The following is a 71,081-nucleotide window of genomic DNA, read 5'->3' as shown; positions in this document are numbered from 1 at the left end:
TTCTGCTTGGAACTTGCCACAGCCCAATGCCCGATTTCTGGCTCAATCTAGGGTTAAGTTAGGGTTACGCCTAGTGTTAGGCTTGAGAAAACCACAAAGCCAGGAGCTCCAGGGACACTCACCATGCGAAAGGCAGGCCAAGTTGAGCACGATACAGTTAGAACCTTGCTCCCACTTCTTCATTCTGCTTGGAACTCGCCACAGCCCAATGCCCAATTTCTGGCTCAATCTAGGGTTAGGGTTACGCCTAGGCTTAGGCTTGAGAAAACCACAAAGCCAGGAGCTCCAGGGACACTCACCATGCGAAAGGCAGGCCAAGTTGAGCACGATACAGTTAAAACCTTGCTCCCTCTTCTTCTTTCTGCTTGGAACTTGCCACAGCCCAATGCCCCATTTCTGGCTCAATCAAGGGTTAGGGTTAGGGTTAGTGTTACGCCTAGGGTTAGGCTTGAGAAAACCACAAATCCCGGAGCTCCAGGGACACTCACCATGTGAAAGGCAGGCCAAGTTGAGCACGATACAGTTAAAACCTTGCTCCCACTTCTTCATTCTTCTTGGAACTCGCCACAGCCCAATGCCCGATTTCTGGCTCAATCTAGGGTTAGGGTTACGCCTAGGGTTAGGCTTGAGAAAACCACAAAGCCAGGAGCTCCAGGGACACTCACCATGCGAAAGGCAGGCCAATTTGAGCACGATACAGTTAAAACCTTGCTCCCTCTTCTTCTTTCTGCTTGGAACTTGCCACAGCCCAATGCCCGATTTCTGGCTCAATCTAGGGTTAGGGTTAGGGTTAGGGTTACGCCTAGGGTTAGGCTTGAGAAAACCACAAATCCCGGAGCTCCAGGGACACTCACCATGTGAAAGGCAGGCCAAGTTGAGCACGATACAGTTAAAACCTTGCTCCCACTTCTTCTTTCTACTTCGAACTTGCCACAGCCCAATGCCCGATTTCTGGCTCAATCTAGGGTTAGGGTTACGCCTAGGGTTAGGCTTGAGAAAACCACAAAGCCAGGAGCTCCAGGGACACTCACCATGCGAAAGGCAGGCCAAGTTGAGCACGATACAGTTAAAACCTTGCTCCCTCTTCTTCTTTCTACTTGGAACTTGCCACAGCCCAATGCCCGATTTCTGGCTCAATCTAGGGTTAGGGTTACGCCTAGTGTTAGGCTTGAGAAAACCACAAAGCCAGGAGCTCCAGGGACACTCACCATGCGAAAGGCAGGCCAAGTTGAGCACGATACAGTTAAAACCTTGCTCCCTCTTCTTCTTTCTGCTTGGAACTTGCCACAGCCCAATGCCCGATTTCTGGCTCAATCTAGGGTTAGGGTTAGGGTTAGGGTTACGCCTAGGGTTAGGCTTGAGAAAACCACAAAGCCAGGAGCTCCAGGGACACTCACCATGTGAAAGGCAGGCCAAGTTGAGCACGATACAGTTAAAACCTTGCTCCCACTTCTTCTTTCTACTTCGAACTTGCCACAGCCCAATGCCCGATTTCTGGCTCAATCTAGGGTTAGGGTTACGCCTAGGGTTAGGCTTGAGAAAACCACAAAGCCAGGAGCTCCAGGGACACTCACCATGCGAAAGGCAGGCCAAGTTGAGCACGATACAGTTAAAACCTTGCTCCCTCTTCTTCTTTCTGCTTGGAACTTGCCACAGCCCAATGCACGATTTCTGGCTCAATCTAGCGTTAGGGTTAGGGTTAGGGTTACGCCTAGGCTTAGGCTTGAGAAAACCACAAAGCCAGGAGCTCCAGGGACACTCACCATGCGAAAGGCAGGCCAAGTTGAGCACGATACAGTTAAAACCTTGCTCCCTCTTCTTCTTTCTGCTTGGAACTTGCCACAGCCCAATGCCCGATTTCTGGCTCAATCTAGGGTTACGTTAGGGTTAAGCCTAGTGTTAGGCTTGAGAAAACCACAAAGCCAGGAGCTCCAGGGACACTCACCATGTGAAAGGCAGGCCAAGTTGAGCACGATACAGTTAAAACCTTGCTCCCACTTCTTCAGTCTTCTTGGAACTCGCCACAGCCCAATGCCCGATTTCTGGCTCAATCTAGGGTTAGGGTTAGGGTTAGGGTTACGCCTAGGGTTAGGCTTGAGAAAACCACAAAGCCAGGAGCTCCAGGGACACTCACCATGTGAAAGGCAGGCCAAGTTGAGCACGATACAGTTAAAACCTTGCTCCCACTTCTTCATTCTTCTTGGAACTCGCCACAGCCCAATGCCCGATTTCTGGCTCAATCTAGGATTAGGGTTACGCCTAGACTTAGGCTTGAGAAAACCACAAAGCCAGGAGCTCCAGGGACACTCACCATGCGAAAGGCAGGCCAAGTTGAGCACGATACAGTTAAAACCTTTCTCCCACTTCTTCATTCTTCTTGGAACTCGCCACAGCCCAATGCCCGATTTCTGGCTCAATCTAGGGTTAGGGTTACGCCTAGGGTTAGGCTTGAGAAAACCACAAAGCCAGGAGCTCCAGGGACACTCACCATGCGAAAGGCAGGCCAAGTTGAGCACGATACAGTTAAAACCTTGCTCCCTCTTCCTCTTTCTGCTTGGAACTTGCCACAGCCCAATGCCCGATTTCTGGCTCAATCTAGGGTTAGGATTAGGTTTAGGGTTATGCCTAGGATTAGGCTTGAGAAAACCACAAAGCCAGGAGCTCCAGGGACACTCACCATGCGAAAGGCAGGCCAAGTTGAGCACGATACAGTTAAAACCTTGCTCCCTCTTCTTCTTTCTGCTTGGAACTTGCCACAGCCCAATGCCCGATTTCTGGCTCAATCTAGGGTTAGGGTTAGGGTTACGCCTAGTGTTAGGCTTGAGAAAACCACAAAGCCAGGAGCTCCAGGGACACTCACCATGCGAAAGGCAGGCCAAGTTGAGCACGATACAGTTAGAACCTTGCTCCCACTTCTTCATTCTGCTTGGAACTCGCCACAGCCCAATGCCCAATTTCTGGCTCAATCTAGGGTTAGGGTTACGCCTAGGCTTAGGCTTGAGAAAACCACAAAGCCAGGAGCTCCAGGGACACTCACCATGCGAAAGGCAGGCCAAGTTGAGCACGATACAGTTAAAACCTTGCTCCCTCTTCTTCTTTCTGCTTGGAACTTGCCACAGCCCAATGCCCCATTTCTGGCTCAATCTAGGGTTAGGGTTAGGGTTAGTGTTACGCCTAGGGTTAGGCTTGAGAAAACCACAAATCCCGGAGCTCCAGGGACACTCACCATGTGAAAGGCAGGCCAAGTTGAGCACGATACAGTTAAAACCTTGCTCCCACTTCTTCATTCTTCTTGGAACTCGCCACAGCCCAATGCCCGATTTCTGGCTCAATCTAGGGTTAGGGTTACGCCTAGGGTTAGGCTTGAGAAAACCACAAAGCCAGGAGCTCCAGGGACACTCACCATGCGAAAGGCAGGCCAAGTTGAGCACGATACAGTTAAAACCTTGCTCCCTCTTCTTCTTTCTGCTTGGAACTTGCCACAGCCCAATGCCCGATTTCTGGCTCAATCTAGGGTTAGGGTTAGGGTTAGGGTTACGCCTAGGGTTAGGCTTGAGAAAACCACAAATCCCGGAGCTCCAGGGACACTCACCATGTGAAAGGCAGGCCAAGTTGAGCACGATACAGTTAAAACCTTGCTCCCACTTCTTCTTTCTACTTCGAACTTGCCACAGCCCAATGCCCGATTTCTGGCTCAATCTAGGGTTAGGGTTACGCCTAGGGTTAGGCTTGAGAAAACCACAAAGCCAGGAGCTCCAGGGACACTCACCATGCGAAAGGCAGGCCAAGTTGAGCACGATACAGTTAAAACCTTGCTCCCTCTTCTTCTTTCTACTTGGAACTTGCCACAGCCCAATGCCCGATTTCTGGCTCAATCTAGCGTTAGGGTTAGGGTTAGGGTTAGGGTTACGCCTAGGCTTAGGCTTGAGAAAACCACAAAGCCAGGAGCTCCAGGGACACTCACCATGCGAAAGGCAGGCCAAGTTGAGCACGATACAGTTAAAACCTTGCTCCCTCTTCTTCTTTCTGCTTGGAACTTGCCACAGCCCAATGCCCCATTTCTGGCTCAATCTAAGGTTAGGGTTAGGGTTTAGGTTACGCCTAGTGTTAGGCTTGAGAAAACCACAAAGCCAGGAGCTCCAGGGACACTCACCATGCGAAAGGCAGGCCAAGTTGAGCACGATACAGTTAAAACCTTGCTCCCTCTTCTTCTTTCTACTTCGAACTTGCCACAGCCCAATGCCCGATTTCTGGCTCAATCTAGGTTTAGGGTTAGGGTTAGGGTTACGCCTAGGCTTAGGCTTGAGAAAACCACAAAGCCAGGAGCTCCAGGGACACTCACCATGCGAAAGGCAGGCCAAGTTGAGCACGATACAGTTAAAACCTTGCTCCCTCTTCCTCATTCTTCTTGGAACTCGCCACAGCCCAATGCCCGATTTCTGGCTCAATCTAGGGTTAGGGTTACGCCTAGGGTTAGGCTTGAGAAAACCACAAAGCCAGGAGCTCCAGGGACACTCACCATGCGAAAGGCAGGCCAAGTTGAGCACGATACAGTTAAAACCTTGCTCCCTCTTCCTCTTTCTGCTTGGAACTTGCCACAGCCCAATGCCCGATTTCTGGCTCAATCTAGGGTTAGGATTAGGTTTAGGGTTATGCCTAGGATTAGGCTTGAGAAAACCACAAAGCCAGGAGCTCCAGGGACACTCACCATGCGAAAGGCAGGCCAAGTTGAGCACGATACAGTTAAAACCTTGCTCCCTCTTCTTCTTTCTGCTTGGAACTTGCCACAGCCCAATGCCCGATTTCTGGCTCAATCTAGCGTTAGGGTTAGGGTTAGGGTTAGGGTTACGCCTAGGCTTAGGCTTGAGAAAACCACAAAGCCAGGAGCTCCAGGGACACTCACCATGCGAAAGGCAGGCCAAGTTGAGCACGATACAGCTAAAACCTTGCTCCCTCTTCTTCTTTCTGCTTGGAACTTGCCACAGCCCAATGCCCCATTTCTGGCTCAATCTAAGGTTAGGGTTAGGGTTTAGGTTACGCCTAGTGTTAGGCTTGAGAAAACCACAAAGCCAGGAGCTCCAGGGACACTCACCATGCGAAAGGCAGGCCAAGTTGAGCACGATACAGTTAAAACCTTGCTCCCTCTTCTTCTTTCTACTTGGAACTTGCCACAGCCCAATGCCCGATTTCTGGCTCAATCTAGGGTTAGGGTTAGGGTTAGGGTTACGCCTAGGCTTAGGCTTGAGAAAACCACAAAGCCAGGAGCTCCAGGGACACTCACCATGCGAAAGGCAGGCCAAGTTGAGCACGATACAGTTAAAACCTTGCTCCCACTTCTTCATTCTTCTTGGAACTCGCCACAGCCCAATGCCCGATTTCTGGCTCAATCTAGGATTAGGGTTACGCCTAGGGTTAGGCTTGAGAAAACCACAAAGCCAGGAGCTCCAGGGACACTCACCATGTGAAAGGCAGGCCAAGTTGAGCACGATACAGTTAAAACCTTGCTCCCTCTTCCTCTTTCTGCTTGGAACTTGCCACAGCCCAATGCCCGATTTCTGGCTCAATCTAGGGTTAGGATTAGGTTTAGGGTTATGCCTAGGATTAGGCTTGAGAAAACCACAAAGCCAGGAGCTCCAGGGACACTCACCATGTGAAAGGCAGGCCAAGTTGAGCACGATACAGTTAAAACCTTGCTCCCACTTCTTCATTCTTCTTGGAACTCGCCACAGCCCAATGCCCGATTTCTGGCTCAATCTAGGGTTAGGGTTACGCCTAGGGTTAGGCTTGAGAAAACCACAAAGCCAGGAGCTCCAGGGACACTCACCATGCGAAAGGCAGGCCAATTTGAGCACGATACAGTTAAAACCTTGCTCCCTCTTCTTCTTTCTGCTTGGAACTTGCCACAGCCCAATGCCCGATTTCTGGCTCAATCTAGGGTTAGGGTTAGGGTTAGGGTTACGCCTAGGGTTAGGCTTGAGAAAACCACAAATCCCGGAGCTCCAGGGACACTCACCATGTGAAAGGCAGGCCAAGTTGAGCACGATACAGTTAAAACCTTGCTCCCAGTTCTTCTTTCTACTTCGAACTTGCCACAGCCCAATGCCCGATTTCTGGCTCAATCTAGCGTTAGGGTTACGCCTAGGGTTAGGCTTGAGAAAACCACAAAGCCAGGAGCTCCAGGGACACTCACCATGCGAAAGGCAGGCCAAGTTGAGCACGATACAGTTAAAACCTTGCTCCCTCTTTTTCTTTCTACTTGGAACTTGCCACAGCCCAATGCCCCATTTCTGGCTCAATCTAGGTTTAGGGTTAGGGTTAGGGTTACGCCTAGGGTTAGGCTTGAGAAAACCACAAAGCCAGGAGCTCCAGGGACACTCACCATGTGAAAGGCAGGCCAAGTTGAGCACGATACAGTTAAAACCTTGCTCCCACTTCTTCATTCTTCTTGGAACTCGCCACAGCCCAATGCCCGATTTCTGGCTCAATCTAGGGTTAGGGTTACGCCTAGGGTTAGGCTTGAGAAAACCACAAAGCCAGGAGCTCCAGGGACACTCACCATGCGAAAGGCAGGCCAAGTTGAGCACGATACAGTTAAAACCTTGCTCCCACTTCTTCATTCTTCTTGGAACTCGCCACAGCCCAATGCCCGATTTCTGGCTCAATCTAGGGTTAGGGTTACGCCTAGGGTTAGGCTTGAGAAAACCACAAAGCCAGGAGCTCCAGGGACACTCACCATGCGAAAGGCAGGCCAAGTTGAGCACGATACAGTTAAAACCTTGCTCCCTCTTCCTCTTTCTGCTTGGAACTTGCCACAGCCCAATGCCCGATTTCTGGCTCAATCTAGGGTTAGGATTAGGTTTAGGGTTATGCCTAGGATTAGGCTTGAGAAAACCACAAAGCCAGGAGCTCCAGGGACACTCACCATGCGAAAGGCAGGCCAAGTTGAGCACGATACAGTTAAAACCTTGCTCCCTCTTCTTCTTTCTGCTTGGAACTTGCCACAGCCCAATGCCCGATTTCTGGCTCAATCTAGGGTTAAGTTAGGGTTACGCCTAGTGTTAGGCTTGAGAAAACCACAAAGCCAGGAGCTCCAGGGACACTCACCATGCGAAAGGCAGGCCAAGTTGAGCAGGATACAGTTAGAACCTTGCTCCCACTTCTTCATTCTTCTTGGAACTCGCCACAGCCCAATGCCCAATTTCTGGCTCAATCTAGGGTTAGGGTTACGCCTAGGCTTAGGCTTGAGAAAACCACAAAGCCAGGAGCTCCAGGGACACTCACCATGCGAAAGGCAGGCCAAGTTGAGCACGATACAGTTAAAACCTTGCTCCCTCTTCTTCTTTCTGCTTGGAACTTGCCACAGCCCAATGCCCCATTTCTGGCTCAATCAAGGGTTAGGGTTAGGGTTAGTGTTACGCCTAGGGTTAGGCTTGAGAAAACCACAAATCCCGGAGCTCCAGGGACACTCACCATGTGAAAGGCAGGCCAAGTTGAGCACGATACAGTTAAAACCTTGCTCCCACTTCTTCATTCTTCTTGGAACTCGCCACAGCCCAATGCCCGATTTCTGGCTCAATCTAGGGTTAGGTTTACGCCTAGGGTTAGGCTTGAGAAAACCACAAAGCCAGGAGCTCCAGGGACACTCACCATGCGAAAGGCAGGCCAAGTTGAGCACGATACAGTTAAAACCTTGCTCCCTCTTCTTCTTTCTGCTTGGAACGTGCCACAGCCCAATGCCCGATTTCTGGCTCAATCTAGGGTTAGGGTTAGGGTTAGGGTTACGCCTAGGGTTAGGCTTGAGAAAACCACAAATCCCGGAGCTCCAGGGACACTCACCATGTGAAAGGCAGGCCAAGTTGAGCACGATACAGTTAAAACCTTGCTCCCACTTCTTCTTTCTACTTCGAACTTGCCACAGCCCAATGCCCGATTTCTGGCTCAATCTAGGGTTAGGGTTACGCCTAGGCTTAGGCTTGAGAAAACCACAAAGCCAGGAGCTCCAGGGACACTCACCATGCGAAAGGCAGGCCAAGTTGAGCACGATACAGTTAAAACCTTGCTCCCTCTTCTTCTTTCTGCTTGGAACTTGCCACAGCCCAATGCCCGATTTCTGGCTCAATCTAGCGTTAGGGTTAGGGTTAGGGTTAGGGTTACGCCTAGGCTTAGGCTTGAGAAAACCACAAAGCCAGGAGCTCCAGGGACACTCACCATGCGAAAGGCAGGCCAAGTTGAGCACGATACAGCTAAAACCTTGCTCCCTCTTCTTCTTTCTGCTTGGAACTTGCCACAGCCCAATGCCCCATTTCTGGCTCAATCTAAGTTTAGGGTTAGGGTTTAGGTTACGCCTAGTGTTAGGCTTGAGAAAACCACAAAGCCAGGAGCTCCAGGGACACTCACCATGCGAAAGGCAGGCCAAGTTGAGCACGATACAGTTAAAACCTTGCTCCCTCTTCTTCTTTCTACTTCGAACTTGCCACAGCCCAATGCCCGATTTCTGGCTCAATCTAGGTTTAGGGTTAGGGTTAGGGTTACGCCTAGGCTTAGGCTTGAGAAAACCACAAAGCCAGGAGCTCCAGGGACACTCACCATGCGAAAGGCAGGCCAAGTTGAGCACGATACAGTTAAAACCTTGCTCCCACTTCTTCATTCTTCTTGGAACTCGCCACAGCCCAATGCCCGATTTCTGGCTCAATCTAGGATTAGGGTTACGCCTAGGGTTAGGCTTGAGAAAACCACAAAGCCAGGAGCTCCAGGGACACTCACCATGCGAAAGGCAGGCCAAGTTGAGCACGATACAGTTAAAACCTTGCTCCCTCTTCCTCTTTCTGCTTGGAACTTGCCACAGCCCAATGCCCGATTTCTGGCTCAATCTAGGGTTAGGATTAGGTTTAGGGTTATGCCTAGGATTAGGCTTGAGAAAACCACAAAGCCAGGAGCTCCAGGGACACTCACCATGTGAAAGGCAGGCCAAGTTGAGCACGATACAGTTAAAACCTTGCTCCCACTTCTTCATTCTTCTTGGAACTCGCCACAGCCCAATGCCCGATTTCTGGCTCAATCTAGGGTTAGGGTTACGCCTAGGGTTAGGCTTGAGAAAACCACAAAGCCAGGAGCTCCAGGGACACTCACCATGCGAAAGGCAGGCCAATTTGAGCACGATACAGTTAAAACCTTGCTCCCTCTTCTTCTTTCTGCTTGGAACTTGCCACAGCCCAATGCCCGATTTCTGGCTCAATCTAGGGTTAGGGTTAGGGTTAGGGTTACGCCTAGGGTTAGGCTTGAGAAAACCACAAATCCCGGAGCTCCAGGGACACTCACCATGTGAAAGGCAGGCCAAGTTGAGCACGATACAGTTAAAACCTTGCTCCCAGTTCTTCTTTCTACTTCGAACTTGCCACAGCCCAATGCCCGATTTCTGGCTCAATCTAGGGTTAGGGTTACGCCTAGGGTTAGGCTTGAGAAAACCACAAAGCCAGGAGCTCCAGGGACACTCACCATGCGAAAGGCAGGCCAAGTTGAGCACGATACAGTTAAAACCTTGCTCCCTCTTTTTCTTTCTACTTGGAACTTGCCACAGCCCAATGCCCGATTTCTGGCTCAATCTAGGTTTAGGGTTAGGGTTAGGGTTACGCCTAGGGTTAGGCTTGAGAAAACCACAAAGCCAGGAGCTCCAGGGACACTCACCATGTGAAAGGCAGGCCAAGTTGAGCACGATACAGTTAAAACCTTGCTCCCACTTCTTCATTCTTCTTGGAACTCGCCACAGCCCAATGCCCGATTTCTGGCTCAATCTAGGGTTAGGGTTACGCCTAGGGTTAGGCTTGAGAAAACCACAAAGCCAGGAGCTCCAGGGACACTCACCATGCGAAAGGCAGGCCAAGTTGAGCACGATACAGTTAAAACCTTGCTCCCACTTCTTCATTCTTCTTGGAACTCGCCACAGCCCAATGCCCGATTTCTGGCTCAATCTAGGGTTAGGGTTACGCCTAGGGTTAGGCTTGAGAAAACCACAAAGCCAGGAGCTCCAGGGACACTCACCATGCGAAAGGCAGGCCAAGTTGAGCACGATACAGTTAAAACCTTGCTCCCTCTTCCTCTTTCTGCTTGGAACTTGCCACAGCCCAATGCCCGATTTCTGGCTCAATCTAGGGTTAGGATTAGGTTTAGGGTTATGCCTAGGATTAGGCTTGAGAAAACCACAAAGCCAGGAGCTCCAGGGACACTCACCATGCGAAAGGCAGGCCAAGTTGAGCACGATACAGTTAAAACCTTGCTCCCTCTTCTTCTTTCTGCTTGGAACTTGCCACAGCCCAATGCCCGATTTCTGGCTCAATCTAGGGTTAGGGTTAGGGTTAGGGTTACGCCTAGGGTTAGGCTTGAGAAAACCACAAAGCCAGGAGCTCCAGGGACACTCACCATGTGAAAGGCAGGCCAAGTTGAGCACGATACAGTTAAAACCTTGCTCCCACTTCTTCTTTCTACTTCGAACTTGCCACAGCCCAATGCCCGATTTCTGGCTCAATCTAGGGTTAGGGTTACGCCTAGGGTTACGCTTGAGAAAACCACAAAGCCAGGAGCTCCAGGGACACTCACCATGCGAAAGGCAGGCCAAGTTGAGCACGATACAGTTAAAACCTTGCTCCCTCTTCTTCTTTCTGCTTGGAACTTGCCACAGCCCAATGCACGATTTCTGGCTCAATCTAGCGTTAGGGTTAGGGTTAGGGTTACGCCTAGGCTTAGGCTTGAGAAAACCACAAAGCCAGGAGCTCCAGGGACACTCACCATGCGAAAGGCAGGCCAAGTTGAGCACGATACAGTTAAAACCTTGCTCCCTCTTCTTCTTTCTGCTTGGAACTTGCCACAGCCCAATGCCCGATTTCTGGCTCAATCTAGGGTTACGTTAGGGTTAAGCCTAGTGTTAGGCTTGAGAAAACCACAAAGCCAGGAGCTCCAGGGACACTCACCATGCGAAAGGCAGGCCAAGTTGAGCACGATACAGTTAAAACCTTGCTCCCACTTCTTCTTTCTGCTTGGAACTCGCCACAGCCCAATGCCCGATTTCTGGCTCAATCTAGGGTTAGGGTTACGCCTAGTGTTAGGCTTGAGAAAACCACAAAGCCAGGAGCTCCAGGGACACTCACCATGCGAAAGGCAGGCCAAGTTGAGCACGATACAGTTAAAACCTTGCTCCCTCTTCTTCTTTCTGCTTGGAACTTGCCACAGCCCAATGCCCGATTTCTGGCTCAATCTAGGGTTAGGGTTAGGGTTAGGGTTACGCCTAGGGTTAGGCTTGAGAAAACCACAAAGCCAGGAGCTCCAGGGACACTCACCATGTGAAAGGCAGGCCAAGTTGAGCACGATACAGTTAAAACCTTGCTCCCACTTCTTCTTTCTACTTCGAACTTGCCACAGCCCAATGCCCGATTTCTGGCTCAATCTAGGGTTAGGGTTACGCCTAGGGTTACGCTTGAGAAAACCACAAAGCCAGGAGCTCCAGGGACACTCACCATGCGAAAGGCAGGCCAAGTTGAGCACGATACAGTTAAAACCTTGCTCCCTCTTCTTCTTTCTGCTTGGAACTTGCCACAGCCCAATGCACGATTTCTGGCTCAATCTAGCGTTAGGGTTAGGGTTAGGGTTACGCCTAGGCTTAGGCTTGAGAAAACCACAAAGCCAGGAGCTCCAGGGACACTCACCATGCGAAAGGCAGGCCAAGTTGAGCACGATACAGTTAAAACCTTGCTCCCTCTTCTTCTTTCTGCTTGGAACTTGCCACAGCCCAATGCCCGATTTCTGGCTCAATCTAGGGTTACGTTAGGGTTAAGCCTAGTGTTAGGCTTGAGAAAACCACAAAGCCAGGAGCTCCAGGGACACTCACCATGTGAAAGGCAGGCCAAGTTGAGCACGATACAGTTAAAACCTTGCTCCCACTTCTTCTTTCTGCTTGGAACTCGCCACAGCCCAATGCCCGATTTCTGGCTCAATCTAGGGTTAGGGTTAGGGTTAGGGTTACGCCTAGTGTTAGGCTTGAGAAAACCACAAAGCCAGGAGCTCCAGGGACACTCACCATGTGAAAGGCAGGCCAAGTTGAGCACGATACAGTTAAAACCTTGCTCCCACTTCTTCATTCTTCTTGGAACTCGCCACAGCCCAATGCCCGATTTCTGGCTCAATCTAGGATTAGGGTTACGCCTAGACTTAGGCTTGAGAAAACCACAAAGCCAGGAGCTCCAGGGACACTCACCATGCGAAAGGCAGGCCAAGTTGAGCACGATACAGTTAAAACCTTTCTCCCACTTCTTCATTCTTCTTGGAACTCGCCACAGCCCAATGCCCGATTTCTGGCTCAATCTAGGGTTAGGGTTACGCCTAGGGTTAGGCTTGAGAAAACCACAAAGCCAGGAGCTCCAGGGACACTCACCATGCGAAAGGCAGGCCAAGTTGAGCACGATACAGTTAAAACCTTGCTCCCTCTTCTTCTTTCTGCTTGGAACTTGCCACAGCCCAATGCCCGATTTCTGGCTCAATCTAGGGTTAGGGTTAGGGTTACGCCTAGTGTTAGGCTTGAGAAAACCACAAAGCCAGGAGCTCCAGGGACACTCACCATGCGAAAGGCAGGCCAAGTTGAGCACGATACAGTTAGAACCTTGCTCCCACTTCTTCATTCTGCTTGGAACTCGCCACAGCCCAATGCCCAATTTCTGGCTCAATCTAGGGTTAGGGTTACGCCTAGGCTTAGGCTTGAGAAAACCACAAAGCCAGGAGCTCCAGGGACACTCACCATGCGAAAGGCAGGCCAAGTTGAGCACGATACAGTTAAAACCTTGCTCCCTCTTCTTCTTTCTGCTTGGAACTTGCCACAGCCCAATGCCCCATTTCTGGCTCAATCTAGGGTTAGGGTTAGGGTTAGTGTTACGCCTAGGGTTAGGCTTCAGAAAACCACAAATCCCGGAGCTCCAGGGACACTCACCATGTGAAAGGCAGGCCAAGTTGAGCACGATACAGTTAAAACCTTGCTCCCACTTCTTCATTCTTCTTGGAACTCGCCACAGCCCAATGCCCGATTTCTGGCTCAATCTAGGGTTAGGGTTACGCCTAGGGTTAGGCTTGAGAAAACCACAAAGCCAGGAGCTCCAGGGACACTCACCATGCGAAAGGCAGGCCAAGTTGAGCACGATACAGTTAAAACCTTGCTCCCTCTTCTTCTTTCTGCTTGGAACTTGCCACAGCCCAATGCCCGATTTCTGGCTCAATCTAGGGTTAGGGTTAGGGTTAGGGTTACGCCTAGGGTTAGGCTTGAGAAAACCACAAAGCCAGGAGCTCCAGGGACACTCACCATGTGAAAGGCAGGCCAAGTTGAGCACGATACAGTTAAAACCTTGCTCCCACTTCTTCTTTCTACTTCGAACTTGCCACAGCCCAATGCCCGATTTCTGGCTCAATCTAGGGTTAGGGTTACGCCTAGGGTTAGGCTTGAGAAAACCACAAAGCCAGGAGCTCCAGGGACACTCACCATGCGAAAGGCAGGCCAAGTTGAGCACGATACAGTTAAAACCTTGCTCCCTCTTCTTCTTTCTACTTGGAACTTGCCACAGCCCAATGCCCGATTTCTGGCTCAATCTAGCGTTAGGGTTAGGGTTAGGGTTAGGGTTACGCCTAGGCTTAGGCTTGAGAAAACCACAAAGCCAGGAGCTCCAGGGACACTCACCATGCGAAAGGCAGGCCAAGTTGAGCACGATACAGTTAAAACCTTGCTCCCTCTTCTTCTTTCTGCTTGGAACTTGCCACAGCCCAATGCCCCATTTCTGGCTCAATCTAAGGTTAGGGTTAGGGTTTAGGTTACGCCTAGTGTTAGGCTTGAGAAAACCACAAAGCCAGGAGCTCCAGGGACACTCACCATGCGAAAGGCAGGCCAAGTTGAGCACGATACAGTTAAAACCTTGCTCCCTCTTCTTCTTTCTACTTCGAACTTGCCACAGCCCAATGCCCGATTTCTGGCTCAATCTAGGTTTAGGGTTAGGGTTAGGGTTACGCCTAGGCTTAGGCTTGAGAAAACCACAAAGCCAGGAGCTCCAGGGACACTCACCATGCGAAAGGCAGGCCAAGTTGAGCACGATACAGTTAAAACCTTGCTCCCACTTCTTCATTCTTCTTGGAACTCGCCACAGCCCAATGCCCGATTTCTGGCTCAATCTAGGGTTCGGGTTACGCCTAGGGTTAGGCTTGAGAAAACCACAAAGCCAGGAGCTCCAGGGACACTCACCATGCGAAAGGCAGGCCAAGTTGAGCACGATACAGTTAAAACCTTGCTCCCTCTTCCTCTTTCTGCTTGGAACTTGCCACAGCCCAATGCCCGATTTCTGGCTCAATCTAGGGTTAGGATTAGGTTTAGGGTTATGCCTAGGATTAGGCTTGAGAAAACCACAAAGCCAGGAGCTCCAGGGACACTCACCATGCGAAAGGCAGGCCAAGTTGAGCACGATACAGTTAAAACCTTGCTCCCTCTTCTTCTTTCTGCTTGGAACTTGCCACAGCCCAATGCCCGATTTCTGGCTCAATCTAGGGTTAGGGTTAGGGTTAGGGTTACGCCTAGGGTTAGGCTTGAGAAAACCACAAAGCCAGGAGCTCCAGGGACACTCACCATGTGAAAGGCAGGCCAAGTTGAGCACGATACAGTTAAAACCTTGCTCCCACTTCTTCTTTCTACTTCGAACTTGCCACAGCCCAATGCCCGATTTCTGGCTCAATCTAGGGTTAGGGTTACGCCTAGGGTTACGCTTGAGAAAACCACAAAGCCAGGAGCTCCAGGGACACTCACCATGCGAAAGGCAGGCCAAGTTGAGCACGATACAGTTAAAACCTTGCTCCCTCTTCTTCTTTCTGCTTGGAACTTGCCACAGCCCAATGCCCGATTTCTGGCTCAATCTAGCGTTAGGGTTAGGGTTAGGGTTACGCCTAGTGTTAGGCTTGAGAAAACCACAAAGCCAGGAGCTCCAGGGACACTCACCATGCGAAAGTCAGGCCAAGTTGAGCACGATACAGTTAAAACCTTGCTCCCTCTTCTTCTTTCTGCTTGGAACTTGCCACAGCCCAATGCCCGATTTCTGGCTCAATCTAGGGTTACGTTAGGGTTAAGCCTAGTGTTAGGCTTGAGAAAACCACAAAGCCAGGAGCTCCAGGGACACTCACCATGCGAAAGGCAGGCCAAGTTGAGCACGATACAGTTAAAACCTTGCTCCCACTTCTTCTTTCTGCTTGGAACTCGCCACAGCCCAATGCCCGATTTCTGGCTCAATCTAGGGTTAGGGTTACGCCTAGTGTTAGGCTTGAGAAAACCACAAAGCCAGGAGCTCCAGGGACACTCACCATGCGAAAGGCAGGCCAAGTTGAGCACGATACAGTTAAAACCTTGCTCCCTCTTCTTCTTTCTGCTTGGAACTTGCCACAGCCCAATGCCCGATTTCTGGCTCAATCTAGGGTTAGGGTTAGGGTTAGGGTTACGCCTAGGGTTAGGCTTGAGAAAACCACAAAGCCAGGAGCTCCAGGGACACTCACCATGTGAAAGGCAGGCCAAGTTGAGCACGATACAGTTAAAACCTTGCTCCCACTTCTTCTTTCTACTTCGAACTTGCCACAGCCCAATGCCCGATTTCTGGCTCAATCTAGGGTTAGGGTTACGCCTAGGGTTACGCTTGAGAAAACCACAAAGCCAGGAGCTCCAGGGACACTCACCATGCGAAAGGCAGGCCAAGTTGAGCACGATACAGTTAAAACCTTGCTCCCTCTTCTTCTTTCTGCTTGGAACTTGCCACAGCCCAATGCACGATTTCTGGCTCAATCTAGCGTTAGGGTTAGGGTTAGGGTTACGCCTAGGCTTAGGCTTGAGAAAACCACAAAGCCAGGAGCTCCAGGGACACTCACCATGCGAAAGGCAGGCCAAGTTGAGCACGATACAGTTAAAACCTTGCTCCCTCTTCTTCTTTCTACTTGGAACTTGCCACAGCCCAATGCCCGATTTCTGGCTCAATCTAGCGTTAGGGTTAGGGTTAGGGTTAGGGTTACGCCTAGGCTTAGGCTTGAGAAAACCACAAAGCCAGGAGCTCCAGGGACACTCACCATGCGAAAGGCAGGCCAAGTTGAGCACGATACAGTTAAAACCTTGCTCCCTCTTCTTCTTTCTGCTTGGAACTTGCCACAGCCCAATGCCCCATTTCTGGCTCAATCTAAGGTTAGGGTTAGGGTTTAGGTTACGCCTAGTGTTAGGCTTGAGAAAACCACAAAGCCAGGAGCTCCAGGGACACTCACCATGCGAAAGGCAGGCCAAGTTGAGCACGATACAGTTAAAACCTTGCTCCCTCTTCTTCTTTCTACTTCGAACTTGCCACAGCCCAATGCCCGATTTCTGGCTCAATCTAGGTTTAGGGTTAGGGTTAGGGTTACGCCTAGGCTTAGGCTTGAGAAAACCACAAAGCCAGGAGCTCCAGGGACACTCACCATGCGAAAGGCAGGCCAAGTTGAGCACGATACAGTTAAAACCTTGCTCCCACTTCTTCATTCTTCTTGGAACTCGCCACAGCCCAATGCCCGATTTCTGGCTCAATCTAGGGTTAGGGTTACGCCTAGGGTTAGGCTTGAGAAAACCACAAAGCCAGGAGCTCCAGGGACACTCACCATGCGAAAGGCAGGCCAAGTTGAGCACGATACAGTTAAAACCTTGCTCCCTCTTCCTCTTTCTGCTTGGAACTTGCCACAGCCCAATGCCCGATTTCTGGCTCAATCTAGGGTTAGGATTAGGTTTAGGGTTATGCCTAGGATTAGGCTTGAGAAAACCACAAAGCCAGGAGCTCCAGGGACACTCACCATGCGAAAGGCAGGCCAAGTTGAGCACGATACAGTTAAAACCTTGCTCCCTCTTCTTCTTTCTGCTTGGAACTTGCCACAGCCCAATGCCCGATTTCTGGCTCAATCTAGGGTTAGGGTTAGGGTTAGGGTTACGCCTAGGGTTAGGCTTGAGAAAACCACAAAGCCAGGAGCTCCAGGGACACTCACCATGTGAAAGGCAGGCCAAGTTGAGCACGATACAGTTAAAACCTTGCTCCCACTTCTTCTTTCTACTTCGAACTTGCCACAGCCCAATGCCCGATTTCTGGCTCAATCTAGGGTTAGGGTTACGCCTAGGGTTACGCTTGAGAAAACCACAAAGCCAGGAGCTCCAGGGACACTCACCATGCGAAAGGCAGGCCAAGTTGAGCACGATACAGTTAAAACCTTGCTCCCTCTTCTTCTTTCTGCTTGGAACTTGCCACAGCCCAATGCCCGATTTCTGGCTCAATCTAGCGTTAGGGTTAGGGTTAGGGTTACGCCTAGTGTTAGGCTTGAGAAAACCACAAAGCCAGGAGCTCCAGGGACACTCACCATGCGAAAGTCAGGCCAAGTTGAGCACGATACAGTTAAAACCTTGCTCCCTCTTCTTCTTTCTGCTTGGAACTTGCCACAGCCCAATGCCCGATTTCTGGCTCAATCTAGGGTTACGTTAGGGTTAAGCCTAGTGTTAGGCTTGAGAAAACCACAAAGCCAGGAGCTCCAGGGACACTCACCATGCGAAAGGCAGGCCAAGTTGAGCACGATACAGTTAAAACCTTGCTCCCACTTCTTCTTTCTGCTTGGAACTCGCCACAGCCCAATGCCCGATTTCTGGCTCAATCTAGGGTTAGGGTTACGCCTAGTGTTAGGCTTGAGAAAACCACAAAGCCAGGAGCTCCAGGGACACTCACCATGCGAAAGGCAGGCCAAGTTGAGCACGATACAGTTAAAACCTTGCTCCCTCTTCTTCTTTCTGCTTGGAACTTGCCACAGCCCAATGCCCGATTTCTGGCTCAATCTAGGGTTAGGGTTAGGGTTAGGGTTACGCCTAGGGTTAGGCTTGAGAAAACCACAAAGCCAGGAGCTCCAGGGACACTCACCATGTGAAAGGCAGGCCAAGTTGAGCACGATACAGTTAAAACCTTGCTCCCACTTCTTCTTTCTACTTCGAACTTGCCACAGCCCAATGCCCGATTTCTGGCTCAATCTAGGGTTAGGGTTACGCCTAGGGTTACGCTTGAGAAAACCACAAAGCCAGGAGCTCCAGGGACACTCACCATGCGAAAGGCAGGCCAAGTTGAGCACGATACAGTTAAAACCTTGCTCCCTCTTCTTCTTTCTGCTTGGAACTTGCCACAGCCCAATGCACGATTTCTGGCTCAATCTAGCGTTAGGGTTAGGGTTAGGGTTACGCCTAGGCTTAGGCTTGAGAAAACCACAAAGCCAGGAGCTCCAGGGACACTCACCATGCGAAAGGCAGGCCAAGTTGAGCACGATACAGTTAAAACCTTGCTCCCTCTTCTTCTTTCTGCTTGGAACTTGCCACAGCCCAATGCCCGATTTCTGGCTCAATCTAGGGTTACGTTAGGGTTAAGCCTAGTGTTAGGCTTGAGAAAACCACAAAGCCAGGAGCTCCAGGGACACTCACCATGTGAAAGGCAGGCCAAGTTGAGCACGATACAGTTAAAACCTTGCTCCCACTTCTTCTTTCTGCTTGGAACTCGCCACAGCCCAATGCCCGATTTCTGGCTCAATCTAGGGTTAGGGTTAGGGTTAGGGTTATGCCTAGGGTTAGGCTTGAGAAAACCACAAAGCCAGGAGCTCCAGGGACACTCACCATGTGAAAGGCAGGCCAAGTTGAGCACGATACAGTTAAAACCTTGCTCCCACTTCTTCATTCTTCTTGGAACTCGCCACAGCCCAATGCCCGATTTCTGGCTCAATCTAGGATTAGGGTTACGCCTAGACTTAGGCTTGAGAAAACCACAAAGCCAGGAGCTCCAGGGACACTCACCATGCGAAAGGCAGGCCAAGTTGAGCACGATACAGTTAAAACCTTTCTCCCACTTCTTCATTCTTCTTGGAACTCGCCACAGCCCAATGCCCGATTTCTGGCTCAATCTAGGGTTAGGGTTACGCCTAGGGTTAGGCTTGAGAAAACCACAAAGCCAGGAGCTCCAGGGACACTCACCATGCGAAAGGCAGGCCAAGTTGAGCACGATACAGTTAAAACCTTGCTCCCTCTTCCTCTTTCTGCTTGGAACTTGCCACAGCCCAATGCCCGATTTCTGGCTCAATCTAGGGTTAGGATTAGGTTTAGGGTTATGCCTAGGATTAGGCTTGAGAAAACCACAAAGCCAGGAGCTCCAGGGACACTCACCATGCGAAAGGCAGGCCAAGTTGAGCACGATACAGTTAAAACCTTGCTCCCTCTTCTTCTTTCTGCTTGGAACTTGCCACAGCCCAATGCCCGATTTCTGGCTCAATCTAGGGTTAGGGTTAGGGTTAGGGTTACGCCTAGGGTTAGGCTTGAGAAAACCACAAATCCCGGAGCTCCAGGGACACTCACCATGTGAAAGGCAGGCCAAGTTGAGCACGATACAGTTAAAACCTTGCTCCCACTTCTTCTTTCTACTTCGAACTTGCCACAGCCCAATGCCCGATTTCTGGCTCAATCTAGGGTTAGGGTTACGCCTAGGGTTAGGCTTGAGAAAACCACAAAGCCAGGAGCTCCAGGGACACTCACCATGCGAAAGGCAGGCCAAGTTGAGCACGATACAGTTAAAACCTTGCTCCCTCTTCTTCTTTCTACTTGGAACTTGCCACAGCCCAATGCCCGATTTCTGGCTCAATCTAGCGTTAGGGTTAGGGTTAGGGTTAGGGTTACGCCTAGGCTTAGGCTTGAGAAAACCACAAAGCCAGGAGCTCCAGGGACACTCACCATGTGAAAGGCAGGCCAAGTTGAGCACGATACAGTTAAAACCTTGCTCCCTCTTCTTCTTTCTGCTTGGAACTTGCCACAGCCCAATGCCCCATTTCTGGCTCAATCTAAGGTTAGGGTTAGGGTTTAGGTTACGCCTAGTGTTAGGCTTGAGAAAACCACAAAGCCAGGAGCTCCAGGGACACTCACCATGCGAAAGGCAGGCCAAGTTGAGCACGATACAGTTAAAACCTTGCTCCCTCTTCTTCTTTCTACTTCGAACTTGCCACAGCCCAATGCCCGATTTCTGGCTCAATCTAGGTTTAGGGTTAGGGTTAGGGTTACGCCTAGGCTTAGGCTTGAGAAAACCACAAAGCCAGGAGCTCCAGGGACACTCACCATGCGAAAGGCAGGCCAAGTTGAGCACGATACAGTTAAAACCTTGCTCCCACTTCTTCATTCTTCTTGGAACTCGCCACAGCCCAATGCCCGATTTCTGGCTCAATCTAGGGTTAGGGTTACGCCTAGGGTTAGGCTTGAGAAAACCACAAAGCCAGGAGCTCCAGGGACACTCACCATGCGAAAGGCAGGCCAAGTTGAGCACGATACAGTTAAAACCTTGCTCCCTCTTCCTCTTTCTGCTTGGAACTTGCCACAGCCCAATGCCCGATTTCTGGCTCAATCTAGGGTTAGGATTAGGTTTAGGGTTATGCCTAGGATTAGGCTTGAGAAAACCACAAAGCCAGGAGCTCCAGGGACACTCACCATGCGAAAGGCAGGCCAAGTTGAGCACGATACAGTTAAAACCTTGCTCCCTCTTCTTCTTTCTGCTTGGAACTTGCCACAGCCCAATGCCCGATTTCTGGCTCAATCTAGCGTTAGGGTTAGGGTTAGGGTTAGGGTTACGCCTAGGCTTAGGCTTGAGAAAACCACAAAGCCAGGAGCTCCAGGGACACTCACCATGCGAAAGGCAGGCCAAGTTGAGCACGATACAGCTAAAACCTTGCTCCCTCTTCTTCTTTCTGCTTGGAACTTGCCACAGCCCAATGCCCCATTTCTGGCTCAATCTAAGGTTAGGGTTAGTGTTTAGGTTACGCCTAGTGTTAGGCTTGAGAAAACCACAAAGCCAGGAGCTCCAGGGACACTCACCATGTGAAAGGCAGGCCAAGTTGAGCACGATACAGTTAAAACCTTGCTCCCTCTTCTTCTTTCTACTTCGAACTTGCCACAGCCCAATGCCCGATTTCTGGCTCAATCTAGGTTTAGGGTTAGGGTTAGGGTTACGCCTAGGCTTAGGCTTGAGAAAACCACAAAGCCAGGAGCTCCAGGGACACTCACCATGCGAAAGGCAGGCCAAGTTGAGCACGATACAGTTAAAACCTTGCTCCCACTTCTTCTTTCTGCTTGGAACTCGCCACAGCCCAATGCCCGATTTCTGGCTCAATCTAGGGTTAGGGTTACGCCTAGGGTTAGGCTTGAGAAAACCACAAAGCCAGGAGCTCCAGGGACACTCACCATGCGAAAGGCAGGCCAAGTTGAGCACGATACAGTTAAAACCTTGCTCCCTCTTCCTCTTTCTGCTTGGAACTTGCCACAGCCCAATGCCCGATTTCTGGCTCAATCTAGGGTTAGGATTAGGTTTAGGGTTATGCCTAGGCTTAGGCTTGAGAAAACCACAAAGCCAGGAGCTCCAGGGACACTCACCATGCGAAAGGCAGGCCAAGTTGAGCACGATACAGTTAAAACCTTGCTCCCACTTCTTCATTCTTCTTGGAACTCGCCACAGCCCAATGCCCGATTTCTGGCTCAATCTAGGGTTAGGGTTACGCCTAGGGTTAGGCTTGAGAAAACCACAAAGCCAGGAGCTCCAGGGACACTCACCATGCGAAAGGCAGGCCAATTTGAGCACGATACAGTTAAAACCTTGCTCCCTCTTCTTCTTTCTGCTTGGAACTTGCCACAGCCCAATGCCCGATTTCTGGCTCAATCTAGGGTTAGGGTTAGGGTTAGGGTTACGCCTAGGGTTAGGCTTGAGAAAACCACAAATCCCGGAGCTCCAGGGACACTCACCATGTGAAAGGCAGGCCAAGTTGAGCACGATACAGTTAAAACCTTGCTCCCACTTCTTCTTTCTACTTCGAACTTGCCACAGCCCAATGCCCGATTTCTGGCTCAATCTAGGGTTAGGGTTACGCCTAGGCTTAGGCTTGAGAAAACCACAAAGCCAGGAGCTCCAGGGACACTCACCATGCGAAAGGCAGGCCAAGTTGAGCACAATACAGTTAAAACCTTGCTCCCTCTTTTTCTTTCTACTTGGAACTTGCCACAGCCCAATGCCCGATTTCTGGCTCAATCTAGGTTTAGGGTTAGGGTTAGGGTTACGCCTAGGGTTAGGCTTGAGAAAACCACAAAGCCAGGAGCTCCAGGGACACTCACCATGTGAAAGGCAGGCCAAGTTGAGCACGATACAGTTAAAACCTTGCTCCCACTTCTTCATTCTTCTTGGAACTCGCCACAGCCCAATGCCCGATTTCTGGCTCAATCTAGGATTAGGGTTACGCCTAGACTTAGGCTTGAGAAAACCACAAAGCCAGGAGCTCCAGGGACACTCACCATGCGAAAGGCAGGCCAAGTTGAGCACGATACAGTTAAAACCTTGCTCCCACTTCTTCATTCTTCTTGGAACTCGCCACAGCCCAATGCCCGATTTCTGGCTCAATCTAGGGTTAGGGTTACGCCTAGGGTTAGGCTTGAGAAAACCACAAAGCCAGGAGCTCCAGGGACACTCACCATGCGAAAGGCAGGCCAAGTTGAGCACGATACAGTTAAAACCTTGCTCCCTCTTCCTCTTTCTGCTTGGAACTTGCCACAGCCCAATGCCCGATTTCTGGCTCAATCTAGGGTTAGGATTAGGTTTAGGGTTATGCCTAGGATTAGGCTTGAGAAAACCACAAAGCCAGGAGCTCCAGGGACACTCACCATGCGAAAGGCAGGCCAAGTTGAGCACGATACAGTTAAAACCTTGCTCCCTCTTCTTCTTTCTGCTTGGAACTTGCCACAGCCCAATGCCCGATTTCTGGCTCAATCTAGGGTTAGGGTTAGGGTTAGGGTTACGCCTAGGGTTAGGCTTGAGAAAACCACAAAGCCAGGAGCTCCAGGGACACTCACCATGTGAAAGGCAGGCCAAGTTGAGCACGATACAGTTAAAACCTTGCTCCCACTTCTTCTTTCTACTTCGAACTTGCCACAGCCCAATGCCCGATTTCTGGCTCAATCTAGGGTTAGGGTTACGCCTAGGGTTACGCTTGAGAAAACCACAAAGCCAGGAGCTCCAGGGACACTCACCATGCGAAAGGCAGGCCAAGTTGAGCACGATACAGTTAAAACCTTGCTCCCTCTTCTTCTTTCTGCTTGGAACTTGCCACAGCCCAATGCCCGATTTCTGGCTCAATCTAGCGTTAGGGTTAGGGTTAGGGTTACGCCTAGTGTTAGGCTTGAGAAAACCACAAAGCCAGGAGCTCCAGGGACACTCACCATGCGAAAGTCAGGCCAAGTTGAGCACGATACAGTTAAAACCTTGCTCCCTCTTCTTCTTTCTGCTTGGAACTTGCCACAGCCCAATGCCCGATTTCTGGCTCAATCTAGGGTTACGTTAGGGTTAAGCCTAGTGTTAGGCTTGAGAAAACCACAAAGCCAGGAGCTCCAGGGACACTCACCATGCGAAAGGCAGGCCAAGTTGAGCACGATACAGTTAAAACCTTGCTCCCACTTCTTCTTTCTGCTTGGAACTCGCCACAGCCCAATGCCCGATTTCTGGCTCAATCTAGGGTTAGGGTTACGCCTAGTGTTAGGCTTGAGAAAACCACAAAGCCAGGAGCTCCAGGGACACTCACCATGCGAAAGGCAGGCCAAGTTGAGCACGATACAGTTAAAACCTTGCTCCCTCTTCTTCTTTCTGCTTGGAACTTGCCACAGCCCAATGCCCGATTTCTGGCTCAATCTAGGGTTAGGGTTAGGGTTAGGGTTACGCCTAGGGTTAGGCTTGAGAAAACCACAAAGCCAGGAGCTCCAGGGACACTCACCATGTGAAAGGCAGGCCAAGTTGAGCACGATACAGTTAAAACCTTGCTCCCACTTCTTCTTTCTACTTCGAACTTGCCACAGCCCAATGCCCGATTTCTGGCTCAATCTAGGGTTAGGGTTACGCCTAGGGTTACGCTTGAGAAAACCACAAAGCCAGGAGCTCCAGGGACACTCACCATGCGAAAGGCAGGCCAAGTTGAGCACGATACAGTTAAAACCTTGCTCCCTCTTCTTCTTTCTGCTTGGAACTTGCCACAGCCCAATGCACGATTTCTGGCTCAATCTAGCGTTAGGGTTAGGGTTAGGGTTACGCCTAGGCTTAGGCTTGAGAAAACCACAAAGCCAGGAGCTCCAGGGACACTCACCATGCGAAAGGCAGGCCAAGTTGAGCACGATACAGTTAAAACCTTGCTCCCTCTTCTTCTTTCTGCTTGGAACTTGCCACAGCCCAATGCCCGATTTCTGGCTCAATCTAGGGTTACGTTAGGGTTAAGCCTAGTGTTAGGCTTGAGAAAACCACAAAGCCAGGAGCTCCAGGGACACTCACCATGTGAAAGGCAGGCCAAGTTGAGCACGATACAGTTAAAACCTTGCTCCCACTTCTTCTTTCTGCTTGGAACTCGCCACAGCCCAATGCCCGATTTCTGGCTCAATCTAGGGTTAGGGTTAGGGTTAGGGTTACGCCTAGGGTTAGGCTTGAGAAAACCACAAAGCCAGGAGCTCCAGGGACACTCACCATGTGAAAGGCAGGCCAAGTTGAGCACGATACAGTTAAAACCTTGCTCCCACTTCTTCATTCTTCTTGGAACTCGCCACAGCCCAATGCCCGATTTCTGGCTCAATCTAGGATTAGGGTTACGCCTAGACTTAGGCTTGAGAAAACCACAAAGCCAGGAGCTCCAGGGACACTCACCATGCGAAAGGCAGGCCAAGTTGAGCACGATACAGTTAAAACCTTTCTCCCACTTCTTCATTCTTCTTGGAACTCGCCACAGCCCAATGCCCGATTTCTGGCTCAATCTAGGGTTAGGGTTACGCCTAGGCTTAGGCTTGAGAAAACCACAAAGCCAGGAGCTCCAGGGACACTCACCATGCGAAAGGCAGGCCAAGTTGAGCACGATACAGTTAAAACCTTGCTCCCTCTTCCTCTTTCTGCTTGGAACTTGCCACAGCCCAATGCCCGATTTCTGGCTCAATCTAGGGTTAGGATTAGGTTTAGGGTTATGCCTAGGATTAGGCTTGAGAAAACCACAAAGCCAGGAGCTCCAGGGACACTCACCATGCGAAAGGCAGGCCAAGTTGAGCACGATACAGTTAAAACCTTGCTCCCTCTTCTTCTTTCTGCTTGGAACTTGCCACAGCCCAATGCCCGATTTCTGGCTCAATCTAGGGTTAGGGTTAGGGTTACGCCTAGTGTTAGGCTTGAGAAAACCACAAAGCCAGGAGCTCCAGGGACACTCACCATGTGAAAGGCAGGCCAAGTTGAGCACGATACAGTTAAAACCTTGCTCCCACTTCTTCATTCTTCTTGGAACTCGCCACAGCCCAATGCCCGATTTCTGGCTCAATCTAGGGTTAGGGTTACGCCTAGGGTTAGGCTTGAGAAAACCACAAAGCCAGGAGCTCCAGGGACACTCACCATGCGAAAGGCAGGCCAAGTTGAGCACGATACAGTTAAAACCTTGCTCCCTCTTCTTCTTTCTGCTTGGAACTTGCCACAGCCCAATGCCCGATTTCTGGCTCAATCTAGGGTTAGGGTTAGGGTTAGGGTTACGCCTAGGGTTAGGCTTGAGAAAACCACAAATCCCGGAGCTCCAGGGACACTCACCATGTGAAAGGCAGGCCAAGTTGAGCACGATACAGTTAAAACCTTGCTCCCACTTCTTCTTTCTACTTCGAACTTGCCACAGCCCAATGCCCGATTTCTGGCTCAATCTAGGGTTAGGGTTACGCCTAGGGTTAGGCTTGAGAAAACCACAAAGCCAGGAGCTCCAGGGACACTCACCATGCGAAAGGCAGGCCAAGTTGAGCACGATACAGTTAAAACCTTGCTCCCTCTTCTTCTTTCTACTTGGAACTTGCCACAGCCCAATGCCCGATTTCTGGCTCAATCTAGCGTTAGGGTTAGGGTTAGGGTTAGGGTTACGCCTAGGCTTAGGCTTGAGAAAACCACAAAGCCAGGAGCTCCAGGGACACTCACCATGTGAAAGGCAGGCCAAGTTGAGCACGATACAGTTAAAACCTTGCTCCCTCTTCTTCTTTCTGCTTGGAACTTGCCACAGCCCAATGCCCCATTTCTGGCTCAATCTAAGGTTAGGGTTAGGGTTTAGGTTACGCCTAGTGTTAGGCTTGAGAAAACCACAAAGCCAGGAGCTCCAGGGACACTCACCATGCGAAAGGCAGGCCAAGTTGAGCACGATACAGTTAAAACCTTGCTCCCTCTTCTTCTTTCTACTTCGAACTTGCCACAGCCCAATGCCCGATTTCTGGCTCAATCTAGGTTTAGGGTTAGGGTTAGGGTTACGCCTAGGCTTAGGCTTGAGAAAACCACAAAGCCAGGAGCTCCAGGGACACTCACCATGCGAAAGGCAGGCCAAGTTGAGCACGATACAGTTAAAACCTTGCTCCCACTTCTTCATTCTTCTTGGAACTCGCCACAGCCCAATGCCCGATTTCTGGCTCAATCTAGGGTTAGGGTTACGCCTAGGGTTAGGCTTGAGAAAACCACAAAGCCAGGAGCTCCAGGGACACTCACCATGCGAAAGGCAGGCCAAGTTGAGCACGATACAGTTAAAACCTTGCTCCCTCTTCCTCTTTCTGCTTGGAACTTGCCACAGCCCAATGCCCGATTTCTGGCTCAATCTAGGGTTAGGATTAGGTTTAGGGTTATGCCTAGGATTAGGCTTGAGAAAACCACAAAGCCAGGAGCTCCAGGGACACTCACCATGCGAAAGGCAGGCCAAGTTGAGCACGATACAGTTAAAACCTTGCTCCCTCTTCTTCTTTCTGCTTGGAACTTGCCACAGCCCAATGCCCGATTTCTGGCTCAATCTAGCGTTAGGGTTAGGGTTAGGGTTAGGGTTACGCCTAGGCTTAGGCTTGAGAAAACCACAAAGCCAGGAGCTCCAGGGACACTCACCATGCGAAAGGCAGGCCAAGTTGAGCACGATACAGCTAAAACCTTGCTCCCTCTTCTTCTTTCTGCTTGGAACTTGCCACAGCCCAATGCCCCATTTCTGGCTCAATCTAAGGTTAGGGTTAGGGTTTAGGTTACGCCTAGTGTTAGGCTTGAGAAAACCACAAAGCCAGGAGCTCCAGGGACACTCACCATGTGAAAGGCAGGCCAAGTTGAGCACGATACAGTTAAAACCTTGCTCCCTCTTCTTCTTTCTACTTCGAACTTGCCACAGCCCAATGCCCGATTTCTGGCTCAATCTAGGTTTAGGGTTAGGGTTAGGGTTACGCCTAGGCTTAGGCTTGAGAAAACCACAAAGCCAGGAGCTCCAGGGACACTCACCATGCGAAAGGCAGGCCAAGTTGAGCACGATACAGTTAAAACCTTGCTCCCACTTCTTCATTCTTCTTGGAACTCGCCACAGCCCAATGCCCGATTTCTGGCTCAATCTAGGGTTAGGGTTACGCCTAGGGTTAGGCTTGAGAAAACCACAAAGCCAGGAGCTCCAGGGACACTCACCATGCGAAAGGCAGGCCAAGTTGAGCACGATACAGTTAAAACCTTGCTCCCTCTTCCTCTTTCTGCTTGGAACTTGCCACAGCCCAATGCCCGATTTCTGGCTCAATCTAGGGTTAGGATTAGGTTTAGGGTTATGCCTAGGCTTAGGCTTGAGAAAACCACAAAGCCAGGAGCTCCAGGGACACTCACCATGCGAAAGGCAGGCCAAGTTGAGCACGATACAGTTAAAACCTTGCTCCCACTTCTTCATTCTTCTTGGAACTCGCCACAGCCCAATGCCCGATTTCTGGCTCAATCTAGGGTTAGGGTTACGCCTAGGGTTAGGCTTGAGAAAACCACAAAGCCAGGAGCTCCAGGGACACTCACCATGCGAAAGGCAGGCCAATTTGAGCACGATACAGTTAAAACCTTGCTCCCTCTTCTTCTTTCTGCTTGGAACTTGCCACAGCCCAATGCCCGATTTCTGGCTCAATCTAGGGTTAGGGTTAGGGTTAGGGTTACGCCTAGGGTTAGGCTTGAGAAAACCACAAATCCCGGAGCTCCAGGGACACTCACCATGTGAAAGGCAGGCCAAGTTGAGCACGATACAGTTAAAACCTTGCTCCCAGTTCTTCTTTCTACTTCGAACTTGCCACAGCCCAATGCCCGATTTCTGGCTCAATCTAGGGTTAGGGTTACGCCTAGGCTTAGGCTTGAGAAAACCACAAAGCCAGGAGCTCCAGGGACACTCACCATGCGAAAGGCAGGCCAAGTTGAGCACGATACAGTTAAAACCTTGCTCCCTCTTTTTCTTTCTACTTGGAACTTGCCACAGCCCAATGCCCGATTTCTGGCTCAATCTAGGTTTAGGGTTAGGGTTAGGGTTACGCCTAGGGTTAGGCTTGAGAAAACCACAAAGCCAGGAGCTCCAGGGACACTCACCATGTGAAAGGCAGGCCAAGTTGAGCACGATACAGTTAAAACCTTGCTCCCACTTCTTCATTCTTCTTGGAACTCGCCACAGCCCAATGCCCGATTTCTGGCTCAATCTAGGATTAGGGTTACGCCTAGACTTAGGCTTGAGAAAACCACAAAGCCAGGAGCTCCAGGGACACTCACCATGCGAAAGGCAGGCCAAGTTGAGCACGATACAGTTAAAACCTTGCTCCCACTTCTTCATTCTTCTTGGAACTCGCCACAGCCCAATGCCCGATTTCTGGCTCAATCTAGGGTTAGGGTTACGCCTAGGGTTAGGCTTGAGAAAACCACAAAGCCAGGAGCTCCAGGGACACTCACCATGCGAAAGGCAGGCCAAGTTGAGCACGATACAGTTAAAACCTTGCTCCCTCTTCCTCTTTCTGCTTGGAACTTGCCACAGCCCAATGCCCGATTTCTGGCTCAATCTAGGGTTAGGATTAGGTTTAGGGTTATGCCTAGGATTAGGCTTGAGAAAACCACAAAGCCAGGAGCTCCAGGGACACTCACCATGCGAAAGGCAGGCCAAGTTGAGCACGATACAGTTAAAACCTTGCTCCCTCTTCTTCTTTCTGCTTGGAACTTGCCACAGCCCAATGCCCGATTTCTGGCTCAATCTAGGGTTAAGTTAGGGTTACGCCTAGTGTTAGGCTTGAGAAAACCACAAAGCCAGGAGCTCCAGGGACACTCACCATGCGAAAGGCAGGCCAAGTTGAGCACGATACAGTTAAAACCTTGCTCCCACTTCTTCATTCTTCTTGGAACTCGCCACAGCCCAATGCCCGATTTCTGGCTCAATCTAGGGTTAGGGTTACGCCTAGGGTTAGGCTTGAGAAAACCACAAAGCCAGGAGCTCCAGGGACACTCACCATGCGAAAGGCAGGCCAAGTTGAGCACGATACAGTTAAAACCTTGCTCCCTCTTCTTCTTTCTGCTTGGAACTTGCCACAGCCCAATGCCCGATTTCTGGCTCAATCTAGGGTTAGGGTTAGGGTTAGGGTTACGCCTAGGGTTAGGCTTGAGAAAACCACAAATCCCGGAGCTCCAGGGACACTCACCATGCGAAAGGCAGGCCAAGTTGAGCACGATACAGTTAAAACCTTGCTCCCACTTCTTCTTTCTACTTCGAACTTGCCACAGCCCAATGCCCGATTTCTGGCTCAATCTAGGGTTAGGGTTACGCCTAGGGTTAGGCTTGAGAAAACCACAAAGCCAGGAGCTCCAGGGACACTCACCATGCGAAAGGCAGGCCAAGTTGAGCACGATACAGTTAAAACCTTGCTCCCTCTTCTTCTTTCTACTTGGAACTTGCCACAGCCCAATGCCCGATTTCTGGCTCAATCTAGGGTTAGGGTTAAGCCTAGGATTAGGCTTGAGAAAACCACAAAGCCAGGAGCTCCAGGGACACTCACCATGCGAAAGGCAGGCCAAGTTGAGCACGATACAGTTAAAACCTTGCTCCCTCTTCTTCTTTCTGCTTGGAACTTGCCACAGCCCAATGCCCGATTTCTGGCTCAATCTAGGGTTAGGGTTAGGGTTAGGGTTACGCCTAGGGTTAGGCTTGAGAAAACCACAAAGCCAGGAGCTCCAGGGACACTCACCATGTGAAAGGCAGGCCAAGTTGAGCACGATACAGTTAAAACCTTGCTCCCACTTCTTCTTTCTACTTCGAACTTGCCACAGCCCAATGCCCGATTTCTGGCTCAATCTAGGGTTAGGGTTACGCCTAGGGTTAGGCTTGAGAAAACCACAAAGCCAGGAGCTCCAGGGACACTCACCATGCGAAAGGCAGGCCAAGTTGAGCACGATACAGTTAAAACCTTGCTCCCTCTTCTTCTTTCTGCTTGGAACTTGCCACAGCCCAATGCCCGATTTCTGGCTCAATCTAGCGTTAGGGTTAGGGTTAGGGTTACGCCTAGGCTTAGGCTTGAGAAAACCACAAAGCCAGGAGCTCCAGGGACACTCACCATGCGAAAGGCAGGCCAAGTTGAGCACGATACAGTTAAAACCTTGCTCCCTCTTCTTCTTTCTGCTTGGAACTTGCCACAGCCCAATGCCCGATTTCTGGCTCAATCTAGGGTTACGTTAGGGTTAAGCCTAGTGTTAGGCTTGAGAAAACCACAAAGCCAGGAGCTCCAGGGACACTCACCATGTGAAAGGCAGGCCAAGTTGAGCACGATACAGTTAAAACCTTGCTCCCACTTCTTCTTTCTGCTTGGAACTCGCCACAGCCCAATGCCCGATTTCTGGCTCAATCTAGGGTTAGGGTTAGGGTTAGGGTTACGCCTAGGGTTAGGCTTGAGAAAACCACAAAGCCAGGAGCTCCAGGGACACTCACCATGTGAAAGGCAGGCCAAGTTGAGCACGATACAGTTAAAACCTTGCTCCCACTTCTTCATTCTTCTTGGAACTCGCCACAGCCCAATGCCCGATTTCTGGCTCAATCTAGGATTAGGGTTACGCCTAGACTTAGGCTTGAGAAAACCACAAAGCCAGGAGCTCCAGGGACACTCACCATGCGAAAGGCAGGCCAAGTTGAGCACGATACAGTTAAAACCTTTCTCCCACTTCTTCATTCTTCTTGGAACTCGCCACAGCCCAATGCCCGATTTCTGGCTCAATCTAGGGTTAGGGTTACGCCTAGGGTTAGGCTTGAGAAAACCACAAAGCCAGGAGCTCCAGGGACACTCACCATGCGAAAGGCAGGCCAAGTTGAGCACGATACAGTTAAAACCTTGCTCCCTCTTCCTCTTTCTGCTTGGAACTTGCCACAGCCCAATGCCCGATTTCTGGCTCAATCTAGGGTTAGGATTAGGTTTAGGGTTATGCCTAGGATTAGGCTTGAGAAAACCACAAAGCCAGGAGCTCCAGGGACACTCACCATGCGAAAGGCAGGCCAAGTTGAGCACGATACAGTTAAAACCTTGCTCCCTCTTCTTCTTTCTGCTTGGAACTTGCCACAGCCCAATGCCCGATTTCTGGCTCAATCTAGGGTTAGGGTTAGGGTTACGCCTAGTGTTAGGCTTGAGAAAACCACAAAGCCAGGAGCTCCAGGGACACTCACCATGCGAAAGGCAGGCCAAGTTGAGCACGATACAGTTAAAACCTTGCTCCCTCTTCTTCTTTCTGCTTGGAACTTGCCACAGCCCAATGCCCCATTTCTGGCTCAATCTAGGGTTAGGGTTAGGGTTAGTGTTACGCCTAGGGTTAGGCTTGAGAAAACCACAAATCCCGGAGCTCCAGGGACACTCACCATGTGAAAGGCAGGCCAAGTTGAGCACGATACAGTTAAAACCTTGCTCCCACTTCTTCATTCTTCTTGGAACTCGCCACAGCCCAATGCCCGATTTCTGGCTCAATCTAGGGTTAGGGTTACGCCTAGGGTTAGGCTTGAGAAAACCACAAAGCCAGGAGCTCCAGGGACACTCACCATGCGAAAGGCAGGCCAAGTTGAGCACGATACAGTTAAAACCTTGCTCCCTCTTCTTCTTTCTGCTTGGAACTTGCCACAGCCCAATGCCCGATTTCTGGCTCAATCTAGGTTTAGGGTTAGGGTTAGGGTTACGCCTAGGGTTAGGCTTGAGAAAACCACAAAGCCAGGAGCTCCAGGGACACTCACCATGTGAAAGGCAGGCCAAGTTGAGCACGATACAGTTAAAACCTTGCTCCCACTTCTTCATTCTTCTTGGAACTCGCCACAGCCCAATGCCCGATTTCTGGCTCAATCTAGGATTAGGGTTACGCCTAGACTTAGGCTTGAGAAAACCACAAAGCCAGGAGCTCCAGGGACACTCACCATGCGAAAGGCAGGCCAAGTTGAGCACGATACAGTTAAAACCTTGCTCCCACTTCTTCATTCTTCTTGGAACTCGCCACAGCCCAATGCCCGATTTCTGGCTCAATCTAGGGTTAGGGTTACGCCTAGGGTTAGGCTTGAGAAAACCACAAAGCCAGGAGCTCCAGGGACACTCACCATGCGAAAGGCAGGCCAAGTTGAGCACGATACAGTTAAAACCTTGCTCCCTCTTCCTCTTTCTGCTTGGAACTTGCCACAGCCCAATGCCCGATTTCTGGCTCAATCTAGGGTTAGGATTAGGTTTAGGGTTATGCCTAGGATTAGGCTTGAGAAAACCACAAAGCCAGGAGCTCCAGGGACACTCACCATGCGAAAGGCAGGCCAAGTTGAGCACGATACAGTTAAAACCTTGCTCCCTCTTCTTCTTTCTGCTTGGAACTTGCCACAGCCCAATGCCCGATTTCTGGCTCAATCTAGGGTTAAGTTAGGGTTACGCCTAGTGTTAGGCTTGAGAAAACCACAAAGCCAGGAGCTCCAGGGACACTCACCATGCGAAAGGCAGGCCAAGTTGAGCACGATACAGTTAAAACCTTGCTCCCACTTCTTCATTCTTCTTGGAACTCGCCACAGCCCAATGCCCGATTTCTGGCTCAATCTAGGGTTAGGGTTACGCCTAGGGTTAGGCTTGAGAAAACCACAAAGCCAGGAGCTCCAGGGACACTCACCATGCGAAAGGCAGGCCAAGTTGAGCACGATACAGTTAAAACCTTGCTCCCTCTTCTTCTTTCTGCTTGGAACTTGCCACAGCCCAATGCCCGATTTCTGGCTCAATCTAGGGTTAGGGTTAGGGTTAGGGTTACGCCTAGGGTTAGGCTTGAGAAAACCACAAATCCCGGAGCTCCAGGGACACTCACCATGTGAAAGGCAGGCCAAGTTGAGCACGATACAGTTAAAACCTTGCTCCCACTTCTTCTTTCTACTTCGAACTTGCCACAGCCCAATGCCCGATTTCTGGCTCAATCTAGGGTTAGGGTTACGCCTAGGGTTAGGCTTGAGAAAACCACAAAGCCAGGAGCTCCAGGGACACTCACCATGCGAAAGGCAGGCCAAGTTGAGCACGATACAGTTAAAACCTTGCTCCCTCTTCTTCTTTCTACTTGGAACTTGCCACAGCCCAATGCCCGATTTCTGGCTCAATCTAGGGTTAGGGTTAAGCCTAGGATTAGGCTTGAGAAAACCACAAAGCCAGGAGCTCCAGGGACACTCACCATGCGAAAGGCAGGCCAAGTTGAGCACGATACAGTTAAAACCTTGCTCCCTCTTCTTCTTTCTGCTTGGAACTTGCCACAGCCCAATGCCCGATTTCTGGCTCAATCTAGGGTTAGGGTTAGGGTTAGGGTTACGCCTAGGGTTAGGCTTGAGAAAACCACAAAGCCAGGAGCTCCAGGGACACTCACCATGTGAAAGGCAGGCCAAGTTGAGCACGATACAGTTAAAACCTTGCTCCCACTTCTTCTTTCTACTTCGAACTTGCCACAGCCCAATGCCCGATTTCTGGCTCAATCTAGGGTTAGGGTTACGCCTAGGGTTAGGCTTGAGAAAACCACAAAGCCAGGAGCTCCAGGGACACTCACCATGCGAAAGGCAGGCCAAGTTGAGCACGATACAGTTAAAACCTTGCTCCCTCTTCTTCTTTCTGCTTGGAACTTGCCACAGCCCAATGCCCGATTTCTGGCTCAATCTAGCGTTAGGGTTAGGGTTAGGGTTACGCCTAGGCTTAGGCTTGAGAAAACCACAAAGCCAGGAGCTCCAGGGACACTCACCATGCGAAAGGCAGGCCAAGTTGAGCACGATACAGTTAAAACCTTGCTCCCTCTTCTTCTTTCTGCTTGGAACTTGCCACAGCCCAATGCCCGATTTCTGGCTCAATCTAGGGTTACGTTAGGGTTAAGCCTAGTGTTAGGCTTGAGAAAACCACAAAGCCAGGAGCTCCAGGGACACTCACCATGTGAAAGGCAGGCCAAGTTGAGCACGATACAGTTAAAACCTTGCTCCCACTTCTTCTTTCTGCTTGGAACTCGCCACAGCCCAATGCCCGATTTCTGGCTCAATCTAGGGTTAGGGTTAGGGTTAGGGTTACGCCTAGGGTTAGGCTTGAGAAAACCACAAAGCCAGGAGCTCCAGGGACACTCACCATGTGAAAGGCAGGCCAAGTTGAGCACGATACAGTTAAAACCTTGCTCCCACTTCTTCATTCTTCTTGGAACTCGCCACAGCCCAATGCCCGATTTCTGGCTCAATCTAGGATTAGGGTTACGCCTAGACTTAGGCTTGAGAAAACCACAAAGCCAGGAGCTCCAGGGACACTCACCATGCGAAAGGCAGGCCAAGTTGAGCACGATACAGTTAAAACCTTTCTCCCACTTCTTCATTCTTCTTGGAACTCGCCACAGCCCAATGCCCGATTTCTGGCTCAATCTAGGGTTAGGGTTACGCCTAGGGTTAGGCTTGAGAAAACCACAAAGCCAGGAGCTCCAGGGACACTCACCATGCGAAAGGCAGGCCAAGTTGAGCACGATACAGTTAAAACCTTGCTCCCTCTTCCTCTTTCTGCTTGGAACTTGCCACAGCCCAATGCCCGATTTCTGGCTCAATCTAGGGTTAGGATTAGGTTTAGGGTTATGCCTAGGATTAGGCTTGAGAAAACCACAAAGCCAGGAGCTCCAGGGACACTCACCATGCGAAAGGCAGGCCAAGTTGAGCACGATACAGTTAAAACCTTGCTCCCTCTTCTTCTTTCTGCTTGGAACTTGCCACAGCCCAATGCCCGATTTCTGGCTCAATCTAGGGTTAGGGTTAGGGTTACGCCTAGTGTTAGGCTTGAGAAAACCACAAAGCCAGGAGCTCCAGGGACACTCACCATGCGAAAGGCAGGCCAAGTTGAGCACGATACAGTTAAAACCTTGCTCCCTCTTCTTCTTTCTGCTTGGAACTTGCCACAGCCCAATGCCCCATTTCTGGCTCAATCTAGGGTTAGGGTTAGGGTTAGTGTTACGCCTAGGGTTAGGCTTGAGAAAACCACAAATCCCGGAGCTCCAGGGACACTCACCATGTGAAAGGCAGGCCAAGTTGAGCACGATACAGTTAAAACCTTGCTCCCACTTCTTCATTCTTCTTGGAACTCGCCACAGCCCAATGCCCGATTTCTGGCTCAATCTAGGGTTAGGGTTACGCCTAGGGTTAGGCTTGAGAAAACCACAAAGCCAGGAGCTCCAGGGACACTCACCATGCGAAAGGCAGGCCAAGTTGAGCACGATACAGTTAAAACCTTGCTCCCTCTTCTTCTTTCTGCTTGGAACTTGCCACAGCCCAATGCCCGATTTCTGGCTCAATCTAGGGTTAGGGTTAGGGTTAGGGTTACGCCTAGGGTTAGGCTTGAGAAAACCACAAAGCCAGGAGCTCCAGGGACACTCACCATGTGAAAGGCAGGCCAAGTTGAGCACGATACAGTTAAAACCTTGCTCCCACTTCTTCTTTCTACTTCGAACTTGCCACAGCCCAATGCCCGATTTCTGGCTCAATCTAGGGTTAGGGTTACGCCTAGGGTTAGGCTTGAGAAAACCACAAAGCCAGGAGCTCCAGGGACACTCACCATGCGAAAGGCAGGCCAAGTTGAGCACGATACAGTTAAAACCTTGCTCCCTCTTCTTCTTTCTACTTGGAACTTGCCACAGCCCAATGCCCGATTTCTGGCTCAATCTAGCGTTAGGGTTAGGGTTAGGGTTAGGGTTACGCCTAGGCTTAGGCTTGAGAAAACCACAAAGCCAGGAGCTCCAGGGACACTCACCATGCGAAAGGCAGGCCAAGTTGAGCACGATACAGTTAAAACCTTGCTCCCTCTTCTTCTTTCTGCTTGGAACTTGCCACAGCCCAATGCCCCATTTCTGGCTCAATCTAAGGTTAGGGTTAGGGTTTAGGTTACGCCTAGTGTTAGGCTTGAGAAAACCACAAAGCCAGGAGCTCCAGGGACACTCACCATGCGAAAGGCAGGCCAAGTTGAGCACGATACAGTTAAAACCTTGCTCCCTCTTCTTCTTTCTACTTCGAACTTGCCACAGCCCAATGCCCGATTTCTGGCTCAATCTAGGTTTAGGGTTAGGGTTAGGGTTACGCCTAGGCTTAGGCTTGAGAAAACCACAAAGCCAGGAGCTCCAGGGACACTCACCATGCGAAAGGCAGGCCAAGTTGAGCACGATACAGTTAAAACCTTGCTCCCACTTCTTCATTCTTCTTGGAACTCGCCACAGCCCAATGCCCGATTTCTGGCTCAATCTAGGGTTAGGGTTACGCCTAGGGTTAGGCTTGAGAAAACCACAAAGCCAGGAGCTCCAGGGACACTCACCATGCGAAAGGCAGGCCAAGTTGAGCACGATACAGTTAAAACCTTGCTCCCTCTTCCTCTTTCTGCTTGGAACTTGCCACAGCCCAATGCCCGATTTCTGGCTCAATCTAGGGTTAGGATTAGGTTTAGGGTTATGCCTAGGATTAGGCTTGAGAAAACCACAAAGCCAGGAGCTCCAGGGACACTCACCATGCGAAAGGCAGGCCAAGTTGAGCACGATACAGCTAAAACCTTGCTCCCTCTTCTTCTTTCTGCTTGGAACTTGCCACAGCCCAATGCCCCATTTATGGCTCAATCTAGGGTTAGGGTTAGGGTTTAGGTTACGCCTAGTGTTAGGCTTGAGAAAACCACAAAGCCAGGAGCTCCAGGGACACTCACCATGCGAAAGGCAGGCCAAGTTGAGCACGATACAGTTAAAACCTTGCTCCCTCTTCTTCTTTCTACTTCGAACTTGCCACAGCCCAATGCCCGATTTCTGGCTCAATCTAGGTTTAGGGTTAGGGTTAGGGTTACGCCTAGGCTTAGGCTTGAGAAAACCACAAAGCCAGGAGCTCCAGGGACACTCACCATGCGAAAGGCAGGCCAAGTTGAGCACGATACAGTTAAAACCTTGCTCCCACTTCTTCATTCTTCTTGGAACTCGCCACAGCCCAATGCCCGATTTCTGGCTCAATCTAGGGTTAGGGTTACGCCTAGGGTTAGGCTTGAGAAAACCACAAAGCCAGGAGCTCCAGGGACACTCACCATGCGAAAGGCAGGCCAAGTTGAGCACGATACAGTTAAAACCTTGCTCCCTCTTCCTCTTTCTGCTTGGAACTTGCCACAGCCCAATGCCCGATTTCTGGCTCAATCTAGGGTTAGGATTAGGTTTAGGGTTATGCCTAGGATTAGGCTTGAGAAAACCACAAAGCCAGGAGCTCCAGGGACACTCACCATGCGAAAGGCAGGCCAAGTTGAGCACGATACAGTTAAAACCTTGCTCCCTCTTCTTCTTTCTGCTTGGAACTTGCCACAGCCCAATGCCCGATTTCTGGCTCAATCTAGGGTTAGGATTAGGTTTAGGGTTATGCCTAGGATTAGGCTTGAGAAAACCACAAAGCCAGGAGCTCCAGGGACACTCACCATGCGAAAGGCAGGCCAAGTTGAGCACGATACAGTTAAAACCTTGCTCCCTCTTCTTCTTTCTGCTTGGAACTTGCCACAGCCCAATGCCCGATTTCTGGCTCAATCTAGGGTTAAGTTAGGGTTACGCCTAGTGTTAGGCTTGAGAAAACCACAAAGCCAGGAGCTCCAGGGACACTCACCATGCGAAAGGCAGGCCAAGTTGAGCACGATACAGTTAAAACCTTGCTCCCACTTCTTCATTCTTCTTGGAACTCGCCACAGCCCAATGCCCGATTTCTGGCTCAATCTAGGGTTAGGGTTACGCCTAGGGTTAGGCTTGAGAAAACCACAAAGCCAGGAGCTCCAGGGACACTCACCATGCGAAAGGCAGGCCAAGTTGAGCACGATACAGTTAAAACCTTGCTCCCTCTTCTTCTTTCTGCTTGGAACTTGCCACAGCCCAATGCCCGATTTCTGGCTCAATCTAGGGTTAGGGTTAGGGTTAGGGTTACGCCTAGGGTTAGGCTTGAGAAAACCACAAATCCCGGAGCTCCAGGGACACTCACCATGCGAAAGGCAGGCCAAGTTGAGCACGATACAGTTAAAACCTTGCTCCCACTTCTTCTTTCTACTTCGAACTTGCCACAGCCCAATGCCCGATTTCTGGCTCAATCTAGGGTTAGGGTTACGCCTAGGGTTAGGCTTGAGAAAACCACAAAGCCAGGAGCTCCAGGGACACTCACCATGCGAAAGGCAGGCCAAGTTGAGCACGATACAGTTAAAACCTTGCTCCCTCTTCTTCTTTCTACTTGGAACTTGCCACAGCCCAATGCCCGATTTCTGGCTCAATCTAGGGTTAGGGTTAAGCCTAGGATTAGGCTTGAGAAAACCACAAAGCCAGGAGCTCCAGGGACACTCACCATGCGAAAGGCAGGCCAAGTTGAGCACGATACAGTTAAAACCTTGCTCCCTCTTCTTCTTTCTGCTTGGAACTTGCCACAGCCCAATGCCCGATTTCTGGCTCAATCTAGGGTTAGGGTTAGGGTTAGGGTTACGCCTAGGGTTAGGCTTGAGAAAACCACAAAGCCAGGAGCTCCAGGGACACTCACCATGTGAAAGGCAGGCCAAGTTGAGCACGATACAGTTAAAACCTTGCTCCCACTTCTTCTTTCTACTTCGAACTTGCCACAGCCCAATGCCCGATTTCTGGCTCAATCTAGGGTTAGGGTTACGCCTAGGGTTAGGCTTGAGAAAACCACAAAGCCAGGAGCTCCAGGGACACTCACCATGCGAAAGGCAGGCCAAGTTGAGCACGATACAGTTAAAACCTTGCTCCCTCTTCTTCTTTCTGCTTGGAACTTGCCACAGCCCAATGCCCGATTTCTGGCTCAATCTAGCGTTAGGGTTAGGGTTAGGGTTACGCCTAGGCTTAGGCTTGAGAAAACCACAAAGCCAGGAGCTCCAGGGACACTCACCATGCGAAAGGCAGGCCAAGTTGAGCACGATACAGTTAAAACCTTGCTCCCTCTTCTTCTTTCTGCTTGGAACTTGCCACAGCCCAATGCCCGATTTCTGGCTCAATCTAGGGTTACGTTAGGGTTAAGCCTAGTGTTAGGCTTGAGAAAACCACAAAGCCAGGAGCTCCAGGGACACTCACCATGTGAAAGGCAGGCCAAGTTGAGCACGATACAGTTAAAACCTTGCTCCCACTTCTTCTTTCTGCTTGGAACTCGCCACAGCCCAATGCCCGATTTCTGGCTCAATCTAGGGTTAGGGTTAGGGTTAGGGTTACGCCTAGGGTTAGGCTTGAGAAAACCACAAAGCCAGGAGCTCCAGGGACACTCACCATGTGAAAGGCAGGCCAAGTTGAGCACGATACAGTTAAAACCTTGCTCCCACTTCTTCATTCTTCTTGGAACTCGCCACAGCCCAATGCCCGATTTCTGGCTCAATCTAGGATTAGGGTTACGCCTAGACTTAGGCTTGAGAAAACCACAAAGCCAGGAGCTCCAGGGACACTCACCATGCGAAAGGCAGGCCAAGTTGAGCACGATACAGTTAAAACCTTTCTCCCACTTCTTCATTCTTCTTGGAACTCGCCACAGCCCAATGCCCGATTTCTGGCTCAATCTAGGGTTAGGGTTACGCCTAGGGTTAGGCTTGAGAAAACCACAAAGCCAGGAGCTCCAGGGACACTCACCATGCGAAAGGCAGGCCAAGTTGAGCACGATACAGTTAAAACCTTGCTCCCTCTTCCTCTTTCTGCTTGGAACTTGCCACAGCCCAATGCCCGATTTCTGGCTCAATCTAGGGTTAGGATTAGGTTTAGGGTTATGCCTAGGATTAGGCTTGAGAAAACCACAAAGCCAGGAGCTCCAGGGACACTCACCATGCGAAAGGCAGGCCAAGTTGAGCACGATACAGTTAAAACCTTGCTCCCTCTTCTTCTTTCTGCTTGGAACTTGCCACAGCCCAATGCCCGATTTCTGGCTCAATCTAGGGTTAGGGTTAGGGTTACGCCTAGTGTTAGGCTTGAGAAAACCACAAAGCCAGGAGCTCCAGGGACACTCACCATGCGAAAGGCAGGCCAAGTTGAGCACGATACAGTTAAAACCTTGCTCCCTCTTCTTCTTTCTGCTTGGAACTTGCCACAGCCCAATGCCCCATTTCTGGCTCAATCTAGGGTTAGGGTTAGGGTTAGTGTTACGCCTAGGGTTAGGCTTGAGAAAACCACAAATCCCGGAGCTCCAGGGACACTCACCATGTGAAAGGCAGGCCAAGTTGAGCACGATACAGTTAAAACCTTGCTCCCACTTCTTCATTCTTCTTGGAACTCGCCACAGCCCAATGCCCGATTTCTGGCTCAATCTAGGGTTAGGGTTACGCCTAGGGTTAGGCTTGAGAAAACCACAAAGCCAGGAGCTCCAGGGACACTCACCATGCGAAAGGCAGGCCAAGTTGAGCACGATACAGTTAAAACCTTGCTCCCTCTTCCTCTTTCTGCTTGGAACTTGCCACAGCCCAATGCCCGATTTCTGGCTCAATCTAGGGTTAGGATTAGGTTTAGGGTTATGCCTAGGATTAGGCTTGAGAAAACCACAAAGCCAGGAGCTCCAGGGACACTCACCATGCGAAAGGCAGGCCAAGTTGAGCACGATACAGTTAAAACCTTGCTCCCTCTTCTTCTTTCTGCTTGGAACTTGCCACAGCCCAATGCCCGATTTCTGGCTCAATCTAGGGTTAGGATTAGGTTTAGGGTTATGCCTAGGATTAGGCTTGAGAAAACCACAAAGCCAGGAGCTCCAGGGACACTCACCATGCGAAAGGCAGGCCAAGTTGAGCACGATACAGTTAAAACCTTGCTCCCTCTTCTTCTTTCTGCTTGGAACTTGCCACAGCCCAATGCCCGATTTCTGGCTCAATCTAGGGTTAAGTTAGGGTTACGCCTAGTGTTAGGCTTGAGAAAACCACAAAGCCAGGAGCTCCAGGGACACTCACCATGCGAAAGGCAGGCCAAGTTGAGCACGATACAGTTAAAACCTTGCTCCCACTTCTTCATTCTTCTTGGAACTCGCCACAGCCCAATGCCCGATTTCTGGCTCAATCTAGGGTTAGGGTTACGCCTAGGGTTAGGCTTGAGAAAACCACAAAGCCAGGAGCTCCAGGGACACTCACCATGCGAAAGGCAGGCCAAGTTGAGCACGATACAGTTAAAACCTTGCTCCCTCTTCTTCTTTCTGCTTGGAACTTGCCACAGCCCAATGCCCGATTTCTGGCTCAATCTAGGGTTAGGGTTAGGGTTAGGGTTACGCCTAGGGTTAGGCTTGAGAAAACCACAAATCCCGGAGCTCCAGGGACACTCACCATGCGAAAGGCAGGCCAAGTTGAGCACGATACAGTTAAAACCTTGCTCCCACTTCTTCTTTCTACTTCGAACTTGCCACAGCCCAATGCCCGATTTCTGGCTCAATCTAGGGTTAGGGTTACGCCTAGGGTTAGGCTTGAGAAAACCACAAAGCCAGGAGCTCCAGGGACACTCACCATGCGAAAGGCAGGCCAAGTTGAGCACGATACAGTTAAAACCTTGCTCCCTCTTCTTCTTTCTACTTGGAACTTGCCACAGCCCAATGCCCGATTTCTGGCTCAATCTAGGGTTAGGGTTAAGCCTAGGATTAGGCTTGAGAAAACCACAAAGCCAGGAGCTCCAGGGACACTCACCATGCGAAAGGCAGGCCAAGTTGAGCACGATACAGTTAAAACCTTGCTCCCTCTTCTTCTTTCTGCTTGGAACTTGCCACAGCCCAATGCCCGATTTCTGGCTCAATCTAGGGTTAGGGTTAGGGTTAGGGTTACGCCTAGGGTTAGGCTTGAGAAAACCACAAAGCCAGGAGCTCCAGGGACACTCACCATGTGAAAGGCAGGCCAAGTTGAGCACGATACAGTTAAAACCTTGCTCCCACTTCTTCTTTCTACTTCGAACTTGCCACAGCCCAATGCCCGATTTCTGGCTCAATCTAGGGTTAGGGTTACGCCTAGGGTTAGGCTTGAGAAAACCACAAAGCCAGGAGCTCCAGGGACACTCACCATGCGAAAGGCAGGCCAAGTTGAGCACGATACAGTTAAAACCTTGCTCCCTCTTCTTCTTTCTGCTTGGAACTTGCCACAGCCCAATGCCCGATTTCTGGCTCAATCTAGCGTTAGGGTTAGGGTTAGGGTTACGCCTAGGCTTAGGCTTGAGAAAACCACAAAGCCAGGAGCTCCAGGGACACTCACCATGCGAAAGGCAGGCCAAGTTGAGCACGATACAGTTAAAACCTTGCTCCCTCTTCTTCTTTCTGCTTGGAACTTGCCACAGCCCAATGCCCGATTTCTGGCTCAATCTAGGGTTACGTTAGGGTTAAGCCTAGTGTTAGGCTTGAGAAAACCACAAAGCCAGGAGCTCCAGGGACACTCACCATGTGAAAGGCAGGCCAAGTTGAGCACGATACAGTTAAAACCTTGCTCCCACTTCTTCTTTCTGCTTGGAACTCGCCACAGCCCAATGCCCGATTTCTGGCTCAATCTAGGGTTAGGGTTAGGGTTAGGGTTACGCCTAGGGTTAGGCTTGAGAAAACCACAAAGCCAGGAGCTCCAGGGACACTCACCATGTGAAAGGCAGGCCAAGTTGAGCACGATACAGTTAAAACCTTGCTCCCACTTCTTCATTCTTCTTGGAACTCGCCACAGCCCAATGCCCGATTTCTGGCTCAATCTAGGATTAGGGTTACGCCTAGACTTAGGCTTGAGAAAACCACAAAGCCAGGAGCTCCAGGGACACTCACCATGCGAAAGGCAGGCCAAGTTGAGCACGATACAGTTAAAACCTTTCTCCCACTTCTTCATTCTTCTTGGAACTCGCCACAGCCCAATGCCCGATTTCTGGCTCAATCTAGGGTTAGGGTTACGCCTAGGGTTAGGCTTGAGAAAACCACAAAGCCAGGAGCTCCAGGGACACTCACCATGCGAAAGGCAGGCCAAGTTGAGCACGATACAGTTAAAACCTTGCTCCCTCTTCCTCTTTCTGCTTGGAACTTGCCACAGCCCAATGCCCGATTTCTGGCTCAATCTAGGGTTAGGATTAGGTTTAGGGTTATGCCTAGGATTAGGCTTGAGAAAACCACAAAGCCAGGAGCTCCAGGGACACTCACCATGCGAAAGGCAGGCCAAGTTGAGCACGATACAGTTAAAACCTTGCTCCCTCTTCTTCTTTCTGCTTGGAACTTGCCACAGCCCAATGCCCGATTTCTGGCTCAATCTAGGGTTAGGGTTAGGGTTACGCCTAGTGTTAGGCTTGAGAAAACCACAAAGCCAGGAGCTCCAGGGACACTCACCATGCGAAAGGCAGGCCAAGTTGAGCACGATACAGTTAAAACCTTGCTCCCTCTTCTTCTTTCTGCTTGGAACTTGCCACAGCCCAATGCCCCATTTCTGGCTCAATCTAGGGTTAGGGTTAGGGTTAGTGTTACGCCTAGGGTTAGGCTTGAGAAAACCACAAATCCCGGAGCTCCAGGGACACTCACCATGTGAAAGGCAGGCCAAGTTGAGCACGATACAGTTAAAACCTTGCTCCCACTTCTTCATTCTTCTTGGAACTCGCCACAGCCCAATGCCCGATTTCTGGCTCAATCTAGGGTTAGGGTTACGCCTAGGGTTAGGCTTGAGAAAACCACAAAGCCAGGAGCTCCAGGGACACTCACCATGCGAAAGGCAGGCCAAGTTGAGCACGATACAGTTAAAACCTTGCTCCCTCTTCTTCTTTCTGCTTGGAACTTGCCACAGCCCAATGCCCGATTTCTGGCTCAATCTAGGGTTAGGGTTAGGGTTAGGGTTACGCCTAGGGTTAGGCTTGAGAAAACCACAAATCCCGGAGCTCCAGGGACACTCACCATGTGAAAGGCAGGCCAAGTTGAGCACGATACAGTTAAAACCTTGCTCCCACTTCTTCTTTCTACTTCGAACTTGCCACAGCCCAATGCCCGATTTCTGGCTCAATCTAGGGTTAGGGTTACGCCTAGGGTTAGGCTTGAGAAAACCACAAAGCCAGGAGCTCCAGGGACACTCACCATGCGAAAGGCAGGCCAAGTTGAGCACGATACAGTTAAAACCTTGCTCCCTCTTCTTCTTTCTACTTGGAACTTGCCACAGCCCAATGCCCGATTTCTGGCTCAATCTAGCGTTAGGGTTAGGGTTAGGGTTAGGGTTACGCCTAGGCTTAGGCTTGAGAAAACCACAAAGCCAGGAGCTCCAGGGACACTCACCATGCGAAAGGCAGGCCAAGTTGAGCACGATACAGTTAAAACCTTGCTCCCTCTTCTTCTTTCTGCTTGGAACTTGCCACAGCCCAATGCCCCATTTCTGGCTCAATCTAAGGTTAGGGTTAGGGTTTAGGTTACGCCTAGTGTTAGGCTTGAGAAAACCACAAAGCCAGGAGCTCCAGGGACACTCACCATGCGAAAGGCAGGCCAAGTTGAGCACGATACAGTTAAAACCTTGCTCCCTCTTCTTCTTTCTACTTCGAACTTGCCACAGCCCAATGCCCGATTTCTGGCTCAATCTAGGTTTAGGGTTAGGGTTAGGGTTACGCCTAGGCTTAGGCTTGAGAAAACCACAAAGCCAGGAGCTCCAGGGACACTCACCATGCGAAAGGCAGGCCAAGTTGAGCACGATACAGTTAAAACCTTGCTCCCACTTCTTCATTCTTCTTGGAACTCGCCACAGCCCAATGCCCGATTTCTGGCTCAATCTAGGGTTAGGGTTACGCCTAGGGTTAGGCTTGAGAAAACCACAAAGCCAGGAGCTCCAGGGACACTCACCATGCGAAAGGCAGGCCAAGTTGAGCACGATACAGTTAAAACCTTGCTCCCTCTTCCTCTTTCTGCTTGGAACTTGCCACAGCCCAATGCCCGATTTCTGGCTCAATCTAGGGTTAGGATTAGGTTTAGGGTTATGCCTAGGATTAGGCTTGAGAAAACCACAAAGCCAGGAGCTCCAGGGACACTCACCATGCGAAAGGCAGGCCAAGTTGAGCACGATACAGCTAAAACCTTGCTCCCTCTTCTTCTTTCTGCTTGGAACTTGCCACAGCCCAATGCCCCATTTCTGGCTCAATCTAGGGTTAGGGTTAGGGTTTAGGTTACGCCTAGTGTTAGGCTTGAGAAAACCACAAAGCCAGGAGCTCCAGGGACACTCACCATGCGAAAGGCAGGCCAAGTTGAGCACGATACAGTTAAAACCTTGCTCCCTCTTCTTCTTTCTACTTCGAACTTGCCACAGCCCAATGCCCGATTTCTGGCTCAATCTAGGTTTAGGGTTAGGGTTAGGGTTACGCCTAGGCTTAGGCTTGAGAAAACCACAAAGCCAGGAGCTCCAGGGACACTCACCATGCGAAAGGCAGGCCAAGTTGAGCACGATACAGTTAAAACCTTGCTCCCACTTCTTCATTCTTCTTGGAACTCGCCACAGCCCAATGCCCGATTTCTGGCTCAATCTAGGGTTAGGGTTACGCCTAGGGTTAGGCTTGAGAAAACCACAAAGCCAGGAGCTCCAGGGACACTCACCATGCGAAAGGCAGGCCAAGTTGAGCACGATACAGTTAAAACCTTGCTCCCTCTTCCTCTTTCTGCTTGGAACTTGCCACAGCCCAATGCCCGATTTCTGGCTCAATCTAGGGTTAGGATTAGGTTTAGGGTTATGCCTAGGATTAGGCTTGAGAAAACCACAAAGCCAGGAGCTCCAGGGACACTCACCATGCGAAAGGCAGGCCAAGTTGAGCACGATACAGTTAAAACCTTGCTCCCTCTTCTTCTTTCTGCTTGGAACTTGCCACAGCCCAATGCCCGATTTCTGGCTCAATCTAGGGTTAGGGTTAGGGTTAGGGTTACGCCTAGTGTTAGGCTTGAGAAAACCACAAAGCCAGGAGCTCCAGGGACACTCACCATGTGAAAGGCAGGCCAAGTTGAGCACGATACAGTTAAAACCTTGCTCCCACTTCTTCTTTCTACTTGGAACTTGCCACAGCCCAATGCCCGATTTCTGGCTCAATCAAGGGTTAGGGTTACGCCTAGTGTTAGGCTTGAGAAAACCACAAAGCCAGGAGCTCCAGGGACACTCACCATGCGAAAGGCAGGCCAAGTTGAGCACGATACAGTTAAAACCTTGCTCCCTCTTCTTCTTTCTGCTTGGAACTTGCCACAGCCCAGTGCCCGATTTCTGGCTCAATCTAGGGTTAGGGTTAGGGTTAGGGTTACGCCTAGGGTTAGGCTTGAGAAAACCACAAAGCCAGGAGCTCCAGGGACACTCACCATGTGAAAGGCAGGCCAAGTTGAGCACGATACAGTTAAAACCTTGCTCCCACTTCTTCTTTCTACTTCGAACTTGCCACAGCCCAATGCCCGATTTCTGGCTCAATCTAGGGTTAGGGTTACGCCTAGGGTTAGGCTTGAGAAAACCACAAAGCCAGGAGCTCCAAGGACACTCACCATGCGAAAGGCAGGCCAAGTTGAGCACGATACAGTTAAAACCTTGCTCCCTCTTCTTCTTTCTGCTTGGAACTTGCCACAGCCCAATGCCCGATTTCTGGCTCAATCTAGCGTTAGGGTTAGGGTTAGGGTTACGCCTAGGCTTAGGCTTGAGAAAACCACAAAGCCAGGAGCTCCAGGGACACTCACCATGCGAAAGGCAGGCCAAGTTGAGCACGATACAGTTAAAACCTTGCTCCCTCTTCTTCTTTCTGCTTGGAACTTGCCACAGCCCAATGCCCGATTTCTGGCTCAATCTAGGGTTAGGGTTACGCCTAGGGTTAGGCTTGAGAAAACCACAAAGCCAGGAGCTCCAGGGACACTCACCATGTGAAAGGCAGGCCAAGTTGAGCTCGATACAGTTAAAACCTTGCTCCCACTTCTTCATTCTTCTTGGAACTCGCCACAGCCCAATGCCCGATTTCTGGCTCAATCTAGGGTTAGGGTTACGCCTAGGGTTAGGCTTGAGAAAACCACAAAGCCAGGAGCTCCAGGGACACTCACCATGCGAAAGGCAGGCCAAGTTGAGCACGATACAGTTAAAACCTTGCTCCCTCTTCTTCTTTCTGCTTGGAACTTGCCACAGCCCAATGCCCGATTTCTGGCTCAATCTAGGGTTACGTTAGGGTTACGCCTAGTGTTAGGCTTGAGAAAACCACAAAGCCAGGAGCTCCAGGGACACTCACCATGCGAAAGGCAGGCCAAGTTGAGCACGATACAGTTAGAACCTTGCTCCCACTTCCTCATTCTGCTTGGAACTCGCCACAGCCCAATGCCCGATTTCTGGCTCAATCTAGGGTTAGGGTTACGCCTAGGCTTAGGCTTGAGAAAACCACAAAGCCAGGAGCTCCAGGGACACTCACCATGCGAAAGGCAGGCCAAGTTGAGCACGATACAGTTAAAACCTTGCTCCCTCTTCTTCTTTCTGCTTGGAACTTGCCACAGCCCAATGCCCCATTTCTGGCTCAATCTAGGGTTAGGGTTAGGGTTAGTGTTACGCCTAGGGTTAGGCTTGAGAAAACCACAAATCCCGGAGCTCCAGGGACACTCACCATGTGAAAGGCAGGCCAAGTTGAGCACGATACAGTTAAAACCTTGCTCCCACTTCTTCATTCTTCTTGGAACTCGCCACAGCCCAATGCCCGATTTCTGGCTCAATCTAGGGTTAGGGTTACGCCTAGTGTTAGGCTTGAGAAAACCACAAAGCCAGGAGCTCCAGGGACACTCACCATGCGAAAGGCAGGCCAAGTTGAGCACGATACAGTTAAAACCTTGCTCCCTCTTCTTCTTTCTGCTTGGAATTTGCCACAGCCCAATGCCCCATTTCTGGCTCAATCTAGGGTTAGGGTTACGCCTAGTGTTAGGCTTGAGAAAACCACAAAGCCAGGAGCTCCAGGGACACTCACCATGCGAAAGGCAGGCCAAGTTGAGCACGATACAGTTAAAACCTTGCTCCCTCTTCCTCTTTCTGCTTGGAACTTGCCACAGCCCAATGCCCGATTTCTGGCTCAATCTAGGGTGAGGATTAGGTTTAGGGTTATGCCTAGGATTAGGCTTGAGAAAACCACAAAGCCAGGAGCTCCAGGGACACTCACCATGCGAAAGGCAGGCCAAGTTGAGCACGATACAGTTAAAACCTTGCTCCCTCTTCTTCTTTCTGCTTGGAACTTGCCACAGCCCAATGCCAGATTTCTGGCTCAATCTAGGGTTAGGGTTAGGGTTAGGGTTACGCCTAGTGTTAGGCTTGAGAAAACCACAAAGCCAGGAGCTCCAGGGACACTCACCATGTGAAAGGCAGGCCAAGTTGAGCACGATACAGTTAAAACCTTGCTCCCACTTCTTCTTTCTACTTCGAACTTGCCACAGCCCAATGCCCGATTTCTGGCTCAATCTAGGGTTAGGGTTACGCCTAGGGTTAGGCTTGAGAAAACCACAAAGCCAGGAGCTCCAGGGACACTCACCATGCGAAAGGCAGGCCAAGTTGAGCACGATACAGTTAAAACCTTGCTCCCTCTTCTTCTTTCTGCTTGGAACTTGCCACAGCCCAATGCCCGATTTCTGGCTCAATCTAGCGTTAGGGTTAGGGTTAGGGTTACGCCTAGGCTTAGGCTTGAGAAAACCACAAAGCCAGGAGCTCCAGGGACACTCACCATGCGAAAGGCAGGCCAAGTTGAGCACGATACAGTTAAAACCTTGCTCCCTCTTCTTCTTTCTGCTTGGAACTTGCCACAGCCCAATGCCCGATTTCTGGCTCAATCTAGGGTTAGGGTTAGGGTTAGGGTTACGCCTAGGGTTAGGCTTGAGAAAACCACAAATCCCGGAGCTCCAGGGACACTCACCATGTGAAAGGCAGGCCAAGTTGAGCACGATACAGTTAAAACCTTGCTCCCACTTCTTCTTTCTACTTCGAACTTGCCACAGCCCAATGCCCGATTTCTGGCTCAATCTAGGGTTAGGGTTACGCCTAGGCTTAGGCTTGAGAAAACCACAAAGCCAGGAGCTCCAGGGACACTCACCATGCGAAAGGCAGGCCAAGTTGAGCACGATACAGCTAAAACCTTGCTCCCTCTTCTTCTTTCTGCTTGGAATTTGCCACAGCCCAATGCCCCATTTCTGGCTCAATCTAGGGTTAGGGTTACGCCTAGGGTTAGGCTTGAGAAAACCACAAAGCCAGGAGCTCCAGGGACACTCACCATGCGAAAGGCAGGCCAAGTTGAGCACGATACAGTTAAAACCTTGCTCCCTCTTCCTCTTTCTGCTTGGAACTTGCCACAGCCCAATGCCCGATTTCTGGCTCAATCTAGGGTGAGGATTAGGTTTAGGGTTATGCCTAGGATTAGGCTTGAGAAAACCACAAAGCCAGGAGCTCCAGGGACACTCACCATGCGAAAGGCAGGCCAAGTTGAGCACGATACAGTTAAAACCTTGCTCCCTCTTCTTCTTTCTGCTTGGAACTTGCCACAGCCCAATGCCAGATTTCTGGCTCAATCTAGGGTTAGGGTTAGGGTTAGGGTTACGCCTAGTGTTAGGCTTGAGAAAACCACAAAGCCAGGAGCTCCAGGGACACTCACCATGTGAAAGGCAGGCCAAGTTGAGCACGATACAGTTAAAACCTTGCTCCCTCTTCTTCTTTCTGCTTGGAACTTGCCACAGCCCAATGCCCGATTTCTGGCTCAATCTAGGGTTAGGGTTAGGGTTAGGGTTACGCCTAGGGTTAGGCTTGAGAAAACCACAAATCCCGGAGCTCCAGGGACACTCACCATGTGAAAGGCAGGCCAAGTTGAGCACGATACAGTTAAAACCTTGCTCCCACTTCTTCTTTCTACTTCGAACTTGCCACAGCCCAATGCCCGATTTCTGGCTCAATCTAGGGTTAGGATTAGGTTTAGGGTTATGCCTAGGATTAGGCTTGAGAAAACCACAAAGCCAGGAGCTCCAGGGACACTCACCATGCGAAAGGCAGGCCAAGTTGAGCACGATACAGTTAAAACCTTGCTCCCTCTTCTTCTTTCTGCTTGGAACTTGCCACAGCCCAATGCCCGATTTCTGGCTCAATCTAGGGTTAGGGTTAGGGTTAGGGTTACGCCTAGTGTTAGGCTTGAGAAAACCACAAAGCCAGGAGCTCCAGGGACACTCACCATGTGAAAGGCAGGCCAAGTTGAGCACGATACAGTTAAAACCTTGCTCCCACTTCTTCTTTCTACTTGGAACTTGCCACAGCCCAATGCCCGATTTCTGGCTCAATCAAGGGTTAGGGTTACGCCTAGTGTTAGGCTTGAGAAAACCACAAAGCCAGGAGCTCCAGGGACACTCACCATGCGAAAGGCAGGCCAAGTTGAGCACGATACAGTTAAAACCTTGCTCCCTCTTCTTCTTTCTGCTTGGAACTTGCCACAGCCCAGTGCCCGATTTCTGGCTCAATCTAGGGTTAGGGTTAGGGTTAGGGTTACGCCTAGGGTTAGGCTTGAGAAAACCACAAATCCCGGAGCTCCAGGGACACTCACCATGTGAAAGGCAGGCCAAGTTGAGCACGATACAGTTAAAACCTTGCTCCCACTTCTTCTTTCTACTTCGAACTTGCCACAGCCCAATGCCCGATTTCTGGCTCAATCTAGGGTTAGGGTTACGCCTAGGGTTAGGCTTGAGAAAACCACAAAGCCAGGAGCTCCAAGGACACTCACCATGCGAAAGGCAGGCCAAGTTGAGCACGATACAGTTAAAACCTTGCTCCCTCTTCTTCTTTCTGCTTGGAACTTGCCACAGCCCAATGCCCGATTTCTGGCTCAATCTAGCGTTAGGGTTAGGGTTAGGGTTACGCCTAGGCTTAGGCTTGAGAAAACCACAAAGCCAGGAGCTCCAGGGACACTCACCATGCGAAAGGCAGGCCAAGTTGAGCACGATACAGTTAAAACCTTGCTCCCTCTTCTTCTTTCTGCTTGGAACTTGCCACAGCCCAATGCCCGATTTCTGGCTCAATCTAGGGTTAGGGTTACGCCTAGGGTTAGGCTTGAGAAAACCACAAAGCCAGGAGCTCCAGGGACACTCACCATGTGAAAGGCAGGCCAAGTTGAGCTCGATACAGTTAAAACCTTGCTCCCACTTCTTCATTCTTCTTGGAACTCGCCACAGCCCAATGCCCGATTTCTGGCTCAATCTAGGGTTAGGGTTACGCCTAGGGTTAGGCTTGAGAAAACCACAAAGCCAGGAGCTCCAGGGACACTCACCATGCGAAAGGCAGGCCAAGTTGAGCACGATACAGTTAAAACCTTGCTCCCTCTTCTTCTTTCTGCTTGGAACTTGCCACAGCCCAATGCCCGATTTCTGGCTCAATCTAGGGTTAGGGTTACCCCTAGGGTTAGGCTTGAGAAAACCACAAAGCCAGGAGCTCCAGGGACACTCACCATGCGAAAGGCAGGCCAAGTTGAGCACGATACAGTTAGAACCTTGCTCCCACTTCCTCATTCTGCTTGGAACTCGCCACAGCCCAATGCCCGATTTCTGGCTCAATCTAGGGTTAGGGTTACGCCTAGGCTTAGGCTTGAGAAAACCACAAAGCCAGGAGCTCCAGGGACACTCACCATGCGAAAGGCAGGCCAAGTTGAGCACGATACAGTTAAAACCTTGCTCCCTCTTCTTCTTTCTGCTTGGAACTTGCCACAGCCCAATGCCCCATTTCTGGCTCAATCTAGGGTTAGGGTTAGGGTTAGTGTTACGCCTAGGGTTAGGCTTGAGAAAACCACAAATCCCGGAGCTCCAGGGACACTCACCATGTGAAAGGCAGGCCAAGTTGAGCACGATACAGTTAAAACCTTGCTCCCACTTCTTCATTCTTCTTGGAACTCGCCACAGCCCAATGCCCGATTTCTGGCTCAATCTAGGGTTAGGGTTACGCCTAGTGTTAGGCTTGAGAAAACCACAAAGCCAGGAGCTCCAGGGACACTCACCATGCGAAAGGCAGGCCAAGTTGAGCACGATACAGTTAAAACCTTGCTCCCTCTTCTTCTTTCTGCTTGGAATTTGCCACAGCCCAATGCCCCATTTCTGGCTCAATCTAGGGTTAGGGTTACGCCTAGTGTTAGGCTTGAGAAAACCACAAAGCCAGGAGCTCCAGGGACACTCACCATGCGAAAGGCAGGCCAAGTTGAGCACGATACAGTTAAAACCTTGCTCCCTCTTCCTCTTTCTGCTTGGAACTTGCCACAGCCCAATGCCCGATTTCTGGCTCAATCTAGGGTGAGGATTAGGTTTAGGGTTATGCCTAGGATTAGGCTTGAGAAAACCACAAAGCCAGGAGCTCCAGGGACACTCACCATGCGAAAGGCAGGCCAAGTTGAGCACGATACAGTTAAAACCTTGCTCCCTCTTCTTCTTTCTGCTTGGAACTTGCCACAGCCCAATGCCAGATTTCTGGCTCAATCTAGGGTTAGGGTTAGGGTTAGGGTTACGCCTAGTGTTAGGCTTGAGAAAACCACAAAGCCAGGAGCTCCAGGGACACTCACCATGTGAAAGGCAGGCCAAGTTGAGCACGATACAGTTAAAACCTTGCTCCCACTTCTTCTTTCTACTTCGAACTTGCCACAGCCCAATGCCCGATTTCTGGCTCAATCTAGGGTTAGGGTTACGCCTAGGGTTAGGCTTGAGAAAACCACAAAGCCAGGAGCTCCAGGGACACTCACCATGCGAAAGGCAGGCCAAGTTGAGCACGATACAGTTAAAACCTTGCTCCCTCTTCTTCTTTCTGCTTGGAACTTGCCACAGCCCAATGCCCGATTTCTGGCTCAATCTAGCGTTAGGGTTAGGGTTAGGGTTACGCCTAGGCTTAGGCTTGAGAAAACCACAAAGCCAGGAGCTCCAGGGACACTCACCATGCGAAAGGCAGGCCAAGTTGAGCACGATACAGTTAAAACCTTGCTCCCTCTTCTTCTTTCTGCTTGGAACTTGCCACAGCCCAATGCCCGATTTCTGGCTCAATCTAGGGTTAGGGTTAGGGTTAGGGTTACGCCTAGGGTTAGGCTTGAGAAAACCACAAATCCCGGAGCTCCAGGGACACTCACCATGTGAAAGGCAGGCCAAGTTGAGCACGATACAGTTAAAACCTTGCTCCCACTTCTTCTTTCTACTTCGAACTTGCCACAGCCCAATGCCCGATTTCTGGCTCAATCTAGGGTTAGGGTTACGCCTAGGCTTAGGCTTGAGAAAACCACAAAGCCAGGAGCTCCAGGGACACTCACCATGCGAAAGGCAGGCCAAGTTGAGCACGATACAGCTAAAACCTTGCTCCCTCTTCTTCTTTCTGCTTGGAATTTGCCACAGCCCAATGCCCCATTTCTGGCTCAATCTAGGGTTAGGGTTACGCCTAGGGTTAGGCTTGAGAAAACCACAAAGCCAGGAGCTCCAGGGACACTCACCATGCGAAAGGCAGGCCAAGTTGAGCACGATACAGTTAAAACCTTGCTCCCTCTTCCTCTTTCTGCTTGGAACTTGCCACAGCCCAATGCCCGATTTCTGGCTCAATCTAGGGTGAGGATTAGGTTTAGGGTTATGCCTAGGATTAGGCTTGAGAAAACCACAAAGCCAGGAGCTCCAGGGACACTCACCATGCGAAAGGCAGGCCAAGTTGAGCACGATACAGTTAAAACCTTGCTCCCTCTTCTTCTTTCTGCTTGGAACTTGCCACAGCCCAATGCCAGATTTCTGGCTCAATCTAGGGTTAGGGTTAGGGTTAGGGTTACGCCTAGTGTTAGGCTTGAGAAAACCACAAAGCCAGGAGCTCCAGGGACACTCACCATGTGAAAGGCAGGCCAAGTTGAGCACGATACAGTTAAAACCTTGCTCCCTCTTCTTCTTTCTGCTTGGAACTTGCCACAGCCCAATGCCCGATTTCTGGCTCAATCTAGGGTTAGGGTTAGGGTTAGGGTTACGCCTAGGGTTAGGCTTGAGAAAACCACAAATCCCGGAGCTCCAGGGACACTCACCATGTGAAAGGCAGGCCAAGTTGAGCACGATACAGTTAAAACCTTGCTCCCACTTCTTCTTTCTACTTCGAACTTGCCACAGCCCAATGCCCGATTTCTGGCTCAATCTAGGGTTAGGGTTACGCCTAGGGTTAGGCTTGAGAAAACCACAAAGCCAGGAGCTCCAGGGACACTCACCATGCGAAAGGCAGGCCAAGTTGAGCACGATACAGTTAAAACCTTGCTCCCTCTTCTTCTTTCTGCTTGGAACTTGCCACAGCCCAATGCCCGATTTCTGGCTCAATCTAGCGTTAGGGTTAGGGTTAGGGTTACGCCTAGGCTTAGGCTTGAGAAAACCACAAAGCCAGGAGCTCCAGGGACACTCACCATGCGAAAGGCAGGCCAAGTTGAGCACGATACAGTTAAAACCTTGCTCCCTCTTCTTCTTTCTGCTTGGAACTTGCCACAGCCCAATGCCCGATTTCTGGCTCAATCTAGGGTTACGTTAGGGTTACGCCTAGTGTTAGGCTTGAGAAAACCACAAAGCCAGGAGCTCCAGGGACACTCACCATGTGAAAGGCAGGCCAAGTTGAGCACGATACAGTTAAAACCTTGCTCCCACTTCTTCATTCTTCTTGGAACTCGCCACAGCCCAATGCCCGATTTCTGGCTCAATCTAGGATTAGGGTTACGCCTAGGGTTAGGCTTGAGAAAACCACAAAGCCAGGAGCTCCAGGGACACTCACCATGCGAAAGGCAGGCCAAGTTGAGCACGATACAGTTAAAACCTTGCTCCCTCTTCTTCTTTCTGCTTGGAACTTGCCACAGCCCAATGCCCGATTTCTGGCTCAATCTAGGGTTAGGGTTACGCCTAGGGTTAGGCTTGAGAAAACCACAAAGCCAGGAGCTCCAGGGACACTCACCATGTGAAAGGCAGGCCAAGTTGAGCACGATACAGTTAAAACCTTGCTCCCTCTTCTTCTTTCTGCTTGGAACTTGCCACAGCCCAATGCCCGATTTCTGGCTCAATCTAGGGTTAGGGTTACGCCTAGTGTTAGGCTTGAGAAAACCACAAAGCCAGGAGTTCCAGGGATACTCAGCATGCGATAGGCAGGCCAAGCTTATCGCAGCACAGCCAAAACCTTGCTCCCACTTCTTCATTCTTCTTGGAATTCGCCACAGCCCAATGCCCGATTTCTGGCTCAATCTAGGGTTAGGGTTAGGGTTACGCCTAGGGTTAGGCTTGAGAAAACCACAAAGCCAGGAGCTCCAGGGACACTCACCATGCGAAAGGCAGGCCAAGCTTATCGCAGCACAGCCAAAACCTTGCTCCCTCTTCTTCTTTCTGCTTGGAACTTGCCACAGCCCAATGCCCGATTTCTGGCTCAATCTAGGGTTAGGGTTCGGGTTGGGGTTACGCCTAGTGTTAGGCTTGAGAAAACCACAAAGCCAGGAGCTCCAGGGACACTCACCATGCGAAAGGCAGGCCAAGTTGAGCACGATACAGTTAAAACCTTGCTCCCTCTTCCTCTTACTGCTTGGAACTTGCCACAGCCCAATGCCCGATTTCTGGCTCAATCTAGGGTTAGGATTAGGTTTAGGGTTATGCCTAGGATTAGGCTTGAGAAAACCACAAAGCCAGGAGCTCCAGGGACACTCACCATGCGAAAGGCAGGCCAAGTTGAGCACGATACAGTTAAAACCTTGCTCCCTCTTCTTCTTTCTGCTTGGAACTTGCCACAGCCCAATGCCCGATTTCTGGCTCAATCTAGGGTTAGGGTTAGGGTTACGCCTAGTGTTAGGCTTGAGAAAACCACAAAGCCAGGAGCTCCAGGGACACTCACCATGCGAAAGGCAGGCCAAGTTGAGCACGATACAGTTAGAACCTTGCTCCCACTTCTTCATTCTGCTTGGAACTCGCCACAGCCCAATGCCCAATTTCTGGCTCAATCTAGGGTTAGGGTTACGCCTAGGGTTAGGCTTGAGAAAACCACAAAGCCAGGAGCTCCAGGGACACTCACCATGCGAAAGGCAGGCCAAGTTGAGCACGATACAGTTAAAACCTTGCTCCCTCTTCTTCTTTCTGCTTGGAACTTGCCACAGCCCAATGCCCCATTTCTGGCTCAATCTAGGGTTAGTGTTAGGGTTAGTGTTACGCCTAGGGTTAGGCTTGAGAAAACCACAAATCCCGGAGCTCCAGGGACACTCACCATGTGAAAGGCAGGCCAAGTTGAGCACGATACAGTTAAAACCTTGCTCCCTCTTCTTCTTTCTGCTTGGAACTTGCCACAGCCCAATGCCCGATTTCTGGCTCAATCTAGGGTTAGGGTTAGGGTTAGGGTTACGCGTAGGGTTAGGCTTGAGAAAACCACAAATCCCGGAGCTCCAGGGACACTCACCATGTGAAAGGCAGGCCAAGTTGAGCACGATACAGTTAAAACCTTGCTCCCACTTCTTCTTTCTACTTCGAACTTGCCACAGCCCAATGCCCGATTTCTGGCTCAATCTAGGGTTAGGGTTACGCCTAGGCTTAGGCTTGAGAAAACCACAAAGCCAGGAGCTCCAGGGACACTCACCATGCGAAAGGCAGGCCAAGTTGAGCACGATACAGCTAAAACCTTGCTCCCTCTTCTTCTTTCTGCTTGGAATTTGCCACAGCCCAATGCCCCATTTCTGGCTCAATCTAGGGTTAGGGTTACGCCTAGGGTTAGGCTTGAGAAAACCACAAAGCCAGGAGCTCCAGGGACACTCACCATGCGAAAGGCAGGCCAAGTTGAGCACGATACAGTTAAAACCTTGCTCCCTCTTCCTCTTTCTGCTTGGAACTTGCCACAGCCCAATGCCCGATTTCTGGCTCAATCTAGGGTGAGGATTAGGTTTAGGGTTATGCCTAGGATTAGGCTTGAGAAAACCACAAAGCCAGGAGCTCCAGGGACACTCACCATGCGAAAGGCAGGCCAAGTTGAGCACGATACAGTTAAAACCTTGCTCCCTCTTCTTCTTTCTGCTTGGAACTTGCCACAGCCCAATGCCCGATTTCTGGCTCAATCTAGGGTTACGTTAGGGTTAAGCCTAGTGTTAGGCTTGAGAAAACCACAAAGCCAGGAGCTCCAGGGACACTCACCATGTGAAAGGCAGGCCAAGTTGAGCACGATACAGTTAAAACCTTGCTCCCACTTCTTCTTTCTGCTTGGAACTCGCCACAGCCCAATGCCCGATTTCTGGCTCAATCTAGGGTTAGGGTTAGGGTTAGGGTTACGCCTAGGGTTAGGCTTGAGAAAACCACAAAGCCAGGAGCTCCAGGGACACTCACCATGTGAAAGGCAGGCCAAGTTGAGCACGATACAGTTAAAACCTTGCTCCCACTTCTTCATTCTTCTTGGAACTCGCCACAGCCCAATGCCCGATTTCTGGCTCAATCTAGGATTAGGGTTACGCCTAGACTTAGGCTTGAGAAAACCACAAAGCCAGGAGCTCCAGGGACACTCACCATGCGAAAGGCAGGCCAAGTTGAGCACGATACAGTTAAAACCTTTCTCCCACTTCTTCATTCTTCTTGGAACTCGCCACAGCCCAATGCCCGATTTCTGGCTCAATCTAGGGTTAGGGTTACGCCTAGGGTTAGGCTTGAGAAAACCACAAAGCCAGGAGCTCCAGGGACACTCACCATGCGAAAGGCAGGCCAAGTTGAGCACGATACAGTTAAAACCTTGCTCCCTCTTCCTCTTTCTGCTTGGAACTTGCCACAGCCCAATGCCCGATTTCTGGCTCAATCTAGGGTTAGGATTAGGTTTAGGGTTATGCCTAGGATTAGGCTTGAGAAAACCACAAAGCCAGGAGCTCCAGGGACACTCACCATGCGAAAGGCAGGCCAAGTTGAGCACGATACAGTTAAAACCTTGCTCCCTCTTCTTCTTTCTGCTTGGAACTTGCCACAGCCCAATGCCCGATTTCTGGCTCAATCTAGGGTTAGGGTTAGGGTTACGCCTAGTGTTAGGCTTGAGAAAACCACAAAGCCAGGAGCTCCAGGGACACTCACCATGCGAAAGGCAGGCCAAGTTGAGCACGATACAGTTAAAACCTTGCTCCCTCTTCTTCTTTCTGCTTGGAACTTGCCACAGCCCAATGCCCGATTTCTGGCTCAATCTAGGGTTAGGGTTAGGGTTAGTGTTACGCCTAGGGTTAGGCTTGAGAAAACCACAAATCCCGGAGCTCCAGGGACACTCACCATGTGAAAGGCAGGCCAAGTTGAGCACGATACAGTTAAAACCTTGCTCCCACTTCTTCATTCTTCTTGGAACTCGCCACAGCCCAATGCCCGATTTCTGGCTCAATCTAGGGTTAGGGTTACGCCTAGGGTTAGGCTTGAGAAAACCACAAAGCCAGGAGCTCCAGGGACACTCACCATGCGAAAGGCAGGCCAAGTTGAGCACGATACAGTTAAAACCTTGCTCCCTCTTCTTCTTTCTGCTTGGAACTTGCCACAGCCCAATGCCCGATTTCTGGCTCAATCTAGGGTTAGGGTTAGGGTTAGGGTTACGCCTAGGGTTAGGCTTGAGAAAACCACAAATCCCGGAGCTCCAGGGACACTCACCATGTGAAAGGCAGGCCAAGTTGAGCACGATACAGTTAAAACCTTGCTCCCACTTCTTCTTTCTACTTCGAACTTGCCACAGCCCAATGCCCGATTTCTGGCTCAATCTAGGGTTAGGGTTACGCCTAGGGTTAGGCTTGAGAAAACCACAAAGCCAGGAGCTCCAGGGACACTCACCATGCGAAAGGCAGGCCAAGTTGAGCACGATACAGTTAAAACCTTGCTCCCTCTTCTTCTTTCTACTTGGAACTTGCCACAGCCCAATGCCCGATTTCTGGCTCAATCTAGCGTTAGGGTTAGGGTTAGGGTTAGGGTTACGCCTAGGCTTAGGCTTGAGAAAACCACAAAGCCAGGAGCTCCAGGGACACTCACCATGCGAAAGGCAGGCCAAGTTGAGCACGATACAGTTAAAACCTTGCTCCCTCTTCTTCTTTCTGCTTGGAACTTGCCACAGCCCAATGCCCCATTTCTGGCTCAATCTAAGGTTAGGGTTAGGGTTTAGGTTACGCCTAGTGTTAGGCTTGAGAAAACCACAAAGCCAGGAGCTCCAGGGACACTCACCATGCGAAAGGCAGGCCAAGTTGAGCACGATACAGTTAAAACCTTGCTCCCTCTTCTTCTTTCTACTTCGAACTTGCCACAGCCCAATGCCCGATTTCTGGCTCAATCTAGGTTTAGGGTTAGGGTTAGGGTTACGCCTAGGCTTAGGCTTGAGAAAACCACAAAGCCAGGAGCTCCAGGGACACTCACCATGCGAAAGGCAGGCCAAGTTGAGCACGATACAGTTAAAACCTTGCTCCCACTTCTTCATTCTTCTTGGAACTCGCCACAGCCCAATGCCCGATTTCTGGCTCAATCTAGGGTTAGGGTTACGCCTAGGGTTAGGCTTGAGAAAACCACAAAGCCAGGAGCTCCAGGGACACTCACCATGCGAAAGGCAGGCCAAGTTGAGCACGATACAGTTAAAACCTTGCTCCCTCTTCCTCTTTCTGCTTGGAACTTGCCACAGCCCAATGCCCGATTTCTGGCTCAATCTAGGGTTAGGATTAGGTTTAGGGTTATGCCTAGGATTAGGCTTGAGAAAACCACAAAGCCAGGAGCTCCAGGGACACTCACCATGCGAAAGGCAGGCCAAGTTGAGCACGATACAGCTAAAACCTTGCTCCCTCTTCTTCTTTCTGCTTGGAACTTGCCACAGCCCAATGCCCCATTTCTGGCTCAATCTAGGGTTAGGGTTAGGGTTTAGGTTACGCCTAGTGTTAGGCTTGAGAAAACCACAAAGCCAGGAGCTCCAGGGACACTCACCATGCGAAAGGCAGGCCAAGTTGAGCACGATACAGTTAAAACCTTGCTCCCTCTTCTTCTTTCTACTTCGAACTTGCCACAGCCCAATGCCCGATTTCTGGCTCAATCTAGGTTTAGGGTTAGGGTTAGGGTTACGCCTAGGCTTAGGCTTGAGAAAACCACAAAGCCAGGAGCTCCAGGGACACTCACCATGCGAAAGGCAGGCCAAGTTGAGCACGATACAGTTAAAACCTTGCTCCCACTTCTTCATTCTTCTTGGAACTCGCCACAGCCCAATGCCCGATTTCTGGCTCAATCTAGGGTTAGGGTTACGCCTAGGGTTAGGCTTGAGAAAACCACAAAGCCAGGAGCTCCAGGGACACTCACCATGCGAAAGGCAGGCCAAGTTGAGCACGATACAGTTAAAACCTTGCTCCCTCTTCCTCTTTCTGCTTGGAACTTGCCACAGCCCAATGCCCGATTTCTGGCTCAATCTAGGGTTAGGATTAGGTTTAGGGTTATGCCTAGGATTAGGCTTGAGAAAACCACAAAGCCAGGAGCTCCAGGGACACTCACCATGCGAAAGGCAGGCCAAGTTGAGCACGATACAGTTAAAACCTTGCTCCCTCTTCTTCTTTCTGCTTGGAACTTGCCACAGCCCAATGCCCGATTTCTGGCTCAATCTAGGGTTAGGGTTAGGGTTAGGGTTACGCCTAGTGTTAGGCTTGAGAAAACCACAAAGCCAGGAGCTCCAGGGACACTCACCATGTGAAAGGCAGGCCAAGTTGAGCACGATACAGTTAAAACCTTGCTCCCACTTCTTCTTTCTACTTGGAACTTGCCACAGCCCAATGCCCGATTTCTGGCTCAATCAAGGGTTAGGGTTACGCCTAGTGTTAGGCTTGAGAAAACCACAAAGCCAGGAGCTCCAGGGACACTCACCATGCGAAAGGCAGGCCAAGTTGAGCACGATACAGTTAAAACCTTGCTCCCTCTTCTTCTTTCTGCTTGGAACTTGCCACAGCCCAGTGCCCGATTTCTGGCTCAATCTAGGGTTAGGGTTAGGGTTAGGGTTACGCCTAGGGTTAGGCTTGAGAAAACCACAAAGCCAGGAGCTCCAGGGACACTCACCATGTGAAAGGCAGGCCAAGTTGAGCACGATACAGTTAAAACCTTGCTCCCACTTCTTCTTTCTACTTCGAACTTGCCACAGCCCAATGCCCGATTTCTGGCTCAATCTAGGGTTAGGGTTACGCCTAGGGTTAGGCTTGAGAAAACCACAAAGCCAGGAGCTCCAAGGACACTCACCATGCGAAAGGCAGGCCAAGTTGAGCACGATACAGTTAAAACCTTGCTCCCTCTTCTTCTTTCTGCTTGGAACTTGCCACAGCCCAATGCCCGATTTCTGGCTCAATCTAGCGTTAGGGTTAGGGTTAGGGTTACGCCTAGGCTTAGGCTTGAGAAAACCACAAAGCCAGGAGCTCCAGGGACACTCACCATGCGAAAGGCAGGCCAAGTTGAGCACGATACAGTTAAAACCTTGCTCCCTCTTCTTCTTTCTGCTTGGAACTTGCCACAGCCCAATGCCCGATTTCTGGCTCAATCTAGGGTTAGGGTTACGCCTAGGGTTAGGCTTTAGAAAACCACAAAGCCAGGAGCTCCAGGGACACTCACCATGTGAAAGGCAGGCCAAGTTGAGCTCGATACAGTTAAAACCTTGCTCCCACTTCTTCATTCTTCTTGGAACTCGCCACAGCCCAATGCCCGATTTCTGGCTCAATCTAGGGTTAGGGTTACGCCTAGGGTTAGGCTTGAGAAAACCACAAAGCCAGGAGCTCCAGGGACACTCACCATGCGAAAGGCAGGCCAAGTTGAGCACGATACAGTTAAAACCTTGCTCCCTCTTCTTCTTTCTGCTTGGAACTTGCCACAGCCCAATGCCCGATTTCTGGCTCAATCTAGGGTTACGTTAGGGTTACGCCTAGTGTTAGGCTTGAGAAAACCACAAAGCCAGGAGCTCCAGGGACACTCACCATGCGAAAGGCAGGCCAAGTTGAGCACGATACAGTTAGAACCTTGCTCCCACTTCCTCATTCTGCTTGGAACTCGCCACAGCCCAATGCCCGATTTCTGGCTCAATCTAGGGTTAGGGTTACGCCTAGGCTTAGGCTTGAGAAAACCACAAAGCCAGGAGCTCCAGGGACACTCACCATGCGAAAGGCAGGCCAAGTTGAGCACGATACAGTTAAAACCTTGCTCCCTCTTCTTCTTTCTGCTTGGAACTTGCCACAGCCCAATGCCCCATTTCTGGCTCAATCTAGGGTTAGGGTTAGGGTTAGTGTTACGCCTAGGGTTAGGCTTGAGAAAACCACAAATCCCGGAGCTCCAGGGACACTCACCATGTGAAAGGCAGGCCAAGTTGAGCACGATACAGTTAAAACCTTGCTCCCACTTCTTCATTCTTCTTGGAACTCGCCACAGCCCAATGCCCGATTTCTGGCTCAATCTAGGGTTAGGGTTACGCCTAGTGTTAGGCTTGAGAAAACCACAAAGCCAGGAGCTCCAGGGACACTCACCATGCGAAAGGCAGGCCAAGTTGAGCACGATACAGTTAAAACCTTGCTCCCTCTTCTTCTTTCTGCTTGGAATTTGCCACAGCCCAATGCCCCATTTCTGGCTCAATCTAGGGTTAGGGTTACGCCTAGTGTTAGGCTTGAGAAAACCACAAAGCCAGGAGCTCCAGGGACACTCACCATGCGAAAGGCAGGCCAAGTTGAGCACGATACAGTTAAAACCTTGCTCCCTCTTCCTCTTTCTGCTTGGAACTTGCCACAGCCCAATGCCCGATTTCTGGCTCAATCTAGGGTGAGGATTAGGTTTAGGGTTATGCCTAGGATTAGGCTTGAGAAAACCACAAAGCCAGGAGCTCCAGGGACACTCACCATGCGAAAGGCAGGCCAAGTTGAGCACGATACAGTTAAAACCTTGCTCCCTCTTCTTCTTTCTGCTTGGAACTTGCCACAGCCCAATGCCAGATTTCTGGCTCAATCTAGGGTTAGGGTTAGGGTTAGGGTTACGCCTAGTGTTAGGCTTGAGAAAACCACAAAGCCAGGAGCTCCAGGGACACTCACCATGTGAAAGGCAGGCCAAGTTGAGCACGATACAGTTAAAACCTTGCTCCCACTTCTTCTTTCTACTTCGAACTTGCCACAGCCCAATGCCCGATTTCTGGCTCAATCTAGGGTTAGGGTTACGCCTAGGGTTAGGCTTGAGAAAACCACAAAGCCAGGAGCTCCAGGGACACTCACCATGCGAAAGGCAGGCCAAGTTGAGCACGATACAGTTAAAACCTTGCTCCCTCTTCTTCTTTCTGCTTGGAACTTGCCACAGCCCAATGCCCGATTTCTGGCTCAATCTAGCGTTAGGGTTAGGGTTAGGGTTACGCCTAGGCTTAGGCTTGAGAAAACCACAAAGCCAGGAGCTCCAGGGACACTCACCATGCGAAAGGCAGGCCAAGTTGAGCACGATACAGTTAAAACCTTGCTCCCTCTTCTTCTTTCTGCTTGGAACTTGCCACAGCCCAATGCCCGATTTCTGGCTCAATCTAGGGTTAGGGTTAGGGTTAGGGTTACGCCTAGGGTTAGGCTTGAGAAAACCACAAATCCCGGAGCTCCAGGGACACTCACCATGTGAAAGGCAGGCCAAGTTGAGCACGATACAGTTAAAACCTTGCTCCCACTTCTTCTTTCTACTTCGAACTTGCCACAGCCCAATGCCCGATTTCTGGCTCAATCTAGGGTTAGGGTTACGCCTAGGCTTAGGCTTGAGAAAACCACAAAGCCAGGAGCTCCAGGGACACTCACCATGCGAAAGGCAGGCCAAGTTGAGCACGATACAGCTAAAACCTTGCTCCCTCTTCTTCTTTCTGCTTGGAATTTGCCACAGCCCAATGCCCCATTTCTGGCTCAATCTAGGGTTAGGGTTACGCCTAGGGTTAGGCTTGAGAAAACCACAAAGCCAGGAGCTCCAGGGACACTCACCATGCGAAAGGCAGGCCAAGTTGAGCACGATACAGTTAAAACCTTGCTCCCTCTTCCTCTTTCTGCTTGGAACTTGCCACAGCCCAATGCCCGATTTCTGGCTCAATCTAGGGTGAGGATTAGGTTTAGGGTTATGCCTAGGATTAGGCTTGAGAAAACCACAAAGCCAGGAGCTCCAGGGACACTCACCATGCGAAAGGCAGGCCAAGTTGAGCACGATACAGTTAAAACCTTGCTCCCTCTTCTTCTTTCTGCTTGGAACTTGCCACAGCCCAATGCCAGATTTCTGGCTCAATCTAGGGTTAGGGTTAGGGTTAGGGTTACGCCTAGTGTTAGGCTTGAGAAAACCACAAAGCCAGGAGCTCCAGGGACACTCACCATGTGAAAGGCAGGCCAAGTTGAGCACGATACAGTTAAAACCTTGCTCCCTCTTCTTCTTTCTGCTTGGAACTTGCCACAGCCCAATGCCCGATTTCTGGCTCAATCTAGGGTTAGGGTTAGGGTTAGGGTTACGCCTAGGGTTAGGCTTGAGAAAACCACAAATCCCGGAGCTCCAGGGACACTCACCATGTGAAAGGCAGGCCAAGTTGAGCACGATACAGTTAAAACCTTGCTCCCACTTCTTCTTTCTACTTCGAACTTGCCACAGCCCAATGCCCGATTTCTGGCTCAATCTAGGGTTAGGATTAGGTTTAGGGTTATGCCTAGGATTAGGCTTGAGAAAACCACAAAGCCAGGAGCTCCAGGGACACTCACCATGCGAAAGGCAGGCCAAGTTGAGCACGATACAGTTAAAACCTTGCTCCCTCTTCTTCTTTCTGCTTGGAACTTGCCACAGCCCAATGCCCGATTTCTGGCTCAATCTAGGGTTAGGGTTAGGGTTAGGGTTACGCCTAGTGTTAGGCTTGAGAAAACCACAAAGCCAGGAGCTCCAGGGACACTCACCATGTGAAAGGCAGGCCAAGTTGAGCACGATACAGTTAAAACCTTGCTCCCACTTCTTCTTTCTACTTGGAACTTGCCACAGCCCAATGCCCGATTTCTGGCTCAATCAAGGGTTAGGGTTACGCCTAGTGTTAGGCTTGAGAAAACCACAAAGCCAGGAGCTCCAGGGACACTCACCATGCGAAAGGCAGGCCAAGTTGAGCACGATACAGTTAAAACCTTGCTCCCTCTTCTTCTTTCTGCTTGGAACTTGCCACAGCCCAGTGCCCGATTTCTGGCTCAATCTAGGGTTAGGGTTAGGGTTAGGGTTACGCCTAGGGTTAGGCTTGAGAAAACCACAAATCCCGGAGCTCCAGGGACACTCACCATGTGAAAGGCAGGCCAAGTTGAGCACGATACAGTTAAAACCTTGCTCCCACTTCTTCTTTCTACTTCGAACTTGCCACAGCCCAATGCCCGATTTCTGGCTCAATCTAGGGTTAGGGTTACGCCTAGGGTTAGGCTTGAGAAAACCACAAAGCCAGGAGCTCCAAGGACACTCACCATGCGAAAGGCAGGCCAAGTTGAGCACGATACAGTTAAAACCTTGCTCCCTCTTCTTCTTTCTGCTTGGAACTTGCCACAGCCCAATGCCCGATTTCTGGCTCAATCTAGCGTTAGGGTTAGGGTTAGGGTTACGCCTAGGCTTAGGCTTGAGAAAACCACAAAGCCAGGAGCTCCAGGGACACTCACCATGCGAAAGGCAGGCCAAGTTGAGCACGATACAGTTAAAACCTTGCTCCCTCTTCTTCTTTCTGCTTGGAACTTGCCACAGCCCAATGCCCGATTTCTGGCTCAATCTAGGGTTAGGGTTACGCCTAGGGTTAGGCTTGAGAAAACCACAAAGCCAGGAGCTCCAGGGACACTCACCATGTGAAAGGCAGGCCAAGTTGAGCACGATACAGTTAAAACCTTGCTCCCTCTTCTTCTTTCTGCTTGGAACTTGCCACAGCCCAATGCCCGATTTCTGGCTCAATCTAGGGTTAGGGTTAGGGTTAGGGTTACGCCTAGGGTTAGGCTTGAGAAAACCACAAATCCCGGAGCTCCAGGGACACTCACCATGTGAAAGGCAGGCCAAGTTGAGCACGATACAGTTAAAACCTTGCTCCCACTTCTTCTTTCTACTTCGAACTTGCCACAGCCCAATGCCCGATTTCTGGCTCAATCTAGGGTTAGGATTAGGTTTAGGGTTATGCCTAGGATTAGGCTTGAGAAAACCACAAAGCCAGGAGCTCCAGGGACACTCACCATGCGAAAGGCAGGCCAAGTTGAGCACGATACAGTTAAAACCTTGCTCCCTCTTCTTCTTTCTGCTTGGAACTTGCCACAGCCCAATGCCCGATTTCTGGCTCAATCTAGGGTTAGGGTTAGGGTTAGGGTTACGCCTAGTGTTAGGCTTGAGAAAACCACAAAGCCAGGAGCTCCAGGGACACTCACCATGTGAAAGGCAGGCCAAGTTGAGCACGATACAGTTAAAACCTTGCTCCCACTTCTTCTTTCTACTTCGAACTTGCCACAGCCCAATGCCCGATTTCTGGCTCAATCAAGGGTTAGGGTTACGCCTAGTGTTAGGCTTGAGAAAACCACAAAGCCAGGAGCTCCAGGGACACTCACCATGCGAAAGGCAGGCCAAGTTGAGCACGATACAGTTAAAACCTTGCTCCCTCTTCTTCTTTCTGCTTGGAACTTGCCACAGCCCAGTGCCCGATTTCTGGCTCAATCTAGGGTTAGGGTTAGGGTTAGGGTTACGCCTAGGGTTAGGCTTGAGAAAACCACAAATCCCGGAGCTCCAGGGACACTCACCATGTGAAAGGCAGGCCAAGTTGAGCACGATACAGTTAAAACCTTGCTCCCACTTCTTCTTTCTACTTCGAACTTGCCACAGCCCAATGCCCGATTTCTGGCTCAATCTAGGGTTAGGGTTACGCCTAGGGTTAGGCTTGAGAAAACCACAAAGCCAGGAGCTCCAAGGACACTCACCATGCGAAAGGCAGGCCAAGTTGAGCACGATACAGTTAAAACCTTGCTCCCTCTTCTTCTTTCTGCTTGGAACTTGCCACAGCCCAATGCCCGATTTCTGGCTCAATCTAGCGTTAGGGTTAGGGTTAGGGTTACGCCTAGGCTTAGGCTTGAGAAAACCACAAAGCCAGGAGCTCCAGGGACACTCACCATGCGAAAGGCAGGCCAAGTTGAGCACGATACAGTTAAAACCTTGCTCCCTCTTCTTCTTTCTGCTTGGAACTTGCCACAGCCCAATGCCCGATTTCTGGCTCAATCTAGGGTTAGGGTTAGGGTTAGGGTTACGCCTAGGGTTAGGCTTGAGAAAACCACAAATCCCGGAGCTCCAGGGACACTCACCATGTGAAAGGCAGGCCAAGTTGAGCACGATACAGTTAAAACCTTGCTCCCACTTCTTCTTTCTACTTCGAACTTGCCACAGCCCAATGCCCGATTTCTGGCTCAATCTAGGGTTAGGGTTACGCCTAGGCTTAGGCTTGAGAAAACCACAAAGCCAGGAGCTCCAGGGACACTCACCATGCGAAAGGCAGGCCAAGTTGAGCACGATACAGCTAAAACCTTGCTCCCTCTTCTTCTTTCTGCTTGGAATTTGCCACAGCCCAATGCCCCATTTCTGGCTCAATCTAGGGTTAGGGTTACGCCTAGGGTTAGGCTTGAGAAAACCACAAAGCCAGGAGCTCCAGGGACACTCACCATGCGAAAGGCAGGCCAAGTTGAGCACGATACAGTTAAAACCTTGCTCCCTCTTCCTCTTTCTGCTTGGAACTTGCCACAGCCCAATGCCCGATTTCTGGCTCAATCTAGGGTGAGGATTAGGTTTAGGGTTATGCCTAGGATTAGGCTTGAGAAAACCACAAAGCCAGGAGCTCCAGGGACACTCACCATGCGAAAGGCAGGCCAAGTTGAGCACGATACAGTTAAAACCTTGCTCCCTCTTCTTCTTTCTGCTTGGAACTTGCCACAGCCCAATGCCAGATTTCTGGCTCAATCTAGGGTTAGGGTTAGGGTTAGGGTTACGCCTAGTGTTAGGCTTGAGAAAACCACAAAGCCAGGAGCTCCAGGGACACTCACCATGTGAAAGGCAGGCCAAGTTGAGCACGATACAGTTAAAACCTTGCTCCCTCTTCTTCTTTCTGCTTGGAACTTGCCACAGCCCAATGCCCGATTTCTGGCTCAATCTAGGGTTAGGGTTAGGGTTAGGGTTACGCCTAGGGTTAGGCTTGAGAAAACCACAAATCCCGGAGCTCCAGGGACACTCACCATGTGAAAGGCAGGCCAAGTTGAGCACGATACAGTTAAAACCTTGCTCCCACTTCTTCTTTCTACTTCGAACTTGCCACAGCCCAATGCCCGATTTCTGGCTCAATCTAGGGTTAGGATTAGGTTTAGGGTTATGCCTAGGATTAGGCTTGAGAAAACCACAAAGCCAGGAGCTCCAGGGACACTCACCATGCGAAAGGCAGGCCAAGTTGAGCACGATACAGTTAAAACCTTGCTCCCTCTTCTTCTTTCTGCTTGGAACTTGCCACAGCCCAATGCCCGATTTCTGGCTCAATCTAGGGTTAGGGTTAGGGTTAGGGTTACGCCTAGTGTTAGGCTTGAGAAAACCACAAAGCCAGGAGCTCCAGGGACACTCACCATGTGAAAGGCAGGCCAAGTTGAGCACGATACAGTTAAAACCTTGCTCCCACTTCTTCTTTCTACTTGGAACTTGCCACAGCCCAATGCCCGATTTCTGGCTCAATCAAGGGTTAGGGTTACGCCTAGTGTTAGGCTTGAGAAAACCACAAAGCCAGGAGCTCCAGGGACACTCACCATGCGAAAGGCAGGCCAAGTTGAGCACGATACAGTTAAAACCTTGCTCCCTCTTCTTCTTTCTGCTTGGAACTTGCCACAGCCCAGTGCCCGATTTCTGGCTCAATCTAGGGTTAGGGTTAGGGTTAGGGTTACGCCTAGGGTTAGGCTTGAGAAAACCACAAATCCCGGAGCTCCAGGGACACTCACCATGTGAAAGGCAGGCCAAGTTGAGCACGATACAGTTAAAACCTTGCTCCCACTTCTTCTTTCTACTTCGAACTTGCCACAGCCCAATGCCCGATTTCTGGCTCAATCTAGGGTTAGGGTTACGCCTAGGGTTAGGCTTGAGAAAACCACAAAGCCAGGAGCTCCAAGGACACTCACCATGCGAAAGGCAGGCCAAGTTGAGCACGATACAGTTAAAACCTTGCTCCCTCTTCTTCTTTCTGCTTGGAACTTGCCACAGCCCAATGCCCGATTTCTGGCTCAATCTAGCGTTAGGGTTAGGGTTAGGGTTACGCCTAGGCTTAGGCTTGAGAAAACCACAAAGCCAGGAGCTCCAGGGACACTCACCATGCGAAAGGCAGGCCAAGTTGAGCACGATACAGTTAAAACCTTGCTCCCTCTTCTTCTTTCTGCTTGGAACTTGCCACAGCCCAATGCCCGATTTCTGGCTCAATCTAGGGTTAGGGTTACGCCTAGGGTTAGGCTTGAGAAAACCACAAAGCCAGGAGCTCCAGGGACACTCACCATGTGAAAGGCAGGCCAAGTTGAGCTCGATACAGTTAAAACCTTGCTCCCACTTCTTCATTCTTCTTGGAACTCGCCACAGCCCAATGCCCGATTTCTGGCTCAATCTAGGGTTAGGGTTACGCCTAGGGTTAGGCTTGAGAAAACCACAAAGCCAGGAGCTCCAGGGACACTCACCATGCGAAAGGCAGGCCAAGTTGAGCACGATACAGTTAAAACCTTGCTCCCTCTTCTTCTTTCTGCTTGGAACTTGCCACAGCCCAATGCCCGATTTCTGGCTCAATCTAGGGTTAGGGTTACCCCTAGGGTTAGGCTTGAGAAAACCACAAAGCCAGGAGCTCCAGGGACACTCACCATGCGAAAGGCAGGCCAAGTTGAGCACGATACAGTTAGAACCTTGCTCCCACTTCCTCATTCTGCTTGGAACTCGCCACAGCCCAATGCCCGATTTCTGGCTCAATCTAGGGTTAGGGTTACGCCTAGGCTTAGGCTTGAGAAAACCACAAAGCCAGGAGCTCCAGGGACACTCACCATGCGAAAGGCAGGCCAAGTTGAGCACGATACAGTTAAAACCTTGCTCCCTCTTCTTCTTTCTGCTTGGAACTTGCCACAGCCCAATGCCCCATTTCTGGCTCAATCTAGGGTTAGGGTTAGGGTTAGTGTTACGCCTAGGGTTAGGCTTGAGAAAACCACAAATCCCGGAGCTCCAGGGACACTCACCATGTGAAAGGCAGGCCAAGTTGAGCACGATACAGTTAAAACCTTGCTCCCACTTCTTCATTCTTCTTGGAACTCGCCACAGCCCAATGCCCGATTTCTGGCTCAATCTAGGGTTAGGGTTACGCCTAGTGTTAGGCTTGAGAAAACCACAAAGCCAGGAGCTCCAGGGACACTCACCATGCGAAAGGCAGGCCAAGTTGAGCACGATACAGTTAAAACCTTGCTCCCACTTCTTCTTTCTACTTCGAACTTGCCACAGCCCAATGCCCGATTTCTGGCTCAATCTAGGGTTAGGGTTACGCCTAGGCTTAGGCTTGAGAAAACCACAAAGCCAGGAGCTCCAGGGACACTCACCATGCGAAAGGCAGGCCAAGTTGAGCACGATACAGCTAAAACCTTGCTCCCTCTTCTTCTTTCTGCTTGGAATTTGCCACAGCCCAATGCCCCATTTCTGGCTCAATCTAGGGTTAGGGTTACGCCTAGGGTTAGGCTTGAGAAAACCACAAAGCCAGGAGCTCCAGGGACACTCACCATGCGAAAGGCAGGCCAAGTTGAGCACGATACAGT

The sequence above is a fragment of the Aphelocoma coerulescens genome, chromosome 3 (genome assembly GCF_041296385.1).
Source record: "Aphelocoma coerulescens isolate FSJ_1873_10779 chromosome 3, UR_Acoe_1.0, whole genome shotgun sequence".
NCBI classification, from domain to species: Eukaryota; Metazoa; Chordata; class Aves; order Passeriformes; family Corvidae; genus Aphelocoma; species Aphelocoma coerulescens.
Note: the sequence above shows the minus strand (reverse complement) of the source record.